Source organism: Pieris napi, chromosome 23, assembly GCF_905475465.1.
Source record: "Pieris napi chromosome 23, ilPieNapi1.2, whole genome shotgun sequence".
NCBI lineage: Eukaryota > Metazoa > Arthropoda > Insecta > Lepidoptera > Pieridae > Pieris > Pieris napi.
This window is the reverse complement of record NC_062256.1, coordinates 2,983,443-3,041,620: the sequence shown is the minus strand read 5'-3', so window position 1 is coordinate 3,041,620 and position 58,178 is coordinate 2,983,443. Positions and strand designations below refer to the sequence as shown.

The following is a 58,178-nucleotide window of genomic DNA, read 5'->3' as shown; positions in this document are numbered from 1 at the left end:
GTGGCATTATTAAAAATAGTTTTTGATTGCATGCAAATAATTAATTACAATTAAATAATCAAAGACTGGAAAAGGAGTCATTATAGTCAATAAGGTTCAGTTTACATTTGAAAAATAACTAAATAAATATTTATTATTATTCTCTTACATTAAGTGTAACATAAATTCTATTATTATTCGAATGTTGTTTTTAAATTATGTCCAATGCCGTAGCATCTTCCGTGGGCAACTTCATTCTGTTAATTTTGGGTAACGGTGCGCGCGCATCGTAAAATTTCATTCTCATTAATTTTTCATAACGCGCCTAAAGAAGTATGACTTCAAAAATCTGTTCTACAAAATAACTTATACCGACCCAATAATATACTATGTATATGTTTCAAAATTTTAATGAGCTGTGGTTTGTTTTGATATTTGACTTTGACAATTGTGTAATACTTAACCTAGGTTTGAAGCTATTACCTAGTTTTGTTTTAACTTTTATGTTATTAATTTTAATTTTAAATATCTTTATTTGTCCTGACAAATATGAAGAATGGATGATAACTCGAAAAACGCGTCCTCATATCAACATGATCAAGAAATACTAGATGGTAAGAGGTCTATATGAAAAATGTAATTTGAAACTAAGTTCTTAGAAGCAACAGGTTGTGACGCAAAAAGTATTCGCTTTAGTTTTAATTTGATGTATTATTCATTTCAGTATGTAATTTACGTAATTTCTATTTAGCTTGTTTATAAATTAGATTCAGGTACTGATTTGCAATTTCTGTGGATGTCAAGTAAATATTTGTATTTTGAACATATAATATTTTCAAAAGATTTTTTGGATTGTGTCATAATTCAATGTCTTGGAAGATCTATGAGTAATCTTTTAATTTCATAAAGATATAAATATTTATTAAGACAATTTTTTTAAAGTTAAAATAGAAAATCTGAGTGTGTTGTGAAGTGGACATTCTTGTAAGTTGATATTTTATTTATAAAGACTTAGTAAAGGAGTGTTTTATTTTATTTAGCATCTAAATTGATTGTAGCTTTTGAAAAATGAAGGCATATAATATATAGAATAAGTTCATCTTACATAAGATTATTTGGGCATCATCTTTCTTAATATTTCCCTTTTAACAGAAATTCCATTATATAACAAAAGTATTTTTACCCATTATACCTCCATTTGTTATATAAAGATTGTATTTCATATTTTAACTTAAGTATTAGGCAGAAGCCTTGTGATATGCTTATGTAGTAAAGTTTTCTATAAAGTATTTAATGATTCCGAACCTTTGAGGACTTTTGGATACATAATAATTTATATAAATTGCAGCTCGAGGTATTAGTATGACAGTGGAGGAAGTAGCTGGACTCCCAACATGCAAATATACAGAGAAAGTGCAATCACTTAACCTTAAGGATGATGATCTAATGTTTCTTAAGGGATTGAGACGGCGGATAAGGAACCGGGTATGCCAATATTTTCTCTATATTCTATAAATCTTAAACATAATATAATGTGAAAAATTTCTACGCTGTTGCTTTTCTGTATATTTCTTTAACCTTATTTTTGAATAAAAAAGAAAAAATATATTTTTTTAATGTTTCAATTTCCATCTAAAGTAACAATAAATTTTGAGCATCGTGTGATATATCCAAATCAATAAAAAACAAGATTTAACTAAATACAACCAGAGACAATTAAACTAATAGTCCGGCAATGTTCATATAAAATAAATATTCCGATAATGCTGCCTATAGTGTGATGGTGTTTAAGTTCAAGTTCTAATTATTGCGAAGTTTTGCTTAAACTTATTTTACTTCTTTGCATAAACAATTGAGTGTTTTTATAATTATTAAAGATTTATAGAGATTTTATAATTATTAAATTTCGGATCCAAATCATGAAATTTTTAATATAATACATATTAAAAATTTATAGATTAAAATTTATTTACACCAAAGCAGCATTTGTAGTGTTTAGTCATAATCAATATCACATGCTATTTACTACTAGATGGTGCTGGTTTGTAAATTTATAGACAAATTCTTGAATCAGAGGGAAGCGCAAGATGAGGTGGGTATAACCATAGTTGAGGCTTGATGTGATTTGTTTATACATATTATTTATGTTTAGTTAATGAATAGTATGCTGGTAATTTTTATAAACTATTTAAATAAAACATTTAGGTATCATGGCGTCTGTTCGGCCCCCTAAAAATGTATCTTAATTCGATCTAGCGCTGTATGTTATAATACTGTGGTTAGACAATGTATAATAATCTTGCGCTTAATACGCTAAATTTAATAATTACGACATATTTTAGTTTGTGCGTAAACTGTGATGGTGGCTGGACACACTCGTCGAGACACCCCGAGACAGGCCGAGTGCGAGAGTGTACAGTAGAGCTCTCGTCTCGTCTCGCTTCCTCGCAGTTGGTCTCGCCTCTCTCGGTCGCCTGTCGGTTTTTTGCGCACGAGTCAAAGGGTCTCGCGAGTAAAACGAGAGCGACCTGCCCTGCGATTCTGTAACTCACTTTTCGAAAAGGTGGGAGCTTGTAGTTTATTGTTTAATAGAATGCCAAATCATAAAATGTCTGCTTCACGACTGATTTCAGAGCGACCACCGATGCGAAAACCGCAGTGTGAGTTCAAAAAGTGAGTTACAGAATCGCAGGGCAGTACACACTCGTTCAATCATTAAATTTTGGATAATATTAAAACTTTATGATCCTAATTACCAATTTCTGTTGCGGTGCATAGTGACCATCTTCTTCTTCGCCATGGCTTCGTATTTTTTTAAATGGTTAACGTGAAGAAAATTATAATAACTCATTGCACAAAGACAAACAGCAGCGGCGGTTGCCACGTCCATTATTAACGGTGTTTTAAATACAATTAACGTAACGAGTGTGTACAGGCTTCGCTCTTCTCTCGGTCCTCTCGGTCGAGACTCCCGGCGAGAAGCTCTCGCCGAGTGTGTACAGCCACCATGAGAGTCTAAAGCGGGCCATAGACGGACCGCATGTTGCAGTCAAGACCGACTGCAATATGAGGTTTGATCAGGAACTGCTCGAGCGGTCCGTGTATTGCGAATATGAATTTAGTATGGAAACTGCAGATCGCTGTGCGGCGACATGCGGTCCGCTCTAATAAAAACTTAAAGAAATAAATAAGAATAGCTTAAACACAGAAAACTATATTTTTTAACGAATTTAATTTTTTTTGTCCAAATCAAGTTTTCCTCGCATTCCAATAATATACACTATCAATTTACTCACTAATAATATTATTATTTCAAGATCTAAAAGAATACATAGTAATGTAATAATATTAGTTATAATTGTGATATAATAAAGATAATAGTATTCCCATTTTATGAAAGTTAATATTGACCAGTGTATATACAGTAGAACCTCTATAAGTCGAACATCAAGGGAGACGCCAAAAAATTCGAGTTATAGAGTTTTCAACTTATGGAGGATTTCGACTTAGGCGGATTTTGATTCGACATAAGGAGTTTGAGGTTTATTCTTATACATTTTGAGTACGAGAACTGTTGTACTAATTGATGTGTATTGCAGTAGAACCAAACTACTTCTGACAGTATTTATGTCGAAAACAAATGACTGGCTTAGCTAAATTTCAAAGGGAATCAAAATTGAACACCTGACACAAAGCAAGCAAACACGTGTTTCCATGAGTCATAAATTTATTATTGTATACTCCTAAAATGTTTTCTAAAAAACAATAGTGTACTCACATTGTCGGCAAGTTCTTAAAGTCGGTAACTTATTTTTGTTCAAACAATAGAGATAATAAATTCCAAATGATCAAGTTGTAAAGGTTGTAAAATAAAACGTTCCTATGTTCGAGATAAAGAGGTCAAATTTAATATTTCGAGTTATAGAGTGAAAATATGTACCAAAATGGCTTGGAGGGACTCGGTGATTTTTTCGATTAACAGAGGGTCAAGATTTCAAGTAATGGAGGTTTTGGTGTTTTAAGGGAAGGGAACAAAAAATTTTTTCGAGATTTGGAGGTTTTTGACTTATCGAGGTTCGACTTAACGAGGTTCTACTGTACGTAAGTACCGTAACAATTGCAATATCCTACGTCATTGTTTGGGTCTCTTTTGCTTTTGAATAATTCAATAAATCTTTAAGTGTCGCATCTTTTACATTTGGGGCGTTGGCGCACTTGCATGTTGTTGTCGCTATTCAAAGATTGGCAAACTTGCCTAGGCATCAGACCGTAGGAAAGATTTTAAGCGAAATCTCGCGGCGGTTTTTTTTGTTTGTAATCAGGGAGCGTTCAAGTATTACGTAACGCAATTTTTAGAGATTGACCGCCCCCCCCCCCCCCCCCATGTATCTCTCGTAACGTTTTTCAGTACCCTAGTACAGAACTGTACTCAAGTATAGTAAAACGTTTCGTGACCACCTTATGTCTCTGTAGTTACTATTATGTGGTGTAAGTCGAATATTATTATATTAACAATAACGCGTAATTCAATCCCCGCCCCGCATCGTAACGTTTTACAAAAGGACCACCCCCCCCTCCCAAAACGCGTTACGTAATACTTGAACGCTCCCTTACCACGAGAGTAACGGCTATCCCTTAGCAATGATTTGTCTATTAATATTAATTGTCTTTGATACAACATACTCTAGAGAATATGAGCAGGGAATGTTCTCAGAAATATAAATGTCTGTGGCAAACCGAAGTGTCAAATGACATGGTTACATAATATGTCTTAATGAAAGCCAAGTTATGCTTTTAATACTATTGCCATTATTTTGTAGAAAGACTTGTTTCCACTTGAGTAGTGTTAGTCCTGTTTAGCTTGCGTAAATAAAAATTGCCTTTTTCTTACACATAATTAAAAACAAATTTTTGTCCGTTTGCCGATCCCGACAAAGGCCTCCTCCAGACTCTTCCATTCTGCCCTTAGGGAGCGTTCAAGTAACGTAACGAATTTTGGGAAGGGGGGGGGGGTCCTTTTGTAAAACGATACGATGCGGGGCGGGAATTAAATTACGCGTTATTTTTAATATTATTTTCGACTTTCCAGTACTTTACACCACATTATAGTAACTTTTAGGTATAAAGAGTCACTGGGTGGTCACGAAACGTTTTACTATTCGGTACAGAAAAACGTTACGGCGCGTTACATGGGGGGGACGGGGTCAATAAGCTCCCTAAGTAGTTATCAGTATTGTTGTACTTTCACAGACAGATCTTTGAAGAAATTTGCCTTTACCGTACAAATTTTAAATTCAAATTAATTTAAAGTATTATTGGTTATATCATTATTGACATAGGGGTTCGTACAAATCTAAGAATTGAGATGTTTCCAGTAGCTACAGATTGGCACAGCGAGGGAATAAATATCCATCCAATCCGAAATTTTAAAAAAAAGGGTGCGTGTACTTACGTACGCGCGTAAGAAGTTATACTTCTTTGGCATTATTAAAAATAGTTTTTGATTGCATGCAATAATTAAATTACAATTAAATAATCAAAGACTGGAAAAGGAGTCATTATAGTCAATAAAGTTCAGTTTACATTTGAAAAATTAAATAAATAAATATTTATTATTATTCTCTTACATTAAGTGTAACATAAATTGTATTATTATTCGAATGTTGTTTTTAAATTATGTCCAATGCCGTAGCATCTTCCGTGGGCAACTTCATTCTGTTAATTTTGTGTCACGGTGCGCGCGCATCGTAAAATTTCACTCTCATCAATTTTTCATAACGCGCCTAAAGAAGTATAACTTCAAAAATTCGTTATGTTATACTTGAATGGTCCATTATAAAGAGAAATGGTTTGGTTTTCCAACGAATATAACTTTTGATCTTAATTTTACAGTTAGCATCACAAAACAGTCGCAGGCGCAGTATGGAGAATCTACGACGTTTAACACGCGAGTTACGTGCTGTGAGGGCATGTCGTGATGACGCGTTGTCTGAAAGGCGGATGCTACTCGCTACAAGGACGGTATTGCGGACGCGATATGGGGCTTTAAGGACACATATATTAGAGGTAATAGTTATATGTATTACGTCACGCAATTTTTGGAGATTATTGGACCCCCCCCCCATGTAACGCGCCGTAACGTTTTTCTGTACCCAAGTATAGTTAATCGTTTCGTGACCATCTAGTGACTCTTTATACCTGCACAAGTTTTTGCTGTTTTGTTTAGTGTGCCCGAACTACGTACTACGTTCACTAGGTAATGTAATTTAGCCATATCAATACGAATGTTAACGCTGGTAGTCAGTGCGTGCACGTAGTAGCCCGTCGCACTTCTGATTGACTTCGACGATCTAAGTCGTCGTCGGCATTTTTTATTGGAATTGAACTGTTAGTAATAAAACTTTTTCAAATAGGGCGAAAGAGATTGGTCATACTACAGCTATGAGACAGACAAATTTCGGAACGCACCTTATAATTATTTGACAACCAAGTGACAGTAACAACAGATGTCACAGCTAGGGACAGTTTGTATTGCAGAATAAAATTGTAGTTTTTAGTATTTTCCTTTACTTATTTTTTATGTTTCTCACCGTTTAAACCATCCCTGGACTTCCACAAATGTTTCAAGATCATAATTAGCCAAATCGGTCCAGCCATTCTCGAGTTTTAGCGAAACAAACGAACAGCAATTATTTTTTATATATAATTACTAGTAGACTCGGCCAAGCGTTGCTGTGGCTAAGGTTTTTGTTACATTACATAGTAGTAAACGATCCAAGGGAAACAGTAAGAGTCATGGGGAAGACCATGCTTCTTTGGTGGTTATGCCATTAAATAGTTGCTTATGTGAAACGTTGGTACTTTCAACACAGCGCCATCTGTTAGAATTGTGACTGTCAAATAATCAACAGATAATTTGCAATAAAATAATATTGCGGCTATAAATTAAGATGTAAGCTATCCTGTCTTTTAAGTTTGATCAAACTGCACACGGTGTGCAAATTTAATTTAAAATCGGATAAGTAGTTTAGGAGTCCATCGCGGACAAACAACGTGACACGTGATTTATATATATTAAGATATATTTAGCAGTAGCTAATAACATTAAATTGTTTGTTATAACATTACAGGTCCTAGAAGAACGTGACGACACCGCAAAGGTTCCAGACTTAGACCCAGAAATCGTAATTGAATCTCCCAAATCAGACAATTATCCAAGTCTCAAGGCACAAATTTTTGAATGTCGCATAGACAAATTAGTTCAACAGAGTGTCAACCACATTTACAAAGAAAAGGATGCCAAAACCGATTACATAAGTGAGAATGTTTACAAAATAAAGGCCAATGATTACATATCAGATGTTAATAGTAAAATTGATAAACAAATTGGTTGTATACGAGCAAATGAGAATTACAAAGACAGTTATAAAAAGAAAGATATTGATTACAAATCTGAAGTCAACATAATGGATAGACCAATGGATGAACGAAATTACAAATTTGATTACAAAATTGAAATGGAGACAGATGTAATAGAAAAGCAAGAATGGAAATATAAAGAAAATGATTACATCGAGGATGAAATTAAAAAAGTTTGTGCGAAAACAGTGTTTTTGGATGGTGTTCTCAATTTATCAAAGAAAAAGAGCCATGGTCGGAAGCAAACGGCACCAAGACGCATCGCTTACACGTTTAGTGAGCCGGATAATGGTAAGTTAATTGCTATAACCTCTTTGTTCTCCAAAATAATGGAGGCCACCAGCTGATTAGCGATTATCAGTACGGCTTTCGTCGTTGTCGTTCAGCTGGTGAGCTTCTTGTATAACTTGCACACGGTATACATGATGGGCAGAGTTTATGAGTAGAGGCGCTAGTTTGGACATAGCGAAAGCGTTCGATCGGGTGTGGCACAGAGCACTGCTCCCGAGGCTGGAAGCCTACGGGTTTCTCGAGAAATTAAGCGGCTGGATCTCCAGCTTTCTGGCCGATCGGAGCATAAAGGTCGTCATCGACGGAGCATGTTCCGACCTTAAACCCGTGAACGCTGGGGTCCCACAAGGATGTGTACTATCCCCGACTCTGTTTCTTCTGTATATCAATGATATGTTGCAACTTAGCAACATTCATACAAAATGTATTCAAAGCATTGTGTACTAAAAAAAGACAATTTACTAATAATTTATTGGTTTGTATGGAAATGTGTGCGGGTGAATTCGTATCTTCATAAATCAAAATGTATCTATTTATGAAAATATTATATTAAAATGCTGTTTTATTTCAGATGGTGTTCTAGATTTGAAAATCAAAAAGGAGCCACAGTGACAAATACATCACATTTTTTTTTATATAGTATACATTATGTGCCAATGTAAGTCAATCTTATATACAAGCAAATTTATCCAATCTCAATCATTGGGATAATTAGTGTTTAAACACCTTCATTTTTTTTAAACAGCAATTTATTTTCCCCCGATTAGAACATAAGATGAATATATGTAAACCAATCAGGTTAAATTTCAGAATTGTTTAAATCTACAGATTGGCTAAAAATCTTGTTTATCTTAAGACCTGACTTTTTGCACATTGACCAAAAATTTATAAAAACGAATTTAATATAGGATATTTTTTCATGTTTTGTACAAAAATAATATGTAATGGATGGCCATTATCCTAATTATATATATTATATACTCTTAACAGCCCGTGACATACAAGTTTTACATTAAAATATATGTATAATATAACAAAGTTATAAACTGTATGGTGTAAGGTATATGTCAGAAAGCATAACAGTAAAACTGTTTTAAATTTTGTATAGAAATGTCAGTGGCACTTGAATGTTTCATGTTACACTGGACGTACCAAAGACAACATAAATGAATATTGAAAAAAATTGTTTGAATGGACTTTTGTTCGATTTTTAAAAATGTATTACATACATGGATACAAGTCATTTAGACAATTTTTTACTTACTAATGTTGCCACTTTGAATTATCATTTCTGTATGAGTTAATAAATAAAATTGGGTGTTTATCAAAACTTCAGTTATAATTTTTTAAATGAGGTGAAAAGACTACATAATGTAACAAAACTCAAATATTATAATATAGAATGTTAACTCATTATATCTACCCTTTTTTTTACTTTTTGTAACCAAATGCAGCCATTTAAATAGTTCTAGAATGTGTATAATTTTTTATGTAAATTTTGTATAGGTCTACATTATGTGGCTGGTCTGCAATATAATTTAAAAAAGCATTCATGCAATTTTTGGTATAAGGTAACATAAACAACTTTTAATATGAGGGGTTCATGAAATTTAATATTGCTTATATTTATTACAAACTTTGCCTTTTAAAATTATAATTATAATTAATAATCAAATTCGATGCATCATTTAAGTGTTTATAATCCTATTTTTTGACGTGATAACGTCTTTAAAATCGTTTTAGTCGGGTGACATGTTCAGAAACTTGTGTCACACCAAAACCTCACGAGCGCGATCGCAGGTATAACGAGAGAGAGACGGACCGATCTCCCGTCTCATCTCGAGCGCTGCCAGTCATTCCGTGAATGTATGAAGAAAAATGTATATCATAGTCGAATAAGTAAACTTGTCATTTTACACCCGAAATTTATCATCAAAAGTGTGAATAAAACGATAGATGTAATTTAAAATTTGAAAAAATTGTTATCTTCATTAATTCCTTACTTCCCAAAAACTTATATCACCAATAAGACGTTATCACGTAAACATCTCGATCGTAAACCTACTTTACAAACAACCAATATTTTTTAAGTCCTCATTTTAGTTGTGTCATGTAATTAAATTTCAATTCATACAAATAAGTCAAAGATATTATTTTCTAGTGTTATTTTCTATGTTATGAAAGTGTATATGGAGGAAATAGTACGAACAATATTTTATTGTCTCTATTAAAAGTTGTGTCTTTTACTTTGAAAAAGAAACATAATGTATGTATTTACCATTAAACTGTTTAAAATATATTTACTGTAGTTGTAAGTGAAATTTACAAAATATTTTTATAACCTTGTCTGTATGATGTGATGTTGAGTTTGAAATAAATACATTTAGTTACCAATGAGACTTTTAAATCTTATTACAAATTTTGAAGATACATATTTTAATATTTAATTTTCATTAGTATTACTGTGAAATTAATATGTTTTAAATTTAACTTTTGCACGACGCGTAAGGCGAAAAAATAAACCAAAATAAATGTTGAATGGAAACTTTTTTATAGTGTCATCTAGTATGATTCATTAAACTACTTAATATTTTTATAAAAGCGCCACCTATTTGTAGTTATTTCTAAGGGGTCCTTTGCGAATCAGTGCCATCTATTGTGAAGTAGCGTAACTTTGTATGAGATAATTGCATCTAATTAAGATACAGATAAAACAATTAAACAAGTTAATTTAATCAAAAATTAATTGATTGTACGCAATTGTATTATTAATGAAATAAGTGAAATTAAAATTTAAATCAATTTGGTTTATCGTTTTTATTTTAATAGTGGCTACATTTCATCACATACGGCGCCCCCTAGACTTCAAAAACATGAATATTCCTTTTGTCCCGCTTATCCAATATGGCGGTAAACGATTTATGAAAGGTGCAAAATGTTTTGATTTTGAACGAGAATTGAAAATTGTTAAAATTCGCCGAAACGCCTGTAAAACACGGAATGTGCAGTGAGATCGAATATAATACCTCTCGAGTGGATGTTTGGTTAATAATCTATGCGAGTTTTGTCAATATTAGTGTTATTTTATGTGATTTTTGTGCTATTTTATTCTAATGATATCGCAAATGATATGTGACCGAATGATTAGCAAGAGATATGTCTACTAGTGATCAAATTACATGTCCGGGTGTATGTGAAACGACTGTAAAAAATGAAGAAAATTCTATTGTTGTTCACGATGAAGTCTGTGAGAAAAAAGAAGAAAAACCTAAGAGGAAGGTATCTTTCCCTCATGATGAGGAGCTAGTCACTCAATACTTCGAACCAGCCAACCCTTGGCATGATGGTAAGTTATTTATTTATTATTGGCAGTTTGTCAAAACTTATAAGATTTCTCATATTGTTCAGCTCAAAGTAATTACCACAATCAATTTAGAACAATTAAAGCGTACGTGAGACATATTAGTAAACGTAAATAATATAAAGGATGAAACAAAGAATTGTATAACCCATGTTTTAAGGCTTTTTAATGTTCAAGACAAAAGAAAATACTGTATCTCTGTAAGCATCATGGTTTTTTCTGCTTTTCAAAAGTGTTTGGCAGTCAATGAGAAGAATTAAATTAATTTTTCTCTAGTGTTCAGGAAATATTATTCTATGACAAAACTACTACAGCATTGACATACTTACTACTCAATTTCTTTATTAACTGTAAAAGAAAACATGCATTCATTGTCATTCTGTTGATCTCTGTGTAATAACTGGATAATATGTTAAAGACCCACCTTAGAAATTTTTGATGATACCTTCCTGTTTTTAAGATAATAAAATCACTATATTGAGAGCCAGTTAAAAAATTGTGCAACAATAATTATAAGTATTTACATGCATGTTTTAATTAATCTGTCTATTTTGTGTCCTTTTTTTGCGATTTATGTACAAATTTAAATTCATTGTACTTTGTATTCAATTACAAAAGTACTTAACAAACTAAAGAGTATGTCTGAGTGGAATTATGGTATGAAGAATCACTTCATAAGAAATTATACAGGCAATGATTACTAATAAAGGTTTTATTTTAAAGAGGTTTTTAGCTAAATAACTACATAAAAATTTTGTCACTGCACCATTTTTTCTAGAACAGGTTCTCTGGAATAAAGGCTAAATCTTAATGATATAGTCAATATACTAAACAAAATTAGCAAAAATCTAATTAAAATTAATAAAAATCAGCTTTAAATTAAATATTAGAACACTATTACAACTTCAGGACCTTCCGGAGAAGAGAGTGCCACTGCCATAACTGTACTTGCAAGTCTCTAGATAACTATAAGTCTTAAATGACCCGTGTGCTAATTTAATTGCCCCCCATAAAAACACATAAAAAATGATGATTTATTCGGTTTAAGTTTTATTTTACATTATAATAATAGTTATTTGTATAATAAGAGGCCTATTCATTCACCTTGAACACCTGGATGTATGCCAAGTGTCACCTGTAGATTCAGATGAGAAACTTCTAACATAAGTTTGAATGGATTTGCAACATGTGACCAGGCCTGATAATCAGTGCCATATCCTATTCAGGTATGAGAAAGATGCATAGTGCAGTCAGCCAGATATTAATTATTTACTATTAGAGGTCTCAACACCTCAACACGGTAATTGATAATATAGATATGAATATTGATTGTAGGCAAGTGTTTCCTGCCATGCCATTAAAATATTGAAATGTATATATCAACATTACAAGTGCTATACAATAGCTGTGGTGAACAAGAGATCATCATACTTAAATAAATATTGTTCTGTGAGAATCATCCTCATCTGAGTCTGCTTGTGATAGCTAAACCCACAGACATGTTTAACTATAAATTACTAGCTGACCTGGCAAATATCATTCTAAGAAAAAATTTTTTAGTTCAATAAAAATAACTATCTACTATAATAAAAAATAAGGGTTAATCGTAGAGGGGTGTCAATTCAGAGTTGTATGTATCATAGAAAAATAAATAAAGTTTTGTCTAGAAAATAAAAATAAAAGTTTAAGGGTTTTTCACCCTTAACATTTAGGGGGAGGAAAAATAGATGCTGTCCGATTCTCAGATTGAATATGCATAAGAAATTTCATAAGAATCGGTCGAGCCGTTTCGGAGGAGTATGGGAACGAACATTGTGACTCGAGAATTTTGTATATAGATTAGATAGAATAAATTTGGGTCTAAAGTTGGAAAAGTACGCGTTTACTTGTATTATCACAAATTTTATTATTACAAATTACTTGTAATTACATAAAAGTGGGACATCATTTTATTCAAAGATTGAATTACGCTTGCAACGTGAAACTTCACACTAATAAAAACAAAAAGTTATCACTTTTTTTGTCTATGATATCAAAACGATTTATCGCACGATCTACTATTTTTCCACTTAGACTAGTGTTTTGATGATTTTGAAATGATAACTATAATAGTATTTGTAAAATTCTCAGGTATCGTGTATAAATAGCCGATTTGTTGCTAGGCGGGATATTTTTTAAAGCATTCTCAAAATTTTATATAGATAAGTTTTGGTCATATTAAATTTCGCTAAAAGCCAATGTTCCGTACGGTAGGTTGGTTTGTTTGGCACGTGAAGTCGCCTTTTAAATTATCACTAACTAGTAGACTCGGCCAAGCGTTGCTGTGGCTAAGATTTTTGTTATATTACATAGTAGTAAACTATTCAAGAGAAAAGGCAGGAGAACACCAATCCACCATGCTTTTTTGGTGGTTATGCCATTAAATTGTAGCTTATGTGAAACGTTGGTAATTATTTTGATAAGGATCAATACCTAGGTACGAATAAAGAGCCTTTTCTAGCGGTGGTATTTTAATAAAAAAATTATAATAAAAGGACGCTTATTGTGACGTAACTATAAAATACAGAGACATGCTGTCGCGAAATTTTTTATAGATAGTGATGTGTCCTGAAAAATTTTAATACATCATTTTGTTCTATCATGAATAGTTTTCGCAGCGCACACGATTGAAGGAAGTTTTTTGTTTATTTTTTTACACCTTGGGTTATATTATTCCAGTTTTAGTAAGCATCCCTAATTTTTTTGAAAATGAATCATAGCCTATGTCACTCGGGAATAGTGTAGCTTGCCAACGGTGAAAGAATTTTTGAAATCGGTCCAGTAGTTTCGGAGCCTATTCATTTCAAACAAACAAAAAACCAAACCTTTCCTCTTTATAATATTATTAGTATTAGATGGTTATTTAATAATTACAAGTCTAAAGTCAAGGTCAGTAAAATGTCTTACGGCAAGATTCAGGGATCTTTAAAAAATAAATAAAATAAAATGCGTTTCATATCATGCAATATATCAAAAACTATTTTGTCCCATGCTTTCAATAGACAATATAACCTACATTAAATTAGATGAGTCACCGTTTTAAGTATTATTGGCGAAGAACGCGCCTTGCAGTCTGCACTGTGACATTACCACCCCCTCCCAACCCCCTCCTAACCCCCTCTAATGCCCACCATCCAATGATGTACAAGAGATACATGAATGAATCTTTACGGCTGTTTCGTGGAGCTAGTAGAATTTAGTTGAAGCTGTAGAATTTTCTATTTACTGTCTTCATAAACGTAATCAAAAAAGTTTTGCGATATTTATTTTTTAACATTGGTATAGGATAAATGAGCAGTGTTAGCCTGGTGGTTTCAACGTGGGACTCTCATCCGTGGGGTCGTAGGTTCGATGGATGTGCACCAATGGACTTACTGTCTATGTGCGCATTTAACATTTGCTCACATATCTCGGAAAATATCGTGTGTCAGGCACAGAAGGATCACTTTGCCTATTTGAAATAATCACGGAAGAGTCAAGAGATACAGAGATCTGAGGCCCAGACCTAAAAGGTTGTAGTGCCATTGGTATATATGTCGCCGCCAACTAGCTTAATTAGCCGTTGAATTAACAGCTTAGGCGTTTAACTTAACGGCGCCGTTTAACTAGCGACCTAAAAGATGTTCAGCCAGTTGATAAAACAGCTAGGCAAATGACTTGGATCGATGACGTTTCATTACTTGCCTTGCCTATTGACTGTTAATTTAAGTTTAATTCCACTTCCTGTCATTCTCAAACCAGAAACGAAACGCAAGCTGTTAATATGGCGTCGGCAAACCACAACTTTGATGGTGTTTTCCAAAGTTTCATGAAAAACATCAAGTACAATGGAAGATTGTAGTGACAATAATGATGTGAATTTGACTCAAGCAATTTAAAAGGAATGTTTTTTATGTGATATGTTTCATCTTTTTTATTTCTGCCAATTAATGACTATCGTACGAATGGCCTAAGCATTAGCCAGCCAGTTTCTTAAATGTTGTAACAAACGCTGCGGCTGAATATCTTTCAGGCCGCTAGTTAAACGGCGCCGTTTAGTTAAAAAGCTAGGCTGTTAATTGAACGGCTAATTAAGCTAGTTGGCTGCGACATATATATATAAACAACAAGAAATAGCTTTTTAAATGGAACTTGACGAATCGAAAGAGAGCCGTAGCAAACTAGTTAGCACTAATAAAAATAATAGCAGAATCTAGAGTCATGATAGACAGTGATATCTCATCATTTTGGGCAAATGCTTATCCAGCTGTCTCGCCTCCTTCCACAAATCGACTATCCAACGCAAAATCGATTCGAACCAGTGAAATAATCAAAGTAATATTAGTATATGTAGAGTATTGCATGTGGTTAAAACAATCTTTAATAATAATTATTATCCGATTTACTTTTACATAACACTCATATGTATTTTTCCTTAACTGACGTCATTGAAGACATACTATGACTATGTTTCGTTAGACGTTATATGTCTGAGCCCTGAGTATAGTCAGACTTTGTATTACCTAGACCCTAATCGAAGACGTTTCCGGTAGAAAGCTAATCAACCAACAAAGACACAGAAATATCTAAAATTAAAATATTATTAATAATTGTTGACAATTTTGGACTGTTGGTTTCAACGTGCGACTATCATCCTTGAGGTTGCAGATTCGATCCCCGTGCTCTAATGCCCCTTCTATATTTCTTTATGCGCAGTCTATGAGCAAATTTAACTTGTACAGTGAAGGCAAACATCGTAAGGAAACCAGTTTTTCTTTTAAAAAAAACAGAATTCTGATCTACTTGCTTAATAGAATAAAAGATCACGAATTAGATGCAGAAATATGAGGCCTAGACATAAAACTCTTGTCCTTTCCAAAATAAAATCTGGTACTCGAGAGCATCATAAAATCTATGACTGTCCGGAATTCTGGTCAGATGGCCTTCGTGCGCCTGAATAACAATGTCCCGAGACACAGTTTGTTCATATATATATATAAGTAATAGCTGTCCCCGCGAACTTCGTTTCTCCTTAATGTGATTTTACTTAGCCTACCTTTTTAGTACATACCAACGTGGAACATTTTGCTATGATACCCCAGAGACCGTTCGGTTTTCTGGAATGAAAACTTTTTAGGTTTTTCTGTGAATTTTTCTCTATATAAACCTCAGAGTTCAACCCATAACATTTTAATTAACAAATAAACAATAGGGGTTGATCGTAGAGGGATGAAAATTACCGGTTGTATGTATTTTTTAATGCCACAAATTAAAAAAATAAATTTTATCCAAAAACATTTTTTTTTTGGGAGAAAAAGAAGAGACTGACCCACAACACAGGGAATCCTATTGTGGGGGGCCAGTGCACTTTACTTTACCTAAATATCCTGTATATAATGTATAATAAAGTACATTATTACTACTACTATAGTATAATTACAATTTTAATCAATCAACAAGTATTAAAGTTTATGTTTCCACGCGAATAAGCGTGGGCAATATCTACTATATATGTTTATTCTATATAATGATGTCATGTGGGTCGCAAAGACCGCTAATCACCTCGTAATTACACCGCTCTCCATCGGGCTTAACGATGCATTGCCAAGGTTGCTGTAGGTGTTTCCACTAACAAAATGGATTATTTCACAGTATACGGGGTGATGTTTTTCACCTCGATGTAACTCAAACTCAAAATAACTTGATTCATATAGGTAAACAAGTACACTTATGAATTGTCTGAAAGAAGTTAAATTAATTGTAAATTTACATTTACTACCAGTTCGCAAGTCAAGGGCTTAGAGCGGGCAAGAACTGGCAAGAAGCTCTGTCACTCTTTTTAATCGCCAAGTTTTGAGTCATACAAATTGTTTGAACTACAGCAAATCAATCCCATGAATAAGAATCATTTAATCGTCACATTTATAAAAAGCTTTATTGATAAATTTACGTTCAACACGGGTTTAGAATTTTTTCAGTGGTAATTTTCGATACTAGAAATCATAAATTTACTGAGATTAAACTAGAAACATTATCATTCAAATCAGAGTTTTTTGATTGCAAACTCAAACTCAAAATATCTTTATTCATATAGGTAAACAAGTATACTTATAAACGTCAAAAAAGAAGTGAAATTAATTGTAAATTTACATTTACACCAGTTCCCAACTCAAGGGGATAGGGTGAGAACTGGCAAGAAACTCTCCGCCCCGCTCTCTAAAACTCTTAGTTTGGTCTAAGGAACTGCAACCATTCCGCCATGCTTTTAAAGTATTTATCACTTAACATCAGGTGAGCCTGAATGCTTTGGAATTAAATTTAAAAATAAATATATGTATTTTTTTGTAGTAAATATGTGCTTGAAATTCCTTTCTTGTTTATTTATTAATGCCATAATAATTTTAACTATCGCATTTTAACGGGTTTGAGCTTTTAATGAAGAGATGATTTAATGATAATAATTGGTTTCGTAATTTAAAACACAGATTGCTTAAAGCAAAATTCTGTATCTTAGTTAAAATACCATACTGTATCATAAGACAGTGCCAAGTATATTTATATACAAATGGAAATAGTTTTCAAAAGCACCACCAAATGACTCTGATCTTTTTTGGATTTCGTCTTTGCAAACGCATCGCAGGAACGTGTTACAAACTGCCTTAAATAACGATCATTAAGGGAACGATGTAATTTTAAAAACATTCCGTATTTGTCCGTTTTTGTATAGGAAAGTTGTTTTGTTGTGTTTTTAACATTTTACAGAATAATAAATCAAATCAAAATCATTTATTCATATAGGTAATACTTATGAACGTTAAAGAAAAACATATTAAATGCCTCTAATTTTACATTTACTGCCAGTTCTCAAATCAAGGGCGTAGAACGGAAGAGAAGAACTGGCAATAAACTCTCCGCCACTCTTTTTAATCGCCAAGTTTTTTGTTTTACACAATGTTTGTAAGGAGTTGCAACCATTACACCATTTTACTTCTTAAGTAATTAATAATGATAAAATAAATTATTAACAACACTTACAATTAATTTTGTTTTTAATTTAAATTATTGTAATTCTTCTCGATATTGCTGCACAATACATGTAACTATGAAACCACATTACTGAAATGCAGTTCTCACAACATCACTGGCTGTTTTTTTTTAATGCACTAACCAAATCTCTCTGGTATTCAGAGTGGTAGCGAAACCCCACCCACTAAAAACACCTCAGCCCGTCACACGCCCTTAAGATGGGCCGTCGGGGCTCCCCAGGCAACCCAAGGAACATCAGGGGCATGGGATATGTTGACTCAGTTTTCCGCACTCTCATTAGGTCCGTTGTGGCAAAAGTCAAAAGTCAGTTATCATTTAATCATATAGGTAACACAATGTACGTCAAAAATAAATGTATATGAAATGCTTATAACTTTACATTTGTGCGTAATTGGGATACGTGTTTATGTACCTGGCAATAAAAGAAATATTGAAGTTATACTTCTTTAGGCGCGTTATGAAAAATTGATGACAGTGAAATTTTACGATGCGCGCGCACCGTGACACAAAATTAACAGAATGAAGTTGCCCACGGAAGATGCTACGGCTGGAAATAATTTAAAAACAACATTCGAATAATAATAGAATTTATAATACACTTATGTAAGAGAATAATAATAAATATTTATTTATTTAATTTTTCAAATGTAAACTGAACTTTATTGACTATAATGACTTCTTTTCCAGTCTTTGATTATTTAATTGTAATTAATTATTTGCATGCAATCAAAAACTATTTTTAATAATGCCAAAGAAGTATAACTTCTTACGCGCGTACATAAGTACTCGCACCCTTTTTTATTATTATTATATCTTGACAGCCTAAATTTAGGTTACTCGTAATGCGGGCTGAATTAAATGCACATACATATATAATTGGATTTAAAATCATAAACTGCGAGGGGACGGACCCCGCATCAAAATATATTTTGGTCATTATTCCTTTAACTAGACAATAAACACCTTGGTAATGAAATTAGCACTATTTCGGCGTAACGAACGTGAGAAGCTCTTACTCATGGATTATTTCTGTTCGTAAATTACCTCATCATATTCAGTCATTGCGTTTGTGTTCAGGGTTGTCTCGTTCATTCAGGGTTTTCACTGTTGAATGATTTATTAATACTTAATACACAGTTTTTTTGTAGTTTATTTAAAAAAAGGTTTCGCGACGTGCATAACAATTGTACATCCTTAGACAGGCAAACAAACACAGTTGTATACTTAATAACTATTACTAACAGAATTCTTCGTACTTATAAATCTGATTTAAAAAGTGAGAAATATAAGTTAAAATTTTGGATATTATGTTTGCTATAATTAAAAAAAAAACAATGGCGCTACAACCTATTTAGGGCCAGAATTCTGTAGATATATGTTTCATGATCATTTGGTAATATAATAGGCAAGTAGGTGATCAGCCTTCTGTGCCTGACTGTTGACTTTTGGGTCTAAGGCAAGCCGGTTTCCTCACGATGTTGTCCTTCACTGAAAGTCCATTGGTGCAAGCCGGGGATCAAACCTAAGACCTCAGGGATGAGATCCCACGCTGAAGCCACTAGGCCAACACTGCTTATATTATTGTTTCCTATAATTAGTTTACTATAATTTAGCAGCTTATTGGTTTGGCACTGATAGGAAGATATACATGTATGTGTTAGTGTGTATTTTAGAGGCGAAAGATTTAAAGTTAGCTCCAGAGTTTATCTTATCTTAATATATATAAATTACGTGTCACGTTGTTTGTCCGCAATGGGCTCCTAAACTACCAAACCGATATCAATCAAATTTGCACACCGTGTGTAGTTTGATCCAACTTAAAAGATAGGATAGCTTACATCTCAATTTATACCCGCAATATTATTTTATTGCAAAATATTTGTTTATTATTTGATACAATTTTAACAGATGGCGCTGTGTTAAAAGTACCAACGTTTCACATAAGTTATCCTACCGTTTCCCTTGAAAAATTTACTTCTATGTAATATAACAAAAACCTTAGCCACAGCAACGCTTGGCTGGTCTGCTAGTATATATATATATACCTATTCTTTTAATTGTAATATTGTGTTTTTGGAGGGAAATTACGCGCTATTTTTGTTTTTTATACGAAGATTGAAATGCGTTTACGCATCCCCCCCCCCACTAAATGGAGCAGGGGCTCCATATGTGGTGACCGGGTGAGTACCTGTACCTGTTATTTAATTGTTGTACTTATCAATTTATCCTCCTTTAAGATATACTCATTTAAAATGAATGAAAGTTCTGTAACGCTGTGTTTTTTTCATTAGAGCGAAATCACACGCGTGAACAATTTTTTTCTCCATAATTTTTGGCTGCCGGCCAACTAGTTTTGCCCACGTCCGGTCATTGACTGCGGAAAAATACGGCCGTGTTTTTATACATTTACATCATGGTTTGTTTTGATAATAAAAATGGCTGTTGCTATGTCTAGTTTTTGTTAGAAAACTGTCTCCAGATAATTAGCCGATTTATAACCAGCATTTAAAGGACTTAGTGACAAGGATACGAAAGGGAATGCTTAGGATCATGTAGAACGGATGAATGAGAAGTGACGTGGGGTTACGTAGGCCTTGTCGGACTAAATCCAGGAGGTAATAGAGAAGGGACAAGCTAAAAGCTCTCATAACAAACCAGAAAGATGAATGTCATGGATGTAGCGAAAGAGTTGTGTCTAGAGAGAGCAAGTCTATAATCTATATAAGGCAATATCTATATATATGTATATAAATGTTATGTTGGTTTGTGTACGCTTTAAAAACTCAACAAGTTCTGCACCGATCGAGCTGAAATTATATTATTTGCTGCTATTTTTTTTAATTTTTTCATTATATTTTTCCACGAGTATTGCAAAATTTAGCTTATTGTATTATTTCTCTTTTGTATTTTTCTCTTTCTGTATGTTTCTCTAAAAGAAAACATTTGTCCTCTATCAGCAGTAGGCATGGTGAAATAGGAGCACGCACTTACATTCTCGTGGGCACAACACGCAAATACATAGTCGAATACAAGTCAATATGTCCACGATAAAAATTAATTTAAAAGTAAAGTCTATAGAACATAGTAATATATGCGGGAAGAACCGCAGAGCACAGCTAGTATATGCTGCCCAGTCTGGAGTCTGATCTCCAGACGCTAAGGGTTATTCGGAGACGAGACTTGTCACTTCCATATGTGAAAAACCTATTGAATTTTGACAGAGTATCACCACACCACACCACAAACATTAATCAGTGAATTAGCATTTACTAAGTAGATGTACCCGGAAGTGATTCGGGTCGCGAACTTGACCCACTAACTAATTATAAAACATTCCTCTCGCCTCGTCTGACTAACAACGATAATATTGATGGTTATTTTGATCTCTGATACTGGCCACGTTCATTAATTTTTACTTTTTAGGTCACAGACTATAGAAGTATGTAGTCTGTGGAATGTCTAAGCTGCAAGGTAAAAGCCGTAGAAGAAATGAGTTTTTAGTGCAATTTGATAGGTTCGTCCATAATATATCTTTATCTTATCTTAATATATATATCAATTACGTGTCACGTTGTTTGTCCGCTATGGACTCCTAAACTACCGAACCGATATCGATCAAATTGGCACACCGTGTGTAATTTGATCCAACATAAAAGATAGGAAAGCTTACATCTCAATTTGCAAAATTATTTTATTGCAAAATATTTGTTTATTATTTGATAGTCACAATTCTAACAGATGGCGAAAGTACCAACGTTTCACATAAGCTACAATTTCATGGCATAACCACCAAAAAAGCATGGTGGATTGGTGTTCTCCTGCCGTTTCTCTTGAATAGTTTACTACTATGTAATATAACAAAATCCTTAGCCATAGCAACGCTTGGCCGAGTCTGCTAGTATTATATATATATATATTTTGTCTCTGTATTAGCCTTTTAAGAAGCAAACGTGTATATACTAAGGGTGGGTTGTTTCAAACCATTTGCTATCGTAACTTACGTTCGTTAAAATTTGACAGACACGTATGAACTTTAACGTCTGTTAACTTGTTAGCGTTGCTTCATTGTTAAAAAATGAGTTCGTCATTGTTAATGGGGTTGCCTGTTTGCGTAACGCTATTTTGACCAAATGTTTTATGGGAATTTTTTTTAGTAATAACAACATTGATAAAAACAATGTCATTTGATACATTCTGTCAAGTTTGACATCGATGTTTATTGTTTTGTACGAAAGGATAATTTTAAAAAGTGTTTAATTTTAATATAAACAATGGGAATCTTTTCGCCAAAGTAAGTATAAAGCTATGGTAACAGTTTTGAATACCATCGCACTTTTTTGACGATACTAATTATTTAGGAGTCTCGGAGGACCTTCATTGGAACACCTCCAAGTGAGTTTTGCTCCGGAAAATGTGATCACTTCCTCACTATTCAAGTCACGATTCACAACGGACCCATCGTCCTCAAAATCATTTTCACGAGTAACTTGTAGACGCCATCACTATAAATCTGAAAATGATCGCGAGAAATCAGTGTTGATTATGTATGTAAAGCCAAGTTTCAAAAAATGCAAATAAAATAACGCACTTTCACGTGAAAATAAAAAAGAAACGGATTTATAAAGTAAACTTTGCACTGTAAAACTAATTACCGCTAGTCTAGCATAAACCACATTCAAAATGGCCGATTAAGTTTATAAAATTAATAGGGATGTGAAAAATAATCGATTTTTTTTAAAGTGAAAATCGATTTTTGTATTCGATTTTAATATTAAAAATAATTGAAAATTCGGCGACCAAATATTCATATACTAACTCTAACCTAACCAATCTAAATAATATTTGTTTTTGTGGACAGCTCCGATCTAAATAGTAATTGTTTATTCAAGCCTCGGCTTCTCGGCGTCCTGGTCGCCTTCGGCGACCAAATATTCATATACTAACTCTAACCTAACCAATCTAAATAATATTTTTTTTTGTGGACAGCTCCGATCTAAATAGTAATTGTTTATTCAAGCCTCGGCTTCTCGGCGTCCTGGTCGCCTTCGGCGACCAAATATTCATATACTAACTCTAACCTAACCAATCTAAATAATATTTGTTTTTGTGGACAGCTCCGATCTAAATAGTAATTGTTTATTCAAGCCACGGCTTCTCGGCGTCCTGGTCGCCTTCGGCGACCAAATATTCATATACTAACTCTAACCTAACCAATCTAAATAATATTTGTTTTTGTGGACAGCTCCGATCTAAATAGTAATTGTTTATTCAAGCCACGGCTTCTCGGCGTCCTGGTCGCCTTCGGCGACCAAATATTCATATACTAACTCTAACCTAACCAATCTAAATAATATTTGTTTTTGTGGACAGCTCCGATCTAAATAGTAATTGTTTATTCAAGCCACGGCTTCTCGGCGTCCTGGTCGCCTTCGGCGACCAAATATTCATGTACTAACTCTAACCTAACCAATCTAAATAATATTTGTTTTTGTGGACAGCTCCGATCTAAATAGTAATTGTTTATTCAAGCCACGGCTTCTCGGCGTCCTGGTCGCCTTCGGCGACCAAATATTCATATACTAACTCTAACCTAACCAATCTAAATAATATTTTTTTTTGTGGACAGCTCCGATCTAAATAGTAATTGTTTATTCAAGCCTCGGCTTCTCGGCGTCCTGGTCGCCTTCGGCGACCAAATATTCATATACTAACTCTAACCTAACCAATCTAAATAATATTTGTTTTTGTGGACAGCTCCGGCGCTACGGGAAATGCAGCCCCTCCACCCTTGCGTACCAAAGCACAGGCATTTTATTCAAGCCTCCGCAACCTCGGCTTTTTGGTCGCCTTCGGCGACCAGCCTCAGCCGCTACAGCTTTCATAATGCCTGTGCTTTGTTACAGCGGGTGGGGGCTGCTCTTCCTCCGCGCCTCCGATTATTTATATACACTCTAGGGGTAAGACAGACAAGACCACGTGGATAGTGGGGTGCTCTGATTCGGTTTTGGGTACTTTTTGGATATTAAAGTAAACACTTTATTCTAGTAAAAATTAAATAATATAGAAAGTTGCAAACAATGAAATACAAGTACTAATTAGAAAATACAGACGAGTAGGTATCGATAATTTCAAAAAATTTCGGAACCCTATAATCTATCAACACGAAATTAGGTTAATTTCAATGTTGATTATTCTATAACTTTAAATTTCAAAAATGAGGAAATAATCGATAAATAAATAAAACGATTATTAACAATCGATAAATTAAAAACACGATTTTTTTAAGTGAAGGTCACATCACTTATAACCAATAGAAAAGTAGAAAATGGCGGATTGTTTACAAATTTTAATACATTACACAAAACTTTAAATTTTTTATAAAAATATTAAGACGCGTTTCCGGAGCAAAACTCACTTGGAGGTGTTCCAATGAAGGTCCCCCGGACACTCCTAGATAATTAGTATCGTCAAAAACGTGAGGTGGTATTTAACACCCAACCCAAAGCTATTATTTTATTATTATATTGCATGAATTGTATATGCGCAAAGTATATATATTATATTGAGAGATATAGTTAGAAGTGTATTTATTTACGTGACTCATTGACTTTCAGAGAACGTTCGGTAAATTTTGGAAAAGAAGAGGACAGATTTAGAAATTTAATAGAAAAACATAAACACATCTTATTTAATAAAAAGACAGACAGTTCTAACAATTTGCAAAATAAGAGGGCATGGAGTGCGATTCATGCAGAATTTAATGCCCTTTCAGATAATAAATATGAAAAAGAAATTTTTGAGTTGCGTGTTCAACATCTAAATGAGAAGAGGAAGAACGATGAAATCATTTTTAAACTACAAGAAAAAAAATTACTTACTATTAATTATACTAAAGGGATGTAAGATTGTATGAAAGTGCCATTTCTAATGTAAAATGTATGAAAAGTGGTACTTATTTACCTTTACAATAAAAAATAAACTTACTATAACTTGATCAGAATTACTTGAAACTTAGTATAAAATGCTCTTCAAAATAATTAAACAGTTGTGTGTATCAATGTTATAAAATTAGTGTAAAAAATAATAAAAACTGTAAAAAAAATAGATTTTTAAGATGAATTAATTCTTATGTGCATAGGCAGGCATAACTATGTAATGTTTTAATTCGGTAATAAAAAGGCATATTATTTTTGTCAAACATTTTATTTCTCCACCAAAAGCATGCAATAGCAATATATTATGTTAATCCTTCACCATATTTCACATCCATACCATAAAATAGTTATAATCTGAAAATAAGACAGCTTTAAAATTATAATTTGAGATTTGTTTTCTTTGAAGTTAAAAATAATCTAAATATTAACATACCTTGCAAAATAATAATAATTAAACTATGTATCTCACATATTAGTATAAAATTAAATTTAGAGAAAACTAGTTTTCTGTTTGTTGTCAATGAAGTTAACTTTTGGTCTAAATTAATAAAATCTGTAGGCTGTAATTCAGTTAGTAAAGGCATATTATTTTTGTCAAATATTTTATTTCTTTACCAAAGGCATGCAATAAGCAATATAAACAGTATAGAATATGTTAGTCCTTCACCATACCACCCATACACCCATGCCATAAAAAAGTTATAATCTGAAATATAAGACATCTTTAATATTAAATTTGCAATTTATTTTTTGTAGTCAAAAATAATCGTAATATTAACATACCTTGCAAAATAATTATTAATCAAACCATCTCTAATATTAAATTCAGAGAAAACAGAGTTTAGGAAGTACGAACTACGAAGTTACAAACCAAAATTTGACGATTACCAATGGTTCAAGCACTGGTTAACGTAAGCGTAACTTTTTAACGAACGTAAGCTGTCATAGATGGTGAATCAACACTTTTTTTGTCTAACGTTCGTTAGCGCCATATTTAACGGTTACGTGTTCGTCAAAATTTGTTGATGCAACCCACCCTAAGACGGTTACAGGTAAAAAATCGTCTTTCAACATTTTGTTGTTGAAAGTTCAGAAAAACTTTTGTGACTGGCAGAGGCCAGAAGTTTCAGTCAGTTCAAGTTACAGTCTCTCCATTCTTAGAGAGCACCCGACCTCGAGGCCCTACTCGCTGGACCGATCAAGTAAAGTCCCTTACAGGTGGCACCATCACCCAGACACAGAGGCTTGCCGAAGACAGGGGAGAGTTGAGAATGTTGTGCGGTGCGGACCTTCAGAAATGAAAGGAAAAGCGTGACTTCACATATCACATATATAACTCTCTTATCCATGTATATCTAATTTTAGCTATATTTGTTTTGCTGATGGTACGTACGGATTGGAAAATTAACTAGAAAAACATTATATGTTTTTATATAGAAAACTTGGATCCATGGGCATACACGGAAGCATATGTGATACATTGAATGTTAGTTATATATTTTACCATAAACATATTTATATAAATTAAAATTATAAAATAAATATTTTCTATTTGTATTCAAATGCGTTGAGACGGTCTAACTGTTGTATTTGAACTTAAGGTTATAGGGTAAGATCCAAGGGGCCAATCATCCCCTAAATTCAATTTTAATGCCTCTATGGGTAGGAGCGCGAGGGCATTATCTACGCGCATGAGACTGAGTGAGTCATGTATTAGGATATATTGACTTCTCTCTCTCTCACTCTCAGACAGTTTACTCTAATCAATTAACTATTAATATTAAAAAAATTACGTGACGTCTGGTGGCCCTGGGATCTTGGACTATTAAACTAAATCTGATGTTTAGATATTTATTCTCATTTAAACTTAATTAATGTTATAACTTTAATATCTACTATATAAAAATAAGTCGGGTTTTCCTTCCTGACGCTATAACTCCAGAACGCACGAACCGATTTCCACGGTTTTGCATTCGTTGGAAAGTTCTCGGGCTCCGTGAGGTTAATAGCAATGAAAATTCAGGAAAAATTTCAACAGAAAAGCGGGATCACCAAACGAAATGTTACATAAAACGAAGCCATCTGGTGGCGAAACGGAGTTCGCTGAGTTTGCTAGTTTTATATATAAAATATCCAATAGAAGTAAAACATGCGTGCGCCCTTGTTAAAAGTCAAATTATATTTTGACGGCATGAGATCATAGACCAAACATTGCCTAATCTAGACATAGACTGACGTGGTAATCTCCCGGAATATTTACAAACGCGAATTTATGTATAAATATACTCTACTGGATATGACAGATCAGTAGGGGTATGAGTAATACATTTCCCCTCTTTAAAAATTTCCTTACATAAAAAATAGGAAACAATGAGAGAGGTTCGACTCTACAAAAAAAAAATCGTTCTTTGCCCTAAAATTTATTTTATCATTTTTCGGTTAATTATGCACAAAAACTAGAAGAAAATACCATTTTTGGCAAAAAGTTTGCTTTTGTGAGAGTAATAGTAATAATACAAATAAATTTTTCTATACGTTGTAATTAATAAAAAAATATTTTTATTATTTTTTTAATATAGGGACATACCGCGCGATCAAAGTGTGGTTTTATTTAATTTAATTAATATTCATACTTATGAATGTTTAGTATACATATATATAGTAGTCATCAGAGCTCTTTAGTTAGATTTTTGAAGAAATGTATTTGTGTAGAACATTGCTCCTATGTTGAGAAGATAAGGAGAAAAACTAATAATGTTGTACTTTTATTTCAGTACCTACAACGACGCGTGCGCAGCTTGCAGGCGAATACCTCGAAGCATGCAGGAGTCATAACACACCTCCCATCGATTCTGTACTGCAACAAATACGGGTAAGTAGAATATAATAAAATTACTGAAAACTATTAAGTCTAATTTAAACCGTTATTAATTTTACACATATTGTGAATTCGATAAAATCAAAATAGCAAAATTTTATATTCCTTTCTGGCGGTAGTTTTGATTTTCGTTCCCTTAACAATATAACCTTAAAGTCAAAGTCAAATCATTTATTTCACATAGACCACCAAATAGCACTTTTGAACGTCAAATAAAATATAAAGATGACTCTCTTTGCACCTTCCAAAAGGTAGTTTCGTGAGGGGGGTGTGTGAAAAGCACAGAATTAGGTTGTTAAAGGGTAGTTTCAGTCTTCAATTCAATGAAACAATATCGCGTTTTAAATGCAACTACCGCCATCTAGTGGTCGGCATTAACATTAACTAATCAAAGAAGAAACCATTAAACAGGCACAGAAGACCGTTCACCTACTTGTGGCCAAGACCCAAGAGTTCTACGCAGTAGTATTATTATTACAATAATAAATATTTAATTTCAGGAACTATCAGAAAACACGATTGGTGGTTGTATTCGAGCGGCTCGTCTCACGCTGGCAGAGTGCTCTTTGCTTGGTCCGTCACCGGTGGATGCGCTGGAGTCGCTGTTAAGCAAAGTTCAATTTAGAAGAATCGAAATTGACCATGTGGAGATCGATGATGAGGGGGCGGTATGTTTTGCTTTATTTGGCCTGGCTTCGCATTTTTCTAAATATTCTGGAAATATTACAGCCTAAAGGTGGGAACTGACCAACGTTACGGGGTGTAATGTAACATGTAATGTAATGTTACACAGCGAACATTCGTGCAGTCAGTACGTCGTGTTACGGGGAAACACGACGTAACACGACGTACTGACTGCACGAATGCTCGCTGTGTAACATTATATTACATGTTACATTACACCTCGTAACGTTGGTCAGTTCCCACCTTTATGTTACTTAGAAATCTTAATTTTATAAAATTCTCGTGTCACAATGTTCGTTCCCATACTCCTACGAAACGGCTCGACCGATTCTTACGAAATTTCTTATGCATATTCAGTAAGTCTGAGAATCGGCTACTATCTTTCAAACCCCTAAGTTATAAGGGGTGTTATGTTTTTTAGTTAAAAACTTTAGTTTTTATATTTTTATGATACAGCATACCTACAACCCTTAATTTTCACCCCTCTTCGATCAACCCCTATTTTTTATTTGTTTAATATGACTTGAACTCGAAGAGAGGTTATTGAGAAAAATTCACAGAACAACCTAAAAAGCTTTTATTCCGTAAAACCGAACAGTCTCTGGGGTAGCATAACAAAATGATCCATGTTGGTATGTACTAAAGAGGTAGGCTAAGTAAAATCACATAAAGGAGAAACGAAGTTCGCGGGAGCAGATAGTAATATCTATAATATTAAAATAGTGTATGATTTAGAGAACTAGAAATCACGTTGAGATGACTTAATCTGGTATATTCTAACTTCCAAGTTTCATCAAAACCGATTGAGTAGTTTATGAAATATGGGTAATAATAATAATAATTGATTTGCAAGAATATGGTACAAAAATGTTATGGTGGTACAATCTAAGGTTAGCATATTCTACCACATATAATGACGTGCAAATTTGTCTTAAAAGTAATTTTACATAGAAGTTACAATTACATTATTTTAACTTCTACAAACAATTTTATATTATTTTATCACTCAACATCACATTATGAAAATATATTATTACGTTATCAAATTAATATTAATTAGAACGTGCGTGAACAAATAAAAAAAGGGTGCGTGTACTTATGTACACGCGTAAGAAGTAATACTTCTTTGGCATTATTAAAAATAATTTTTGATTGCATGCAAATAATTAATTACAATTAAATAATCAAAGACTGGAAAAGGAGCCATTATAGTCAATAAAGTTCAGTTTACATTGGAAAAATTAAATAAATAAATATTTACATTAAGTGTAACATAAATTCTATTATTATTCGAATGTTGTTTTTAAATTATGTCCAATGCCGTAGCATCTTCGGTGGGCAACTTCTTCCTGTTAATTTTGTGTCACGGTGCGCGCGCATCGTAAAATTTCACTCTCATCTATTTTTCATAACGCGCCTAAAGAAGTATAACTTCAATATTTTCTTCTCAAAAGTAGTGTATCCACACATTTTAAAAATCTTCACATATAGTTTTTTTTTACAACAAGAAGGTAAACATGCCAAATATTTTTTAGTTTGTAATACAAAAAAGAAAAAAAAAACAGAATCTAAATCTCAATGCATTTCATTCATCCCGGATGAAGTAATTTTGTGTTAAAGCTTTCCTTGCTGTCACCACACTCTCAGCGAACATATCGATGTCAATCTTTAAGATATTAAATTTGTTCGCCGCTCTAACCATAAAGTTACTCCCTCTATAATTTGTGTTTACTTTGGGTACATGTAATAGGTTCATGATTCTGATACTAATATAATAACCTTAATAAATTTTATGTAATTTCAGGAAGCGATATTCGATATGATAGAATACTATGAGAGCGCCACAGCTGTGTGCATCAGTGGACCACGGCAGTTCGGTATTCGTGGATGGCAAGCCGCTTCTAGAATGATTAAAAAGGTACTTTTCTCTGTTTTTATTTGATTTTACAGGAAACGATGATTTTCATACATGTACTTCCACTAAAGCGGTGACGAGCGCAGCGGAGAGAGCAATTTCAATTCCTCTTCCCCTCGGACCGCGAAAGCGTTAAGACGTGTAAGCTTACGTAAAATATTTTATAAAAATTAAATTAATTATCTTGTCCGCAAATTTGGTGAAGTACCAGGCGCCCATAACGCGCAAGAAGTCAATTAACTACGGGTGAGAAGGACAACAACAGTGAACGAAACAGTTTCGTGAGCTACGCTTTACTTTGCGTACGCGCCGATGCGACGCTAGAATAAAGCTGTGCGTGAGTCATATTAATTAATCGCTTAGTGCAATTTAAAGGCGAAAGCGGTAGCGGAGCAAAAATAAGGGTCTGGCCCAAGTATAAATTCATATTCAATTTTGTGTTTTCCCAATTAGTGAATTTATAAGATGCCAAAAGTTCAACGCTCTCCTATGGCCAATAAATCACAAAGTGTTTCTGAGCCAAACGTCGACAAAATGGAAACTTTTCACACAGACCTTTACGGTGACAATGAACCACCGAGCTATGTTCAACAACGTCAAAAAAGGGCTAGAGAGCATGGATTTGAGGATGAATTATTAAGTTTTAAAAAAGAGATGAAAGATATGATTAAGTCATTGTTTGCGGAACAACAAAAAGAGCTTAAAAAAATAACGTCTGCCCAAGTAGAGATCAGAGAGAGTAATACCAACATAGAAAGTAGCCTTGCATTCCTCTCATCGCAACATGAAGACCTTAGGAAGAAAATAGAACAGCTTGAAGTACGTTTAAAGCAAGACAGAGAACAAATTATAATTTTAGAGGACAAGCTTGAGGAATTGCAGCGGGAACAACGTAAGGCTAATATTGAAATAAAAAATATGCCAAAACTACCCACAGAATCAAAGGAAGACTTAATAAACATGGTTGTAAGCTTATCAAAATCCCTGAATAGCGGTATTAAAAAAGATGATATCAAAGACATATACAGGCTAAAAGGGAAAAGAGATTCTAATAAAACGAATACTCCAATAATTGTTGAGTTATCATCCTCGATTCTTAAATCAGATTTACTAAAATCTTGTAAAACCTACAACATCAAAAATAAAGAAAAGCTACGAGCGAAGCATCTGGGAGCTACTAAAAATGAAGAAACTGCAGTGTTTATCTCCGAGCAGCTCACTGCGAAAGGCGCTAGACTACACTTTCTCGCTCGCGATCTAGCTAAATCAAAAGACTACAAGTTCTGTTGGACTTCTTACGGACGTGTTTACCTAAGAAAGAATGAAAACACCCCGGTAATTAAGGTCAAAAACGAATCACAGGTACACAGCCTCATGCAGGCATGACTCTTTAACTATTGTCCTTTTTTTGTAAAAAATAAAATACCCCAAATGGATAACTACACTCACTTCGTTACAAGCCGCCATCTAAATCGTAGTGATGGCGTAGTTGTCTACATAAAATGCAACCATAAAACTATCGTTCAAGAAATAAATTTAAAACATGCATCTTGCTTACAAGTCAAAGTAGGTAACTATACCATGTTGTGTATTTATCGCTCCCCGTCTAACCTTAACGCTGAAAATTTTATAGATTCATTAAATAGTCACTTAGTAACTTTACAAACTCAGAATAACATTATAATAACAGGAGACATCAACATAAATCTAATACAAAAATCCAGTGAAACATCTCAGGAGCGCTCGAACCGATTACATTACCTCAATATGCTAGCCATGCATGGCCTGCTCCCGGGTCATACACTGCCTACTCGAGATAGCAATTGCATAGATCATTTCATACTAAAACTTGATAGGTGCATAGGTACGTGTGCGTCTATTACCGTTATTGATTCTACAGTTACTGATCACAAAATGTTATTCTTAAAACTATCCTACCTCGCTAAGTCGAATTACAATACCTCGAAAATTAAATCTTCAATCAACATGGAAGGCGCTTTAAGTTATTTAAAAAACAGCAACATAAATGATCTAATTTACTATAATAACCCTATAATCTTAACTAATAAATTAATATCTATTTTAAAGCAGTGTATTCAATCCAATACTATCACTAGAGCTATCCCGAATAAGGAACGCCTTATTAAACCATGGATTACCTTAGGAATTGTTAGATGTATTCGTAATAGAAATGCTATGCAAGCAAAACTCCGAGCTGATCCTCATAATGAAATTCTTAAAATTACATACAGGAGATATAGGAATTTCTGCAATAGTTTAATAAAGAAAGTCAAACGTAAATATGAAAAAGAAGACCTTGCTAAGAGTATAAAAAACCCGAAAACTTTGTGGAAGAAAATAAATACCCTCACTTATCGTAACCAACCTAAAACGCAAAATCTAGAATTACTAAATTTAAATGTTTCTCCTCAAAATTCGGTTAATTTGGTAAACGATTATTTTTCAAACATTGGTAAAAACTTAGCTAAAGAGATAATTCCAGTTACGACGTTACATAATAGAACAGATGTGATTAGACCCAACTGTTCCCAGGTCTCGTCTTTTGTGCTTCTAGAAACTGACCCTCATGAAGTATACCTGACTATTGTGAGTCTCAAAACTGACAGTGCTCCTGGCTGGGATGGTATAAGCACCAAGTTTCTTAAATATACTAGGGAGCTAGTTGTGCCCATAATTACTCATTTGGTTAATCTCTGCTTCCGACAGGGAGTGTTTCCACCTGCGCTAAAACAAGCAATTATTACACCTGTGTACAAGAATGGTAACAGAGAAGATGTTTCAAATTATCGCCCAATCTCCGTTCTCACTGCCATATCAAAAGTACTTGAAAAATTAATTAATAAAAGACTAATTACCTACCTCCAGAAGTATAGTCTACTTTCAGACTCACAATTCGGTTTTAGACAGGGTCTGTCAACCGAAGATGCAGTTACCTCACTATCTTGTCATATTGTTAATGAAGTTGATAAAGGTAATAAATGTATCACAGTTTTTATCGACTTAAAAAAGGCATTTGATACGGTTTCTGTCCCTATTCTGGTGCAGAGACTAGAGAACATTGGTATTAGGGGTATTCCACTCACATTGTTCGCTGATTACCTCAGTGAACGAAAGCAAGCAGTTAAAATAGGTCAATACATCAGCGAACAATCTGACGTCACATATGGGGTCCCACAAGGTAGTGTTCTGGGGCCGACCTTATTCTTAATCTACATAAACAGCTTATGCGATTTAAGAATTGATAGTGGGAAAGTCTACTCCTACGCGGATGACACTGCTGTTGTCTTCACTGGGAAAACTATTGACTCGGTGCGTCGACATACAGAAATAGGGCTTTCCAAAATAGATAACTGGTTAAGAGAAAACTTATTATCATTAAACGTAAGTAAAACTAACTACATTTTCTTCACTAAATACAATAGCGCCCAACCTCAAACAGATCTAGAAATAAAAATACATAACTGTAGCACCAGAGTAAACTGTACATGTAAAACTATAAATAAAGTTCATCACACTAAATATCTAGGAGTGGTAGTTGATCAAAGAATGTCATGGCATGAGCACCTAGAACAAGTTATAAGTAGGATTCGAAAGCTTATTTGGACATTTAATACTCTAAGGCACATCGCTGACAAACATCTACTAATACAGATATACACATCGCTGGCTCAGTCAATTTTAGTGTACTGTATCCCAGTTTGGGGGGGTGCTACAAAGATGAAGTTCCTGGAACTGGAGAGGGCACAAAGAATTTTACTAAAAGTAATGATGTTTAAGCCTTATACATTTTCCACCTCTGATCTTTATGCCTCTTGTGGTGTCTTATCGGTCAGGCAACTGTACATTTTTTGCACTACCTTAAGATTGCACAAGTCTCTTAAATATGATGGTCGCAAACTGAGCAAAAGACGCAAATATACTGTTGCTCCTGTTGAGAGATCTAAATCAGTTTTTGCTATGAGACAATTTCAATGCCAAGCTGCTAAACTTTATAATAAATTAAATAAAATATTAAATATATACACATTGAATAAACATGAATGTAAAACGTCGCTACTTAACATCCTAGAAACATTTAGCTATGAAGACACTGAAGCCTTTGTAGGTAATCATGAATCATAATACACTAGTAAATAGTCAACTTCTACAATCAGTCATGAAAATTCATTCTCATAAACACACAAACACACACACACACATACACATACACACATATATCATTATTCACATTTTAACCTTAGATTATGTTTAGTAAATTGTAAAATTGTAATACTTAGCTTAGCTATACGTGTTAAATTAAATTATAATTAGTTAGTACACCTATGTAATGGAAGAGCGGGTTCTCCTAACACAAGTGCTTATGCGCTTAAAAGGAGGTCCCAATCACTTATCAGCTATTGTAAAATCTTTGAGATAACGAATAAAATTAAAAAAAATTAAAATTAATTAAATTTGAAAGAGTCACATATGAGGTCAGCGAGTTGAACGAGTTTCACACGAAAATGAAAATGTATGAAAATCATCGTTACGAGTATAGCGGGGTCCGTATTGGGTCCGTTCCCCTCGCAGTTTAAGGCGGTCATAAGTAAATACAAACATTGATTGGTCACAAATGTATTGGGTTGTGACGTTAGTTACACAATTCGCTATAGTCACAATATCGTCTTGATCGCGGTGAAATATATTTTCATATAGAACTGACAGCTCTTTTTTTATTAATAAGTAATCTCAAAGCTGCACACATATTATAAAAGAAAACACTTGGATAAAATACAAAACTAAAACAGCTTACATTGTTAAACAAAATACCTATACGAAACAGAAAACATAAGTCAATCATGTACATTATAAGAAGAAATAAAAAGCGAATTAATAAGACGTTATAGATGCTATACATCTATATATATAAAAGAAAGTCGTGTTTGTTACAACACTTATAACTCGAGAACGGCTGGACCGATTGCCATGGTTTATAAAATATCGGATAAGTTATCGAATAACAATAAATAAATTAATTAATTTTACGAATGCAAAAACCATATGGTGCCATCTGTTGACAAAACTACGCATCATTTTACGTCGAATTCGTGTCAGTTCAAGAAATTCCGATCTTGAGGTGAATGAGGAGATGCATAACCATGCTTCGATCCTGATCAAAAGATGTTGGATATCAGAAAGTGCTTAACATGCAGTATCGCCATATTGTCGCTAGAGAGAAGATGCCTAATGTGTAAAACTGCCATTCTTCTTTTGCAATGGCAAGCAATAAAACATTTCTGTATTTGCAAAAAAGTTGTATTAATGTAATACTTAACATTAATGAAATCCTAAAATAAGTTAAATTAAAGTAACAACGATATTATAAGGTTGTAGGGCGGAACGAAGTTAGCCAGGTCAGCTAGTTATACTATAAGCAGAAGTGGCATTGGGCTTTAAAGATAACATGGAAAACACCAAGGGGAAGGAGAATAGAGTGCCATAAAAAAGGTAGATAGAAGATATACGTAGCGAATTGAGAAAGATAGCCATGTATATATTTGGAAAAAGCTGGAGGACGTTGAAGGGGATTTAAGGTACGATTCCACCAGTGTGCGGCACAGTGATGCACAGCGTACGGCACAAATGTTTGTTTTGGTCGACTCACTTAAGCGAACAATAACAAAATGTGCACGAATATTTCAGCAAAGTTTTGCGCATCGACACGAGTCTACTACTTGTACCATGTGCGCGCACACGAGTGCACAGTTGTGCGCGAGCTTTGCTGAAATATTCGCGCAGTTCAGCACACTGATGGAATCGTACCTTTAGAATAACTGGGAAAAAATAATGTATATAACTTATCTAAACCGTATATTATTATTATTATCATATACCTAGTTGTTGCGGGGAGTTTTGCAGTTTTTCATTTTTTCAGAGCGCAGAACTAACGGAACTAGAAATATCCGAGAGTCCACTAGAAGCTGCGCACGCGCCGGTCTTAGCTCGATCGTTGAAGCCGCTCGCCTGTCGTGTTCGGTCGCTGTGCTTACAACAGGCGAGCCTGGCTGGGGAATCACTTTTGTGCTTGGGTAAGTTTTTTTTAGAGAACTTTTATAGATGGCCTGTTTATACTAATACACATGTTGGAAATTAAAAAAAAAAGTATATTCATATTCCACCACTATATGGAACCAGCTGCCTACTGAAGTATTTTTTCAACCAATTCGACTTAGGACTTCTCGCAGTGTGAGCGTCCAAGGGTGGCATTACTTATTTACACCACATTAAATATAAAAAAATTTCTATAGTATAAATTACAATGCAGTGAACGTAAATTTTCCAAGAAATTAATAATATAACACATCCAACTACAAATTTTAGTTATTAACTGGAATTAAGTTCGTTGGCGGTTGTTGGATGAATGTTCAAATAAATTAAACTCTTTGTTTGAAGCTGGGTGTCAACAGTCTTTAACCGTTTAAAACTAACATTAAATTATGGGTACTGGGGTGCGACGCTGGACTAACAAAAACTAAAACTATAACTTTATTTATGGGGTTTTAAAGTGACATATATCACCTATTAAGAATATAAGTGAACTTGATCTTTTGAACATTGTCAGAAACGAAAATGTTATATTATAATTTTTGAATATTAATATATATATATATACGTAACTTAACTAGAAATACTAATGAATTGTTATTTAATAACATTACCTATTTAATTATATCGTATTTCAATAATAAAAATAATATAATTTTTCAAATCGCTTAACGTCAGATGTAAACAATTCTATCTCTCGTATAGTTAACTGTTTTAATGTTAATAACTTACTGCGTAATGAGAATAAAACAAAATGTATTCGATTAACAACTACTAGCGTAAAGCGACATATTGGTAACCTGAAAGTTAAGGACAGTGAATTAAATTAATTTAAATGATCCTAATCCTTGGGATTGATTTACTCAAACAATTTGTATGACTCAAAGCTTAGCAACTAAAAAGAGTGGCGGAGAGTTTCTTGCCAGCTTGCAATGTAAATTAGGAATTAATTTAACTTCTTTTCTGACGTTCATAAGTGTACTTGTTTATATGAATAAAGTTATTTTGAGTTTAAGTTTGATGAGCCTCTTACCCGTTTGCCCCTTGTTCTAAAAACTTATATCTCTCTCACACATACAGTTATTATAATATTACATTACATACAAATATCTCCAAAATAGCTAATCTCCATTTTCATTATTATTTTCAGTAATCGCCTTAAAATCAAATAACTCAGTACGTGAGCTGCGACTCGGAGACAACGGCTTGACACAATATGATGCGGTTCAGTTGGGTTCCTTATTGCGGTATAACACGAGGCTTCAATTGCTGGATCTTTCCAATAATCAGATACAGGTATGAAGGTCTGATTTTTTGCCTGTGGGGCAAGTCCAAATAGGCACACCGCTTTTGTCAATAATATATTGAAGATCACAGCTATCTTAATGACTGACTCAGTATGAGATTTATTTATTATATTTAATATTTAGTTATTGTAGGCGAATGCAAATTTTAGGGGGGGGGATATCCCCCTTTTGAAAAACGTTACGATACAGGACGAGGATTGAATTACGCGTTATTGTTAACATAATCATCAGTCACTAGGTGGTCACGAAACGTTTTACTATACTTTGGTACAGTTCTGTACTTGGGTACAGAAAAACGTTACGACGCGTTACATGGGGGGGGGGACGTCAATAACCTCCAAAAATTGCGTGACGTAATACTTGAACGCTCCCTTAGGTTCTAACAACGTTATCGGCTGTTGCGACTATCGGTTTTTACGACCAAATTTTTCATGCCCCGCCCCGTTTTGTAACGTTTTACAAAAAGACATCCCCTCCAAAATTCGTTACGTAATACTTGAACGCTCCCTAATACAATAGAATTCAGCCGGGACCTTTGATTTTGGTAAATATAACCGGAATGTTGTTCTAAACGATTTCGGTCAATCACAAACGATCTATCGTTCCTTATTCAAAGATTCATTTGTCTTCAGGACGCAGGTGTGTGTGACATAGCAAATGCTTTAGTAGAGCAGTCTGCGCATACGCCGCCATCAGCACCAACATCCCCACTATCGCCGCATCATTGTCCACGTGAGTTTAACCATAGATTATTATGAGTACAGCTACAAAACTTGCTTGCAAACTTTAATTTGGTTAAAAAGAAATCAGTGGACAACCTTTTTAGGTCTGGGCCTCAGATTTCTGTGTCTGTTTTATGATCATTTGTGATCAACCTTCTGTGCCTGACACACACCGTCGATTTTTGGGTTCGTTCTAACGAATGATTGAACTCTTGATTTAGGATTAGAATAAGGCCTTATTTATTTATAAAACAATATGAATGACAAATTTACACTCATATTAGAACAAGAAGTTCCCTATATTAATATTCTAGAAAAATAATTGTATATTTAAATTTACAAATATATGTAATATTGCAATAGATGGCGTTTTTTTTTTATGGCTCTGGCACGGTTTGTGCATTAGCCAAATAATATTTTTTATAATTCGTGCTTGCCTTAGAACTTCGACCGTGTCCTCCATGTACGGTTTAGGCACTAGCCCGGTACCGCACAACCCTCCCAAAGGCCGAGAACAAATTTAAATTAAAACTTGCCCTCGAACCGGGAATCGAACCCGGTACCCTATAGATGGCGTTAATCATAATATTTTGAGAGATTTTTAACACTAATTTAGACTTATATTATTCCAGTGAGTGGATATGAATACCGGGGTCTGGCTTTTCTCGTACTATGGAACAATCAGCTGACAAGGAACTGTGCCCAGCATTTAGCAAGAGTTCTGGTAAATATAATTTCAATTAATGTGTTTATTATTAAAAATCACCACATTATATATACAGTATATGTTACAGGCTATATTTTTAATGTATTACAGTTATGGTAAACATAAATGTTACCATTACAAAATACAATAAACATATTACATTTCCTTAAGAATAAGCAAAATAATAAACAGATTATGTATCATATTGGCACTTATTGCTTTTGAAGTGAAACTTCTTTAGGCGCATGAGGGTAAAATTTTTACGGAACGTCACGAAGATGTGCAGCGTTTTTGTCGAAGAAAAGGGAGAGAGCGATTGAGACCGATTGAAAGAGAGTGGGAAAGGGCGAACATAGCATGTAGCAAGTAGCCATAGGAGCGAGAGTAGAGAGCAAAAAAGTCAGGGGGATCGAGGGAGAGAGAGTGAGAGAGAGTGAGATAGAGCAAACGTCTCTTGTTTTTAGATTTGTATAAATATAAACAAAAGTTAAAATTAGTTTTCCAAAGAAGTTTCACTTTTGACATGTGTACTTTGTACGCACGCACTTTTGTTTTTTAATTAAAAAATGTATCAATGAATAAGTAGTGTTTATTCGCGAAGAGATCAAGCCTTCTAAAATTTGTCAGGCCTTATGTTTAAATAGTAGAAGAACTGGTCAGAGATTGCCTTTTCTTTGTATGGTGTTATTAAATAAATATAGTACCTATATACTAACTTTTCATTATATTCTTCGATGTTTAGATAACTTATTTATAAACCATCATAAATACGCGTATATCCGTATATAGAATATATATAATCCGTTTAATAAATATTATTTAGATTCTGTTAAAGCGTTAAGGCAGTGTTTTAATTATTCTTTCTTTTCAGAACACGTCAAAATCTCTCTGTGTCTTAAATGTGGGCCGCAATGCCCTCGGTTCCGAGGGGGTCAAAACCCTAACTATGAGTGGTGGGGGGGCGCTGGTGTCTTTAGGTCTTCAGGCAGCTAGACTAAGCTTAGATGCGGCTAAGTGCATAGCGGAGCTTATACAGAGTAATTCCAAATTACAGGTAAACGAATAGGAAACAATCAGTAGATTTATTAAATTCTACTAAAAAAATTATGATTTAAAAAAAAAGCTAAATTACAATTTTAGCTATTTTTTTGCAGTTTTAGTAGAAAAAGGGATAAGTTGTCTGCATTAAAAAATCTATAAATATTGATCCGTATCATTTTTCAAATCAAATAATTTTTATATAAATCAAATCTCTTGTAAACTTTAATATTTTAATTTATATAAAAAAGAAAGACTTAACTTTACATTTACTACCGATTCTTGAACCAAGGATCCACAGCGGGCTAAAAGAATAAAAAATAAACTCTCAGCCACTCTTTTTAATCACCTACATTTATTCACTTGACATATTCAAATGACATATACAAATGTCAATAATAAAGTAAGAAACGATTTACTCGCGAACCCTCTGGCATTGAGGGTGTCCATGGGCGGCAGTATCACTTGACATCAGATGGGCCTCTTGCCCGTTTGCCCTCTGTTCTAATAAAAATAAGGCTTTTTTTTTTTTAATAAGTCATAAATGTATCAATCTTTAAGCATATTTCTCACTATTTTACATAATCTATTGTAAAAGAACTAGATTTCTGACTATGTTTTTGTAATATTTACTATACAAGCCAAGTTTAGTTTTACATTGCATTGTATTATGGTTCATTTATATCATCTATATGAAAAAGTTGTATTCTCGTGTCGCGGTGTTTGTGGTTAAACTCCTCCGAAACGGCTCGACCGATTCTTATGAAATTTTGTGTGCATATTGGGTATGACTGAGAATCGGACAACATCTATTTTTCATCCCCCTAAATGTTAAGGGTAAGTCCACCCCTAAAAAAAATTTTTTTAAATTTTAGATGAAAATTTGATTCTTTATTTTTTTATGATACAGCATTAAAAAATACATTCAACCCCTAATTTTCACCCCTCTACGATCAACCCCGCAAACGCAAAACGACGTTTTCCGGATCAGCTAGTATCATTTATAAAATTATGAAGATGCTAATCTAGGACGTTTTTCGAGACAACGTCGCGGATTTGATTTCTGGTAAAACAACCTGGCCTTTTGGACGGGACCAAACCTGACGAAATCTCATTCGTGCATTATTAAAATTATTTAATTAGATTCAGTTGTATTAATTCTAGATTAATTATATTTTCAGAGGTTAGATCTCCGAGACAATAGACTGGGCGTGGCCGGACTGCAAGCGATATGCAACGCTGTTAAAGATAACCAGACACTTACACAAATTGATTTGGATGATCCACCGGTAAAAAAAAAACGTAAACTTATGTACACGCGTTAGAAGTTATACTTCTTTGGCTTAATAATTTTCTTCGAGCACTTTAGAGGGACGTTTCCCTCTTCGAATTGCATTTTTCTTGTCCATTTTAATGGTCACTTCCAATCGAAACGATGTAATATGTACTTATCATGATATTTTACAATATACACTATGTTTTTATCACATTGGAAAAACATAGTGGATTGGGTTTTCTCGTATAGAAATCATTATTTTGGTTTTAATAAACAAAACTCTGAAAAACAATACACAATGCAACTTGTCGATAAAACAGAGGAAGCGCCAACTAGCGGCCTAGACTGTTTTATCGACGTTTGAACAGATATTCAGGATGTCGGTTTTGTGTGACGGAGTGCGCGCGCATCGTAAAAATTTACTCTTAACATTTTTCCTAATGCGTCAAAAGAAGTATAATTTCAATAATTAATCTATATTATGAGAAAATAAATACATTTTATTACAGTGCTTATCTAAATTTCTTAACACAATTTTATAGCGACGATTGAGTATCATATTGTTATGAGTGATTTAATATGTGTGTCGGAGAAATATCATCACTATCGATATTGATATCGTCATAAGCGGGTTTAATGGGCGTCATGTGGGTAAAGCACAAAGGACATGAATTATCGTACAGTATTTAATTTAGATTGATTCCTTCTAACACTTTAAATAACACTTTAGCTTAAGTGTATTAGACCCAACCTCTCAACACCACAATAAAATAAATAAATCACTGGCGTTACAACCTTTTTAGGTCTGGGCCTCAGATTTCTGTATTTGTTTCATGATCATTTGTTAATCCAATAGGCAAGTAAGTGGTCAGCCTTCAGTGCCTGACGCACGCCGTCGACTTTTTTGGGTCTAAGAAAAGCCAGTTTCCTCACGATGTTTTCCTTCACCGTTCGCGCGAATGTTAAATGCGCACATTGAAAGTACATTTGTGCACAGCCGGGGATCGAACCTACGACCTCAGGGAAGAAAGTCGCACGCTGAGGCCACAAGGCCAACACTGCTCCCATAGCTCCACTGAATACTCAATCAGAACTGTCTTGCGTTCGCGCAACGCGCTGTCAAAAATCAAGATGGCGTCTGCGTTGACATTTGCGCTGCTCTGATTGGTCAAAACAATATTCGTACTTTTATTCGTTAAGTAGTAGTTCTAAACTATGAAACAATTAAATAATAACAAAACAAAATAAGACAAATTATGATTACAAAAACTAATAAAAGAAATCTCTATGATTAACCAAAAGAACAATAAAAATCAACGGTCATTTGACTCGATCATAACATTTCCTGATAATATATAAAATATATAAAACATAATTATTATATAATATATATTTATTTCAGGAAACCCCAAACCCAGCGGTGAACGTACAAACTTGTACTGAAGCAGCAACAATGATGCGTCTGACGAAAGAGATTCGCGCTATTTGTCAACGGAATGAACCGAGCGGAAAGCCAGTGCGCAAGATTAGTCTCACTTGTCATACTGCGCATGCGCATACTACTGCACTATTGGCTAAGGTAATTTGGCTTACAAGAAACCTTTAAATAAAAATTAATTTCAATTTCCATAATAATGAATAATATTGACAATGTGAAGTAATAAATGAAATTCTTAAAATTATAGATAATTTTTCACTCCGCATATTAATATTAATATTTAAATGTATAAATTAAGTAGTATTAAAATGTTTGAAAGACTTTGTTGTTGTAACTATTAACGGGATCCAATATCATAAATAGATAGTTTGAGATTAACGCCCGAACCCAATAATCAATCCACAATCTCAGATTGTTTTCAAGAGCTTGACACTCGATCGATCTTCTATCTGCATCCCAATAACCAAACCCTACGGAGACAATCCATTTTTGGCGATTTTACCGAGGTTACTCATAATTTTGATAATCAATGTTAACCAAATAAAGTAACTACAATAACCGTACAAATAACATTAAACTATACATGTCTTTGTTAAAACATAACAAACAGCTTTTTTAATTATTTAAAAAACTGGTGTAAGTTAATATCTGTTAAAATAATGAATTGTTGAAATCAAGCTTTCGTCAACTGTCACTTTCTTCATACAAAGGTCTATCCACAGACGACGACCGATACGACCTCCCATGGATAGCGTGTATTGACAGATGGCTATTACAATCCGTGGATTGGTTATTGGTTACAACATTTGTATTTAGATTACTATCTCAGATGGTGGATTATGGATTGGGTTCGGGCGTTAGAGAAGAAATGCAGCCTTCGATATTCGGATTTTGAAGAAAAGTTTATCTCGCAATATCTATTTAATACTAGCTGTCCGGACAGACAAAAAATTGATGGGACTGCTCAAACTGGAAATCGAACCCTGATCGTTTGGTTACGCGCCAAGAGCTCTACCAGTTAAGCTATCCGAGACTCGTAACTGAAAAACCACCTGTTTAGTTGTTAGACTCCAGCGCCATTTGCCGGCCTGATTTGTGAATCTAAACTATCCAGGGCGCCATCCAAACGCATACAAAAAATTCAATCAGATCTGTCCAGCCGTTTAAGAGGAGTTCAGTGACATACACATGTACAGCAATATATAAAGATATAAATAAATGTGATTTCCAGCCATCAACTATAGAAGAGCGTCGCGTGCGTCTACGTTCGCCTGCTCCCTCTCCAGCGCCATCTCCTTCCCCCTCCCCGTCACCCGCCGGAAGCCCTATACCACCGGGACATGGAAACTCAAGGTTTTATGTGAGTATATATATGTAAAGAGAAATTATATTCTATTTTTTTTATGGCTCTGGCACGATTTGTGCATTAGCCAGCGTCAAGTATAGGATTTTTTTATAATTCGTGCTTGTCTTTAGAACTTCGACCGTGTCCTTCATGTACGGTTTAAGCACTCGCCCGGTACCGCACAACCCTCCCAAAGGCCGAGAACAAATTTAAATTAAATTAAAACTTGCCCTCGAACAGGGAATCGAACCCGGTACCCCTAGCCTAGCTGCCCATTATATATTTTGTTTTTATAAATGTTCATTTAGTTTTGTTTGTCTATGTATGTGTCATTATTAATTTGAATATGAAGTGTTTGTTATGTGTACATTTTTAATTGATTATATAAGAAATAGGATAAAAGTACAACTGAAATAGCAAACACTAAATGTTGTTTCTTAAAAATAAATATTTTTGCAACACATTTAAGTTTAACTCCCATAATATATCCCTAAATATATTATTAAAGGAATTCTAGTCATTAAATCGGCTTAGATACAATCTCATAAATATCCCTTTTTTTGACGACATTTAAATTACTAAGGTTGACCAGGGAAATGCTATTAATGTATATTTACGTTTTTTTCTCTCTGTTTGTTTTTTGTATTAATTGTATTTTTTTAACTCTAGTTTATAAGGAATTTAAAATTTGTACTGTCGTGTAACCCTTCAAGTACCAAGGTTAAATCCCTTAGTGTTGTTTAGGTATTTTCTGTACCTGTAGTTTACAGTATAACCTGTAGTTTATTTTTAGTTAATATATTATATATTAAGCAATAATAAATGAAATAAAAAAAAGGTTGCATGGTGCAATACATACTTTAAACAAGATTTTTTCAAATCAAAAATGTTTTCAATAAAAAAAACAAGTTAAATAAAATTTATATGTCAAAAACATACATATCAAAATCTCACTTACATTGAACTATTATTGTTTCAGGTCACCCGAGTCACACCAGAAAGAGATTCATCAACAGACAGTTCGAGCCCTTCAACACCAACCAAGCCATCTTATTGCCCCACGCCTTCTAGATTTAAAGTTGTACAGGTATTTATTATTTTAAAACTTCTGATATATGTACATATTTATATAAAACTTTAGTTATTGTTTATGCAAGTGATATAAAAACAAAATATCATATATTTCATATATGAGCGTTTATCGATATTAATTTCAGGTTTTTTTTTATTAGTTCTTAGTTTAGTATGAAAATGTTAAAATGTACCATATAAGTTAAATAATAATCCAGGGCCGCTACAACAATATATTACCTCAGATTGCACAGTTTCCTAATTCATTTTTTTAAAGTAAGTGTAAGGGAGCGATCAAGTATTACGTAACGCAATTTTTGGAGATTATTGACCCCCCCTCCCCCATGTAACTCGCCGTAACGTTTTTCAGTACCCAAGTACAGTACTGTACCCAAGTATAGTAAAACGTTTTGTGACCATCTAGTGACTCTTCAGTTACTATTATGTGGTGTAAGTCGAAAATAATATTAACAATAACGTGTAATTCAATCCCGTAACGTTTTACAAAATGACCCCCCCCCCCCTCCGAAAATTCGTTACGTAATACTTGAACGCTCCCTAATGCCCGACTCATTTCGTTGATTTCTAGGAGACATGCCACTTTCCTTTTGATGCTCGCCTTTATCGTATGAGCACTATATAACACTGCCCATAATTGACACGATACAATTTACTGTAAAGCATACATTTATGGTATAGAACAAATGTTGTCATTATACATTTTCTATTCAGGTCGCAGAACCACCGCAGATTCAAATCCACCCAGTGCAGCCGAGGCGACCATCTTCTCGGTTCTCAGTAACAAGGAACTACGATACTATGTATAACCCTTCCCCCGCCCCATCTCCTTCACCGCCGCCCGCTACTGAAAGTGTACCTGCAAAAAGTGAAATTAAAGCTATCAAACCCGATACAGCTTTAAGATTCGATAAACTTGAAACTGTAAAAAAAGAAAATAAAACTAAAAGTGATCAAGATAGTGTTAAGACAGACGTTGCAGCTGAAAAATTATCTGAATCTAGAGATATTGAATGGAAAACGGTGAAAGATGCAAAGGGTGATGAAACAGATAGTACATTCGATAAGAGAGGTTATAGTGGTGAAGAGAACAAAATGTGTAGTGTTAGTTCTGATAAACATTGTGTAAAATCGAAAGAACAAGGTGCGGTAAGTGAATCTGTGATTGACAGAGTAAAAACGCCAATTTCAATGCAGCTTATAGCGGAGCCTAGCTATAAAAAAGATAATATTAGTTCAGAAATTGTTATACAAACGGAGGACAAAGAAAAAGAAAAATGTCATATTCATGACACAAAAAGTCTTTTAAAAGATAAATTTGCTCGGATTGAAACGATTGAGCCTAAAATTGAAGGAGGTGATAAAAAATCGAAAGAAATTATTAAAAAAGACTCTGAAAAAGAAGTAAAGGCTGATAACAAAAATGTTAAACGAATTGAGAGTGTTGTAACAGAAATCGTTTCTGAAATAGAACCTCTCCAATTTACTATTAAACAAGATTCTGTGATACATGGACCACAAATGGCTGAAGAAACTCAATCGCTTTGTTTATTGAGTTCTGGTGATAAAACTGAGACTGAGGCTCAAACCCCGGAAATAGTTAAGGTTGCCTTTACGGATATTATTGATAATGTGGCCTGGCCTCCGTTACGAACTAAAAGTGATAAACACAATCAGGATAGTACAGACTTGAAAGTGACTTATCTAAGTGATAGTGTTAAAAAGGTTAAAATTAGTGATACAGTTAAGTTAGGTGATATACTCACCGATAGTTGTAAAGATAAGGTGGAAGAATTGTCTCAAGAAACAGTTAGTGTAGATAATACAATTAAAACAGAGACAAAACTTGTTAAAAACAGTGTAGAAGTAACCGAATCAGAAAAAGTTGACATAGATGTCACAGTTGTAGTAAAAAAGGAATCAAATACCGAGAAAACCAAAGTACATAGTGACCAAATTGTAAATATAGATAATAAGGTAAAGGGAGACATAGCCATTAAACAAATAGAAGCAATTACAGCTGATTTAGGTAGTTTAATACAAGAAATGCACGATCTAACCACAAAAACAAAGAAAAACGATTTAGTTATAGATAATGTTGTACCTGTTCGAGATAATGTAGTTTTAAAGAAGAATAAAAGTGAATCTAGTTTGGATAGTCCAGATTTAGAAGTGTCTAGACTTATGAGAAAGCAAGTTAGTGCCTTTTGTGACAGCAGCTCGTCTTTGGAGATTTCTGGCAGTTCAGTGGAAAGCTTAAATATTGATAGAATGAAGCCAGTGATAGTTGAAACCATAGAAGCTAAACGGGAACAATTCTCGAATGAGAGCAGTATGGAATCAACAAGTGAAGTTACCCCAGTCAACCTTAACGTATCAATAAGTTCTAACGAAAGCGTTTCGCCAATCATTTTTGGAACTTCCAAGAAAATTCATGATTCTCTGTCGAGTTTAGAGGCTAGTGTCAGTTCAATTGAATCGGCAAAAGAGAAAATGATGGTCACATCCGCCGATTCAGGCATAGAGCATTCTCTTAATCCCTCAGATGTAAGAGAAGATAATTCTTCTAATGAAGGAACCCTAACTAACAGTTCAAGCTTGAAAGATACTGATAAGAGTTCCCAAGAAACGTTGACATCGCCAAAACGGACATCAAGTTTGTTAGATGTTCCCGCTTTGAAGTCCAAAAGTTTAGAGAGAATGAGAAAGATTTCATGGGTAGCGCCCTCTCCCAGCTTTCATATACCTAGACCGGAGCCAGAGAAAGTTGAAAATAAATTCCCAACTAATCTGGAGAAGCTATTAAGTCTATTTCAACATCCAAGCAGCTTGTTCTCACGCGCAACGTCAGAAGATGATAGAAAATCGACTTCAAGTACTCCACCTAGAAAAGATTCGTCATTAACCAGCTCATTCTGGTCTTGGGCCAGCTCATCTGACAAATCCGACAAGGATGACAAAGATGCTGACAGTCTCTCGGAAGCGACAGACTCTACTCTATCAGAAAGGGTTCAAGTATCATTTGTTGACGAATCTTTTTCTAAAAAGTTTGACAAAACGCCGTCAACAGATACAGAAAATACATTAAGCGAATTCCAATCGTTTCAAGCGGGAGACACTGTTACCGACATAACCACCGACGAAAATTTAGTACAAATCTTAGATGTAAGTAAAGACGCAGCGTCCATTGATATGCCTGCGTGCAAAACAGATCTCATTGTACCCAACGATTATGAAATTGATGAAAAATGTGAAAATACAGAAAAATTAGTTAAGTTAGAAGAAAAGATAGATGTAAGACCTAGAACTTTTGCATCAGTTCTCAAAGCGACCGGCTCCGAAAATTCTTTAGATAAACAAAGCCCCGAGGCGGGTCAGTCGGTTGATAAATTTCCTACCAAAGTTATAAGAGGTATTAAAGAAAATGTCAGCCCGGAAAACACAATAACCTCAATGTCCACTAAAGCCCTAGTGTACGAACTATCTGAACGACAAGTAAAGAATTCACCAATAGTTAGTACAATATGGGAAATACAGACGCCACTTTCAGAGAAAAGTGAAGTTAAATTCGAAGATCATAAAGCTCAAAGTGATTTAGCACCGATCGCCAATATAGACGAAACATGCGATGTGGCCGCAGATGAAAGTATTCAATTCGCATACATAGACGATGTCAAAGTTGATGAAGACAATAAGTTTATTAAAGAACTAGGGTCCGTCGATGTCGCCAAAGATGCTCTGTCATACTTAGAAAGTAAAGACAAAATCAGAAAGCCGGAATCATCATTGGCGCAGGAGTTGAAGGATGCAGAGAGAAAGGAGTTAGTAGACCTATCTCCCGAGTTAGTACTCGATGAAGGGGTTGAAAAACCTGATTATGCAATGGATGTAAAGGGCCGTAAAAGTGCACCTGTCATCCCAGAGCGGGCAAAGTTAAAGAAATCAAATTCACTTGAAGATTTAACTAAGCGTCCCGAAAAAGAAAGCCCAAAATTGAAATCCATTGCCTTTAAAGTTCCAGAAAGTACGACACCGAGAGATATTCCCCAACGGCGCACTAAATTACGTAATAGAAGCGGTTCAAGTCCAAAATCCCTACCTGAAAGCTTGAACAAGCCCTGCCCCTTGGCTAAGATGGATTCTATATTGAGTAAAAAGAAGAAAAAGGTGTCATCTTTAGGTAAAATGGCGCGTGACTCTCTTCTAGCTTTAAATATGAGCGAGGATGAAATTGCAGAGTTCAGAAGATCTTACAAATTAACATCAGTGGAAAGTTTGAGGTCTCTCGAGTCAGTTTCGGAAGATGCAAATTCTCAGAGCGGCACGTCCATAGACTCGAGATGTAGAGCTTGTCTACGGACGAGTCAAGAAAGTCTTATGTCACTGGACTCTATAACAGAGGATTGTCGATGCCAAGAATTTTGCGAACGACGCACTCATAGATAAAATACGAAGGGTAAATTTTGGTCGTCGCTTACACCAAATTGAATTTGGTTATACACTAGTCTATGACTAGAACCGGCAAAAGGACTTCCATACACAAATGGAATATGCCATGGTTTAAAAAAAAACGAATCCTCGAATCCCATTTTGACAATTTTATAACTAGTGTTATAGACGGAATTCTTAATATTTATGGGGCGGGCGACTTAAATATTTCTATAGTGGACTTTATCGCCGTACTATCTATCTATTTATCCATTTACAGCCAACGATCCTGTCCAAAGTGTGAAATTAAGAGGTGGGTGACTGGGTATTTATTATTCAACGAATATCCGTAAATAATTTATCAAATGTTAACGTTTTTGACATATATCGATGATAGGTTATTAATTTTAAGAGACCACGATAGGTTTTAAAAACAACTATTGTTACGAGACATGAGAAGTGGGACTTTTTTCACTTATAAATATTATATGATACAATAGTAGGATCACAAACATATTTCTAGAATAGTTTATTTAAAAAAATATTATGAATGTTCTTCAAAAATATTGTTTTATTTTAATGTTCTAAGAAAACGAGGAACGCTATTAGCATGATTGTCTTATTGTTACTTAGAGTTCACGTGAATTGTACTGTGTAGTGCTCTGTTTTAATATGTATGAATGTTCTGGGAGTAGTGCCACTACTCATTGCAACACAATAAATTTAACGCACTGAATATATTTTATACAAAGTATATTCCGTGCAGTTGATAATTGAGTGACTTCTATGTATTTGGGCACATACGGCTTTGTAAGTCACAGAAGATATGTGGAAATTTTATGATAGGAAAATGTGTTGCAATATAAAACATAACAATTCTCGGTTTCTTTTAATCTAAATAAAAATTAAAATATCTGTAAAATGCATTTGGCGTTACGGATTTTCGTCGTATTTGACACAAAGAGGCAATACAATTAAAACGGTAAATGATTGTTTTTTTATAAATGAGGTTTTAATAAGGTTACTACATAAAATGATTAACATATATAAATGGTAATCCTGTAGTAGTGCCTTAAATCTAAATTAATTTATATCACGTGAACAGCTGATATGTCATTCACCTTTAAAACGTCAACCCCCAATGAAAAATAAAATTATGTGGAACTGTAAGGGCCTTGGAACTTTGGGTCGAAGGTTTTTCATGTTTTTACTTATTTATCGTAAAATGTATGTTAAAAAAAATGTATATATTTTCGTCTTTGTCATTTTAACAATTATGTAAAGGTGACTGATTTATGAGGTGAGGTAAAAATAATATATTATTTAAACTTGACAATACATTTTCCTATCGAAAATCTCTTTGAAGTGACATTGTTTTTGAAGAATAGTTCACTGTTTCTCTAGATATTTAATACTTTTCACTCGTGTTATAGTATTCAACAGTTGCATACTGTTATTAAATCGTTCCAAAGCAAACTGTCTTAGAAAGGGGTATGAAACAACATGTTATTTGGCGCCAAAGCCAGCCTTGCCACAGAGCAAAAATATAAATTTCCTTGTTGGTACATTTTTAATCTGTATACCAATTGACGTTTTTCTTAATATCTATAGTCTATTAAACGCCGTTATTCTGATTGCGTTCGTAAAGATAATGGAGGCGTGTTAAAATTGCAGGAAACTTATTTCTCGTATACAAACTGATTTATTGGAGATATTATTTTATAACTGCGGAGAAACAGTGAATACAGCAAAGATGTATTTCCTACAGTCCGCCATTTTGAATAGGACCTTTGATTACAAAATAAGCAATTCAAAATGGCGGTCTTGTATCAGCATAATTATATGTGATTTGTTACATACGGGTTACTGAGAAAGAATCTATTTATAAGTCTGTTAAAAGTACTTTATCAATTGTAAATAATTATAAATATATGTACTATAATGGATTTTATATGCAAGTAGTTTACAAATATCCCAAGTCTACGTAATGTAAGCTAATATTGAATGTTTTGTCCTTATCACTTTAGTGTTACTTAAACGAGACAAAACACTGTATAACTTATCGTGTTACTGAATTGCTTTTACATGTACAAATAGATTGTTTCGTCTCTTTCACTCTATAGTCGTTTTGATGTAAAAAACAGAGACAACATATGCTCATAGTGAATCTGTAATTAGGACTGTTGCCACATTAACTTAGTAGAAGTTTCAAATAGATCTTGAATGTTCCATCTCCTTCAACCTATAGTCGAATTTTTAATTAGACGATATCAACTGACAGTAGCTAATGTCACTTTGTAAAATAATGTTGCCACATTTAAAGTAATAGTGATGCGTTCAGTTCTTGTTCAATCAGATGAATGAACAATGAGTGTGAATAGTCAATCATTTCAAACAATAAAAGAATATTATTTCTATTTCAAAATTGTATAAAAGTGCTCTGATATAAGTTAGGTACTAGTACTATGTAACTACAATCAGTTTTTTGACGTCTTATTACAAAGCGCGGGGCGGCGACTAGTGCCATCACCGATCATTAATTCAGGGGTTTTTACTTTGTCACAACACTATTTTTATTTCATTAAAAACTGACAACACCGTAAACGTCAGTTGATATCGTCTAATTAAAAATTCGACTATAGTATCGCTTTGAATGTTAATAAAAGAGACAAAATTATTTTACCATTCATAGTACATTTAATTCAAATGTTCTGTCTCTATTCTTTACTTTCAAAGCAATACAGAGTGAAAGAGATGGGACATTCCTGATGATTCCTGTTCCGTATTAACTCGCTCGAGTGACAAAACACTATTGGAGTCGTATATTGAATAAGATTGCTGTGTAAAGTATGTAAAAATTTCATTTGCCAAGGGCATTGTGTAATATATGAACGAAAAATCTATTCTTTATTTTGTCTGATAGTGTAATAAGAACCCCTAATATGTAAAGGGAATAAAGGGGGTTGCGTGTAACCAGCACTGGTACTCTGTAACCTCTGGAACTGGACTTCAAAATTTTTGTATTGCGACAGTGACAGTCAAAGACAGAGTACAATTGCACTATGTCTGCCTCATACCCCCATTATAGAAGTGCAATGGGGTAATTATTACACTACGGGGTTACCATATCCATCTAATCGTTATTTAAATACAGTTCGATAATTTAAGGTCTACTTTGATTATTGAGAACGAGTAAGAGTTCTAAGGATAACATTCAGAAACTTGATAAACTACATTTTCCGTATGTCAAAATCCAATTAAGCACGGGAGTCATAACACCAAGTCTTTGAAGTGGGTCACTAGCGTAGTGAAACTTTTTAGCTGAACTATTTAATTTAACTGATAACTTCTGAAGAAGTAAATTAGTGTGGATATGGTAACCTATTAAAATATTTTAAATGTTCTTTGTATATATACTAAGAATGTATTGACAGTGTATTCGTAAAGGATTCCAACAGTGTGCTGAAGTGTGCGGTAGTGTTGCACAGCGTACGGCACAAATGTTTGTTTTGGTCGACTCACTCAAGCGAACAAAAACAAAATGTGCGCGAATATTTCAGCAAAGTTCGCGTACAACTGTTGTGTGCGCGCACGCGTGTGTGTGGTGGACTCGTGTCGACGCGCACACACTCGTTCGCGAACTAAGTCTTGCTTCCGCTACCGAAGCGAACACATTTAGTTGCGCGCCATATGCCAAGTAATTTTTTGAATGATCAAGGATATATTACAAAGCACAACGTTTTCTTGCCCGTCCATATTAGCGACTGTCGGCAGAAAATCTTCTCAGTGAACAAGTGAGCAACACTGTGCGCTCAGAATAGAGTCAGAAGTCAAAAGCGATACGCGCTTTATGTTTTTTTGCTAAAGTTTTGTACAAAATGTTTGTAAACAAATGTGCTGCACGGTATTTTGGTGGTATCGTACCTTCCGTTACGTATCGCGTTTCGCGATAGCAGACTAGGACGAGTCCACGACTTGTACCGTGTGCGCGCACACAAGTGCACAGTTGTGCGCGAACTTTGCTGAAATATTTGGTTGAGTGAGTCGACGAAAACAAACATTTGTGCCGTACGCTGTGTAACACTACCGCACAGTTTAGCACACTGTTGGAATCGTACACTGAATTTAAAGTTACTTAATCACATAACACAGCAATTACTACAAAGTTGGAAGAATCAATTGCTTCTATTTGACATGCGCGTTGTCTCTGACTATTCCATAGATAGACACAGATTATGAATTATAAATTAATCGATTAAAAGTGCTTGATACCAGTTATTTTCGGATAGGTTTTTGTGATTGCAAGTTGTATCATTGAGAGATCAGAACGTTTAAAGCGCTCTTAAGCACTTGGAAATGCTTGTTTTATAGATGCGCCGAGTATGAAATTAACCAAGTATTAATTATATAAGAATACCTGGATTGTTCGGTTCCATTATAAATGTGGTACGCGTAATGTAAGCAGCTAGCCTCTGACGCTGAATTTTTTAATATCAGTATCAGTTATAGCTATGTATTATTTTGGTATGTTAAAAAAGCGGCGCTATAACCTTTTAATTTTCGGCCTTAGATTTCTGTATCTGATCCGTGATAGGCAAGTAGGTGACCAGCCTTTTGTGCCTGACATACGCCGTTGACTTCTTGTGTCTAAGGAATGCCGGTTTCCTCACTATTTTTTCCTTGACCCTTGGCGCGAGTGTTAAATGCGAATATAGACAAGAAATAGCCACACTCGGATGCGAACGTATGATCTCAGGGATGAGAGTCGCGCACTGAAGGCCAGACAGTCCAGAAAAGTCTGCTCTTTTTATTGTTTATTAATAATATTAGCCTGATTCAAAATATCCGAAGTGTTTTTAAACTCGGCGCTTTTCTAGTAAAGTTATTTTCAATCTTATAAGCAATCGGGTCTTATTAATCTCATTATTCGGGTGGAATACGAAATTCCACCCGTATCACCTCGACGTCCGCCGTTCCACAACTGAGCGTTTTTCAAGGCAGTTTTTGCCGCGCACCACCACTATGTGGAACCAGCTGCCCACTGAAGTATTTCCGAACCAATTCGACTTAGGGTCCTTCAAGAAAAGAGCGTACCGATTCCTGAAAGGCCGGCAACGCACTCGCGAGCCCTCTGGCATTGAGAGTGTCCATGGGCGGCGGTATCACTTAACATCAGGTGAGCCTCCTGCCCGTTTGCCCCCTGTTTTATAAAAAAAAAAAAATCAAAATTTTTCCCGTAAAATATGTGAAGTAAAATCATTTTTCATTTAAGTGGAATCAAGCACTCCAGAACACATTTCTTTAATCAAACGATTACCTTGCAAAGTCTCCATTGGCAATAGAAATGACAGCTGTCTGGTTTATTCCGAAGTGTAACTGTGGTATAAAATTTAAATACTCATAGGTATGTACATTTATCAACATTAAAAAAAATTAATAATAAAATATATTTACCACCAAAAGAACTGGCAAGAAATTCTTTAATAATGTTTATGAGCTGCACTGCAAGGTACATTTTACAATACAAAGTTGTAAGAAATCGTTTGTTTAAAGACTGTAATTGTCAAAGACCAAATGTTATCATAATAATGTTTATTATTGTATATAGCTTGTATATAATTGTTCATGTCATGTATTTTAGACTCTGTGGCAATAAATAAAACACCAATGTACATTTTAATCTCGTAAATGTAGTCAAATCAAGTTAATTGTAATTGAAGCCATAATAAACAACAGAAATATTGAGATTTGTTAGTACGAGACGTTTTCTATTGTCATTTGGGGTTTGACGTATAACCGACATTTAGTCTATCAATAAAACTGTTTGTACTTAAATTATACTGCCATAGCTCGCCGCTACAGACTATATTTTTTTTCTGGCCTGCCCTGCGATTCTGTAACTCACTTTTCGAACTCACACAGCGGTTTTCTCATCGGCGGTCGCTCTCAAATCAGTAACAATACAAAGTAAACATGTCAGAAGTGAAACTTCTTTGGCAAACTAATTTTTAAGTCTTGTTCATATTATTTATACAAATCTAAAACTTTAGATTTCCGAGACTTAGAGGGAAGATAAATTAGGAATTTAATTAATTTAATTGTCATTAAAATATTAAAAGTGTCGAAAAACTCTGATAAACAAGCTGCAAGCTCCACCTTTTCTGAATGCCAAATCATAAAATGACTGCTTCACAACTGATTGGAGAGCGACCGCCGATGCGAAAACCGCTGTGTGAGTTTGAAAAGTGAGTTACAGAATCGCAAGGCTGTGCAATGATTACCCTCACAAGCTCTACCTTATAACGTTGTCAATGCAATTTGATATTTATATAGAAGTGACTGCTATTTTGCGAAGAAGCTATCGTTTTACAGACACAACAACGATAACTTTTCCTTCTCACTCTTGCATCCTCACGCCTACATATTGGTTATAAACTTAGCGTGAGAGCGGGATGGATGAACTTTATAATGACAACACGCGGGTAACGTTAGCTACGTTATGTCAAATTTGTCAGATGACATTGACAGTGCGGTAAAGCGTCACGTTTTAATCATGTTTTTGTATAAATTTTTGTAAATATATCGCATAGGCTTAATTGTTAAGCCCTTAATCCACTTCGGGATTGCGATTTTTTTTTATTAAACGCAACGCGGGCTTTTTTGTGTGATACAATAATGTAATTTCGAATAAATGTACATTAAATATTTAAATTTACTATGTGGTATTATTTTCTCGAGTCTATCCTTGTTGCCATCACGTTACAACCAAATTCACTGCTAGACTAGCATAAAATGGTATACGAATGACAAGATTGCTCTTAGTCACGTGATTATTTCCATATAATTTCGTTAGGAAGCTGGTCATCTCGAAATCGATATCTTGTTTTTGATACCGCCGCCCATGTACACTCGTAAAGTGTATGTCGTAAACCGTTTGGCTAAGGTACACGCGTGCACAATATACAATCTGATACAATAGTTATTAAATGTTTAGGCACAAGTACGCAAGTTGTCTTAGGATTGTGACAGAGTACACAGTAAAAGCGTCGATCTGTCATTTTCATACAAATATCAAGACAATAATACCGATCGGTCCTCCCAAAGATGGACAAAAACAGATTGACTATCGATTCATCGATCGGTTATTGAAAAGTAGTTTGTGAGATATAAATTGAAAAATCAATCTCTAGTACCTAGTTAAAATTGGATTGGGATTGAGTATAGAAATCGGTCGTCAGTTTCCTCAGAAATAAGTATACAAGAGTCACGGCGTGAAGATCTTCACGCAAAAATATCAACAAGTTTCCACATCTTAGCTTGTAAACCCAAATCTAGTAATACTAAATGAATACAATAAGAAATTAATGTAATTATTGAAGTGCATATATCTAGTATTAGTGAACGTAGAAATTCTGGTTGGTTTGATTACTTTACACCATTTTAATCGGATAGAATTGTTTGAGAAATATCAGTATCATGGTAAACCCTACAAACCAAGACCTTATAGGCTATAGTCCCGCTAGGTTTGCTAGAAAGTTATTATACAGTTAGCAATTAACAAATAAAATTGCTAAAAAACAAAAACGATTACAAGAAATTAATGTTAAGAACTTTATTTCTCATTACAAAAATTATTTTTTATTTACATGAGAAATTTAATATTAAGTATATATACGAACGAGATACACGTCGCCATCAGCTAGCCCAATTTTAGTCTAATGGGCCCATTCTGATGTGTATCTTTAATGCCCTTTTGAACTGATCAATCACGCTAATGTTACGAACCTTAGACGGCAACCGATTAAACAATTGCACACCCTCATACCTAATAGATCTCTTTAAATAACTACAATAATTAACTACAATATATCTATTAATTTTAAACAACAGCTAATGACTGTTCGAACAATAATAATTATAAGTACAAGTCGTCGGAAATATCTGCGAACCTGGCTTAATGACGTCATACAAACTGGAGAGATAGCAAAAAAAAATTGAAGATGTAAAAATAAAAAATATTTTATTTGTGTACTTATTTTTATTGTATAGTCTGCACTATGTATAGTCCTACCCATCTTACATACAGCACTAAATAGGTAGTTTATGTAATATTTCACCAAACAGAGAAACAATAAACACTAAAATGCGATTACGAAAGCAAGAATAATACACGTGCGTCGGCGATTGCGTTGGCAAC

General features: G+C 34.2%; 2 protein-coding genes and 3 long non-coding RNA genes across 5 annotated transcripts; 3 read left to right on the top strand and 2 right to left on the bottom strand.

Annotated features, from left to right (window-relative positions):
• The first annotated feature begins 421 nt into the window (after window positions 1-421).
• LOC125061506 lies at window positions 422-8,422 on the top strand. The gene is made up of 5 exons (XM_047666983.1): window positions 422-593; window positions 1,328-1,464; window positions 5,872-6,045; window positions 7,110-7,689; window positions 8,261-8,422. Exons 1-5 carry the CDS (start codon window positions 536-538, stop codon window positions 8,299-8,301), a joined length of 990 nt encoding a protein of 329 aa, XP_047522939.1. The 5' UTR covers window positions 422-535; the 3' UTR covers window positions 8,302-8,422.
• A 2,165-nt stretch (window positions 8,423-10,587) lies between these two features.
• LOC125061183 lies at window positions 10,588-50,904 on the top strand. Its single transcript, XM_047666425.1, has 14 exons — window positions 10,588-11,035; window positions 27,825-27,922; window positions 28,429-28,596; window positions 30,417-30,530; window positions 36,463-36,616; window positions 37,783-37,928; window positions 38,572-38,671; window positions 39,294-39,385; window positions 40,239-40,421; window positions 41,587-41,694; window positions 43,084-43,260; window positions 44,351-44,479; window positions 45,444-45,551; window positions 46,268-50,904. Exons 1-14 carry the CDS (start codon window positions 10,846-10,848, stop codon window positions 49,997-49,999), a joined length of 5,499 nt encoding a protein of 1,832 aa, XP_047522381.1. The 5' UTR covers window positions 10,588-10,845; the 3' UTR covers window positions 50,000-50,904.
• On the top strand, window positions 22,076-25,307 carry LOC125061185. Its single transcript, XR_007119000.1, has 2 exons — window positions 22,076-22,406; window positions 24,730-25,307. It is a non-coding gene; the product is annotated as an uncharacterized LOC125061185 (long non-coding RNA).
• LOC125061184 lies at window positions 22,422-22,928 on the bottom strand. The gene is made up of 2 exons (XR_007118999.1): window positions 22,704-22,928; window positions 22,422-22,625 (listed from the first exon to the last, which is right to left on the bottom strand). It is a non-coding gene; the product is annotated as an uncharacterized LOC125061184 (long non-coding RNA).
• Window positions 25,300-25,880, bottom strand: LOC125061186. The gene is made up of 2 exons (XR_007119001.1): window positions 25,834-25,880; window positions 25,300-25,756 (listed from the first exon to the last, which is right to left on the bottom strand). It is a non-coding gene; the product is annotated as an uncharacterized LOC125061186 (long non-coding RNA).
• Window positions 50,905-58,178: the final 7,274 nt, after the last annotated feature.

Bases quoted from the DNA above. Each gene is read 5' to 3' on its own strand.
- LOC125061506 (XM_047666983.1), top strand. From the start codon at position 536: ATGGATGATAACTCGAAAAACGCGTCCTCATATCAACATGATCAAGAA. The intron at 594-1,327 runs GTAAGAGGTCTA...TATAAATTGCAG, and splicing joins TGATCAAGAAATACTAGATG to CTCGAGGTATTAGTATGACA. The intron at 6,046-7,109 runs GTAATAGTTATA...ATAACATTACAG, and splicing joins TAAGGACACATATATTAGAG to GTCCTAGAAGAACGTGACGA.
- LOC125061183 (XM_047666425.1), top strand. From the start codon at position 10,846: ATGTCTACTAGTGATCAAATTACATGTCCGGGTGTATGTGAAACGACT. The intron at 30,531-36,462 runs GTACTTTTCTCT...TCATTTTTTCAG, and splicing joins CTTCTAGAATGATTAAAAAG to AGCGCAGAACTAACGGAACT. The intron at 41,695-43,083 runs GTAAAAAAAAAA...TATTTATTTCAG, and splicing joins TTGATTTGGATGATCCACCG to GAAACCCCAAACCCAGCGGT.